Source organism: Arachis hypogaea, chromosome 1 (assembly GCF_003086295.3).
Source record: "Arachis hypogaea cultivar Tifrunner chromosome 1, arahy.Tifrunner.gnm2.J5K5, whole genome shotgun sequence".
Lineage (NCBI taxonomy): Eukaryota > Viridiplantae > Streptophyta > Magnoliopsida > Fabales > Fabaceae > Arachis > Arachis hypogaea.
In genome coordinates, this window is record NC_092036.1 from 81,040,855 (window position 1) to 81,112,943 (window position 72,089).

At 38.2% G+C, this 72,089-nt stretch overlaps 2 non-coding genes across 2 annotated transcripts; one reads left to right on the forward strand and one right to left on the reverse strand.

The window, feature by feature from the left end:
* Window positions 1-23,439: 23,439 nt before the first annotated feature.
* Window positions 23,440-23,547, reverse strand: LOC112715609 (small nucleolar RNA R71). The gene has a single exon (XR_003159867.1). It is a non-coding gene; the product is annotated as a small nucleolar RNA R71 (small nucleolar RNA).
* Window positions 23,548-38,534: 14,987 nt separating this feature from the next.
* LOC112715251 (small nucleolar RNA R71) lies at window positions 38,535-38,642 on the forward strand. The gene has a single exon (XR_003159570.1). It is a non-coding gene; the product is annotated as a small nucleolar RNA R71 (small nucleolar RNA).
* The last annotated feature ends 33,447 nt before the right edge of the window (window positions 38,643-72,089 follow it).

Here is a 72,089-nt window from a genome sequence, read left to right on the forward strand (position 1 = left end):
ATACAGCTTGCCATGGATGGAGCCTTACATTTATGAAAGTGAGGAAGCATTATGTTACAGAAATTCAGAAGACAAAGCATCTCCAAAACTCCAACACATTCTCCATTATTGCATAATAAGTATTTATTTCATGCTCTTTTATCTTTTACAATTGAGGCTAAAGAATTGATGAGCGGATAATTTGTACGCTTTTTGGCATTGTTTTTAGTATGTTTTTAGTATGATCTAGTTAGTTTTTAGTATATTTTTATTAGTTTTTAGTTAAAATTCACTTTTCTAGACTTTACTATGAGTTTGTGTGTTTTTCTGTGATTTCAGGTATTTTCTGGCTGAAATTGAGGGACCTGAGCAAAAATCTGATTCAGAGACTAAAAAGGACTGCAGATGCTGTTGGATTCTGACCTCCCTGCACTCGAAGTGGATTTTCTGGAGCTACAGACGCCCAATTGGCGCGCTCTCAACGGCGTTGAAAGTAGACATCCTGGGCTTTCGAGCAATATATGATAGTCCATACTTTGCCCAAGATTTGATGGCCCAAACCGGCATTCAAAGTCACCCTCAGAATTCCCAGCGTTAAACGCCGGAACTGGCACAAGAATGGGAGTTAAACGCCCAAACTGGCACCAAAGCTGGCGTTTAACTCCAAGAGGAGTCTCTACACGAAAATGCTTCATTGCTCAGCCCAAGCACACACCAAGTGGGCCCGGAAGTGGATTTTTATGTCATTTACTCATCTCTGTAAACCTTAGGCTACTAGTTCTCTATAAGTAGGACCTTTTACTATTGTATTGAGACATCGGGGGTAGTTATCTTTGTTCTGATGCTACCTTAGATCACTGGGAGGCTGGCCATTCGGCCATGCCTAGACCTTGTTCTTATGTATTTTCAACGGTGGAGTTTCTACACACCATAGATTAAGGTGTGGAGCTCTGCTGTACCTCGAGTATTAATGCAATTACTATTGTTCTTCTATTCAATTCCGCTTGTTCTTGTTCTAAGATATCACTTGTTCTTCAACTTGATGAATGTGATGATCCGTGACACTCATCATCATTCTCACCTATGAACGTGTGACTGACAACCACCTCCGTTCTACCTTCGACTAGGTGAATATCTCTTGGATTCTTTAACCGGAATCTTCGTGGTATAGGCTAGAACTGATGGCGGCATTCAAGAGAATCCAGAAGGTCTAACCTTGTCTGTGGTATTCTGAGTAGGATTCAATGATTGAATGACTGTGACGTGCTTCAAACTCCTGAGGGCGGGGCGTTAGTGACAGACGCAAAAGAATCACTGGATTCTATTCCGGCCTGATCGAGAACCGACAGATGGATAGCCGTGCCGTGACAGGGTGCATTGAACATTTCCACTGAGAGGATGGGAGGTAGCCACTGACAACGGTGAAACCCTTGCATACGCTTGCCATGGAAAGGAGTAAGAAGGATTGGATGAAGATAGTAGGAAAGCAGAGAGACGGAAGGGATAAGCATCTTCATATGCTTATCTGAAATTCCTACCAGTGAATTACATAAGTATCCCTATCTTTATCTTTATGTTTTATTCGTATATCATCATTCATATCCATTTGAGTTTGCCTGACTAAGATTTACAAGGTGACCAGAGCTTGCTTCATACCAACAATCTCTGTGGGATCGACCCTTACTCGCGTAAGGTTTATTACTTGGACGACCCAGTACACTTGCTGGTTAGTTGTGCGAAGTTGTGTTTATGCCATGGTATTGAACACCAAGTTTTTGGATTCATTACCGGGGATTATTTGATTTGTGAAAAGTATTGATCACAATTTCGCGCTACCAAGTTTTTGGCGCCGTTGCCGGGGATTGTTCAAGTATGGACAACTGACGGTTCATCTTGTTGCTTAGATTAGGTATTTTTCTTCAGAGTTCTTAATAATGAATTCTAGTGTTTCAAGGTGATGTTCTTATCATCACCAAAGCTGATTGGTTTTCATCAATTTAGCTCTTGAATGCAATGTCCTGCTGAAGCTTGTTCAGCCATGTCTAATTTCTTTAGACTGAAGCTTTAGACTAACATTGCATGATTCCTGGAATTCTCATTAAGAATTTTGATATCTTTATTTTCTTTTCCACTTAATTTTTGAAAAACACAAAAAAAAAATTTAGAAAATCATAAAATCCAAAAATTTCTTGTTTGAGTCTAAAATCTCATTTTAAGTTTGGTGTCAATTGCATGTTTCTGTTTTTCTTGCATTCATTCATGTGTCTTAAGGACCTTCAAGTGCTTATTGATGATTTCTTACTCTGATCTTTGAATTCTCTTGACTTGAGTGTTTATGAGTCTCATATGCATTCTCATTAGTGTCAGTAGTATACAAATTGCTAAGTTTGGTGTCCTGCATGCATTGATATTTGATTTTAGTTGCATTTTGATTTTTCCTTATTATTAAAAATCCAAAAATATTTTTAATTTGTGTCTTCTCAAGTCAATAATACAGAGAATTGAAGATTCAGAACATACAGCAGAGGAATTACACAGAAAAAGCTGGGCGTTCAAAACGCCCAGTGAAGAAGGACAGACTGGCATTTAAACGCCAGCCAGGGTACCTGGTTGGGCGTTTAACGCCCAAAAGGGTATAGTTTTGGGCGTTAAACGCCAGAATGTGCACCATTCTGGGCGTTTAACGCCAGGATGGCACAAGGGGGAAGATTTTGTTTTCAATGCAAATTTTTTTCAAGTTTTCAAAATCTTTTCAAAATCAAATCTTTTTCAAATCATATCTTTTCAATCAAACCTTTTTCAAAATCAATTTCTTTCTAATTTTAAAAATACTTGCTATCAATCAATGATTTGATTCAACATTTCAAGTATGTTGCCTTTTCTGTTGAGAAAGGTTTAATGTTTGAATCATATCTTTTCTTGATAGCCAAGTCATTAATTTTCAAAATCAAATCTTTTTTTTTTAAATGTTTTTCAAATCATATCTTCTCAATCGCATCTTTTTTTTAAAACCAATCATATCTTCTTAACCACATCTTTTTCAAAATAACTTTCAATCAAATCTTTTTTATTTCTAATTTCAAATACTTTTTCCAAAATCACTTGATCTCTTTCCCACTTTTATTTTTGAAAATCAATTAGTGTTTTTCAAAATGTTTTCAAAATCTTTTACTTGATTTTTGAAAATTACTTCCCTTCTTCTCACATCCTTCTATTTTATGGACTAACACTATTCCTAAATGCAAAATTCGAACTCCATCTTCTTTGAATAAAGTACGAATTTTCTACTTCTGTCTTCTATTTTTCTTTTCTTCTGACACCTCAAGGAATCTCTATACTGTGACATAGAGGATTCCACATTTTCTTGTTCTCTTCTCTTTCTTATGAGCAGGAGCAAGGACAAAAACATTCTTGTTGAGGCTGATCCTGAACCTGAAAGGACCTTGAAGAGAAAGCTAAGAGAAGCCAAGGCACAACTCTCTGTAGAGGACCTAACCGAATTCTTCAAAGAAGAAGAACCCATGGCAGCCGAAAACAACAACAATGCCAACAATGCAAGGAAGGTGCTGGGTGACTTTACTGCACCTACTCCCGACTTTTATGGGAGAAGCATCTCTATCCCTGCCATTGGAGCAAACAACTTTGAGCTTAAGCCTCAATTAGTTTCTCTAATGCAACAGAATTGCAAGTTCCATGGACTTCCATTGGAAGATCCTCATCAGTTTTTAGCTGAATTCTTGCAAATCTGTGACACTGTCAAGACTAATGGGGTTGACCCTGAGGTCTACAGACTTATGCTATTCCCTTTTGCTGTAAGAGACAGAGCTAGGACATGGTTGGACTCTCAACCTAAAGAAAGCCTGGACTCTTGGGAAAAGCTAGTCAATGCCTTCTTGGCAAAGTTCTTTCCACCTCAAAAATTGAGTAAGCTTAGAGTGGAAGTCCAAACCTTCAGACAGAAGGAAGGTGAATCCCTCTATGAAGCTTGGGAAAGATACAAACAATTGATCAGAAAGTGTCCCTCTGACATGCTTTCTGAATGGAGCATCATAGGTATCTTCTATGATGGTCTGTCTGAACTGTCCAAGATGTCATTGGACAGCTCTGCTGGAGGATCTCTTCATCTGAAGAAGACACCTGCAGAAGCTCAAGAACTCATTGAAATGGTTGCAAATAACCAATTCATGTACACTTCTGAAAGGAATCCTGTGAACAATGGGACTCGTCAGAAGAAAAGAGTTCTTGAGATTGACACTCTGAATGCCATATTGGCTCAGAACAAAATATTGACTCAACAAGTCAATATGATTTCTCAAAATCTGTCTGGAATGCAAAATGCACCAAGCAGTACTAAGGAGGCTTCATCTAAGGAAGAAGCCTATGATCCTGAGAACCCTTCAATGGAAGAGGTGAATTACATGGGAGAATCCTATGGAAACACCTATAATCCTTCATGGAGAAATCATCTAAATTTGTCATGGAAGGATCAACAGAGACCTCAACAAGGTTTCAACAATAATAATGGTGGAAGAAACAGGTTTAGCAATAGCAAGCCTTTTCCATCATCTTCTCAGCAACAGATAAAGAGTTCTAAGCAGAATACCTCTGACTTAGCAACCATGGTCTCTGATCTAATCAAAACCACTCAAAGTTTCATGACTGAAACAAGGTCCTCCATTAGAAACTTGGAGGCACAAGTGGGTCTGCTGAGCAAGAAAAATTACTGAACTCCCTCCTAGTACTCTTCCAAGCAATACAGAAGAAAATCCAAAAGGAGAGTGCAAGGCCATCAACATGGCCGAATTTTGGGAGGAAGGAGAGGCAGTGGACGCCACTGAGGAAGACCTCAATGGACGTCCACTGGCCTCCAATGAGTTCCCCAATGAGGAACCATGGGAATCTGAGGCTCAAAATGAGACCATAGAGATTCCATTGGACTTACTTCTGCCATTCATGAGCTCTGATGAGTATTCTTCCTCTGAAGAGGGTGAGTATGTCACTGAAGAGCAAGTTGCTAAATACCTTGGAGCAATCATGAAGTTAAATGACAAGTTATTTGGAAATGAGACTTGGGAGGATGAAGCCCCTTTGCTCACCAAAGAACTTGATAACTTGTCTAGGCAGAAACTGCCTCAAAAGAGACAGGATCCTGGGAAGTTTTCAATACCTTGTACCATAGGCACCATGACCTTCAAGAAGGCCTTGTGTGACTTAGGGTCAAGTGTAAACCTCATGCCTCTCTCTGTAGTGGAGAAGTTGAGGATCTTTGAGGTGTAAGCTACAAAAATCTCACTAGAGATGGCAGACAATTCAAGAAAACAAGCCTATGGACTTGTAGAGGATGTTCTGGTAAAAGTTGAAGACCATTACATCCCTACTGATTTCATAGTCCTAGAGACTGGGAAGTGCATGGATGAATCCATCATCCTTGGCAGACCCTTCCTAGCCACAGCAAAGGCTGTGATTGATGTTGATAGAGGAGAGTTGATCATTCAAGTGAATGAAGAATCCTTTGTGTTAGAGGCTCAAGGATATCCCTCTGTCACCACGGAGAGTAGGCATGAAGAGCTTCTCTCAAAATAGAGCCAAACAGAGCCCCCACAGTCAAATTCTAAGTTTGGTGTTGGGAGGTTCCAACATGGCTCTGAGCATTTCTGAGGCTCCATGAGAGTCCTCTGTCAAGCTACTGACATTAAAGAAGCGCTTGTTGGGAGGTAACCCAATGTTATATTTTATCTATTTTCCTTTGTTATTTTATGTTTTTTATAGGTTGATGATCATGAGAAGTCACAAAATCAATGAAAAAAGCAAAAACAGAATGAAAAACAGAAAGTAAAACAGCACACCCTGGAGGAGAGCGTACTGGCGTTTAAACGCCAGTGAGGCTAGCTGTTGGGCGTTTAACGCCCAGTCTGGCACCATTCTGGGCGTTTAACGCCAGAAAGGGGCACCAGACTGGCGTTAAACGCCAGAAAAGGGCAAGAAGCTGGCGTTAAACGCCAGAAATGGGCACCAGCCCGGCGTTTAACGCCAGAATTGGCACAAAACGAGATTTTGCTTGCCATTTGGTGCAGGGATGACTTTTCCTTGACACCTCAGGATCTGTGGACCCCACAGGATCCCCACCTACCCCACCACTCTCTCTCTTCTTCTTCACCCATTCCCCAATCACCTCAACACCTCTTCCCCAAAAACCCTTCACCTATCAAATCCCATCTTTCTCTTCACCACTCACATCCATCCTTCATAAAACCCCACCTACCTAACCATTCAAATTCAAAACACTTTCCCTCCCAAACCCACCCTCACATAGCCGAACCATCACCACCCCCCATTCCTATATAAACCCATCTTCACTCCTTCATTTTCCCACAACCTAAACACCACTTCTCCCCCTTTTGGCCGAACACAAAGCCATTCCCTTCTTCCTCATTTCTTCTTCTTCTACTCTCTTCTTTCTTCTTTTGCTCGAGGACGAGCAAACCTTTTAAGTTTGGTGTGGTAAAAGCATTGCTTTTTGTTTTTCCATAACCATTTATGGCATCCAAGGCCGGAGAAACCTCTAGAAAGAGGAAAGGGAAGGCAAAAGCTTCCACCTCCGAGTCATGGGAGATGGAAAGATTCATCTCAAGGGTGCATCAAGACCACTTCTATGAAGTTGTGGCCTTGAAGAAGGTGATCCCCGAGGTCCCTTTTTACCAACCCCATTCAACAAGTCAGAATCTTAATGGTTCAAGAGTTCTATGCCAATGCATGGATCACCAAGAACCATGATCAAAGTGTGAACCCGGATCCAAAGAATTATCTTACAATGGTTCGGGGGAAATACTTGGATTTTAGTCCGGAAAGGGTAAGGTTGGCATTCGACTTGCCCATGATGCAAGGAGATGAACATCCTTACACTAGAAGGGTCAACTTTGATCAAAGGTTGGACCAAGTCCTCACAGTCATATGTGAAGAGGGAGCCCAATGGAAGAGAGATTCAAGAGGGAGGCCGGTTCAATTGAGAAGGCATGACCTCAAACCCGTGGCTAGAGGATGGTTGGAGTTTATCCAACGCTCAATCATTCCCACTAGCAACCGGTCCGAAGTTACCATAGACCGGGCTATCATGATTCATAGCATCATGATTGGAGAAGAAATAGAAGTTCATGAGGTTATATCTCAAGAACTTTATAAGGTGGCGGACAAGTCTTCTACCTTGGCAAGGTTAGCCTTCCCTCATCTCATTTGTCACCTCTGTTATTCGGTTGGAGTTGACATAGAGGGAGACATCCCTATTGATGAGGACAAGCCCATCACTAAGAAGAGGATGGAGCACACAAGAGACCCCACTTATCATGAGATCCCTGAGATACCTCAAGGGATGCACTTTCCTCAACAAAACTATTGGGAGCAACTAAACACCTCCCTAGGAGAATTGAGTTCCAATATGGGACAACTAAGGGTGGAGCACCAAGAACATTCCATTCTCCTCCATGAAATTAAAGAAGATCAAAGAATCATGAGAGAGGAGCAACAAAGACAAGGAAGAGACATTGAGGAGCTCAAGCACTCCATAGGATCTTCAAGAGGAAGAACAAGCCGCCATCACTAAGGTGGACCCGTTCTTTAATTTCCTTGTTCTTTATTTTCCTATTTTTCGAATTTTAGTGCTTATGTTTATCTATGTTTGTGTCTTGTGATCATTAGTGTCTTAGTGTCTATGCCTTGAAGTTATGAATGTCCTATGAATCCATCACCTTTCTTGAATGAAAAATGTTCTTAATTGAAAAAGAGAAGAATTGCATGAATTTTAAATTTTATAACAGTTTAATTATTTTGATGTGGTAGCAATACTTTTATTTTCTGAATGTATGCTTAAACAGTGCATATGTCTTTTGAATTTGTGGTTCATGAATGTTGGCTCTTGAAAGAATGATGAAAAAGGAGACATGTTACTGAGGATCTGAAAAATCATAAAAATGATTCTTGAAGCAAGAAAAAGCAATGAAAAAAAAAATTCGAAAAAAAAAGAAAAGAAAGAAAAAGAAAAGAAAAAGAAAGAAATAAAGTTGTGATCCAAGGCAAAAAGAGTGTGCTTAAGAGCCCTGGACACCTCTAATTGGGGACTCTAGCAAAGCTGAGTCACAATCTGAAAAGGTTCACCCAATTATGTGTCTGTGGGATGTATGTATCCGGTGGTAATACTGGAAGACAGAGTGCTTTGGGCCACAGCCGAGACTCAATAAGTAGCTGTGTTCAAGAATCATCATACTTAACTAGGAGAATCAATAACACTATCTGGATTCTGAGTTCCTAAAGAAGCCAATCATTCTGAATTTCAAAGGATAGAGTGAGATGCCAAAACTATTCAGAGGCAAAAAGCTAAAAGCCCCAATCATCTAATTAATACTGATCTTCATAGATGTTTTTGGAATTCATTGCATATTCTCTTCTTTTTATCTTATTTGATTTTCAGTTGCTTGAGGACAAGCAACAATTTAAGTTTGGTGTTGTGATGAGCGGATAATTTGTACGCTTTTTGGCATTGTTTTTAGTATGTTTTTAGTATGATCTAGTTAGTTTTTAGTATATTTTTATTAGTTTTTAGTTAAAATTCACTTTTCTGGACTTTACTATGAGTTTGTGTGTTTTTCTGTGATTTCAGGTATTTTCTGGCTGAAATTGAGGGACCTGAGCAAAAATCTGATTCAGAGACTAAAAAGGACTGCAGATGCTGTTGGATTCTGACCTCCCTGCACTCGAAGTGGATTTTCTGGAGCTACAGAAGCCCAATTGGCGCGCTCTCAACGGCGTTGGAAAGTAGACATCCTGGGCTTTCCAGCAATATATGATAGTCCATACTATTGTATTGAGACATCGGGGGTAGTTATCTTTGTTCTGATGCTACCTTAGATCACTGGGAGGCTGGCCATTCGGCCATGCCTAGACCTTGTTCTTATGTATTTTCAACGGTGGAGTTTCTACACACCATAGATTAAGGTGTGGAGCTCTGCTGTACCTCGAGTATTAATGCAATTACTATTGTTCTTCTATTCAATTCCGCTTGTTCTTGTTCTAAGATATCACTTGTTCTTCAACTTGATGAATGTGATGATCCGTGACACTCATCATCATTCTCACCTATGAACGTGGGACTGACAACCACCTCCGTTCTACCTTCGACTGGGTGAATATCTCTTGGATTCTTTAACCGGAATCTTCGTGGTATAGGCTAGAACTGATGGTGGCATTCAAGAGAATCCAGAAGGTCTAACCTTGTCTGTGGTATTCTGAGTAGGATTCAATGATTGAATGACTGTGACGTGCTTCAAACTCCTGAGGGCGGGGCGTTAGTGACAGACGCAAAAGAATCACTGGATTCTATTCCGGCCTGATCGAGAACCGACAGATGGATAGCCGTGCCGTGACAGGGTGCGTTGAACATTTCCACTAAGAGGATGGGAGGTAGCCACTGACAACGGTGAAACCCTTGCATAAGCTTGCCATGGAAAGGAGTAAGAAGGATTGGATGAAGATAGTAGGAAAGCAGAGAGACGAAAGGGATAAGCATCTTCATACGCTTATCTGAAATTCCTACCAGTGAATTACATAAGTATCCCTATCTTTATCTTTATGTTTTATTCGTATATCATCATTCATATCCTTTTGAGTTTGCCTGACTAAGATTTACAAGGTGACCATAGCTTGCTTCATACCAACAATCTCTGTGGGATCGACCCTTACTCGCGTAAGGTTTATTACTTGGACGACCCAGTACACTTGCTGGTTAGTTGTGCGAAGTTGTGTTTATGCCATGGTATTGAACACCAAGTTTTTGGATTCATTACCGGGGATTATTTGATTTGTGAAAAGTATTGATCACAATTTCGCGCTACCAAGAATCCTATTGGTATCCTGACTAAGATTAATAAGATAACCATAGCTTTCTTCAAACCAACAATCTCCGTGGGATTCGACCCTTACTCACGTAAGGTATTACTTGGACGACCTAGTGCACTTGCTGGTTAGTTGTGCGGATTGCAAAAGTGTGATTGCAATTTTCATGCACCAAGTTTTTGGCGCCGTTGCCAGGGTTTTTGTTCGAGTTTGAACAACTAAAGGTTTATTTTGTTGCTTAGATTAGGAATAATTTATTTTTCTTTTCAAATATTTTTCAAAAATATTATTTTTCCTTATTAATTTTTAATTTTTATGTGAGTTTAGTTTTATATTTTAAGTTTGGTGTCAATTGCATATTTTATATTTTCCTTTAAATTTTCGAATTTATGTTCTTTATTCTTCCTTGATCTTCAAGTTGTTCTTATTTATTTTTTCTTGTTTGATCTTTGGTTTTTCTTGTTTTGTGTCTTTTCTTGTTTTTCTTGTGCTTTTTCAAAACATTAGTTTTCAAAAAATTTTATCTTTATTTATTAAAAATACCTCTTTAAAACACGTTACATTTTTAGCTCAATTGGCTAGAGCGTTGGTTTATGTTCTTGGTAATTGGGTATCTTCTTTTTAAAATCTTTTTCAAAAATAATTTTTCTTTGATTGAATCTTGTGCCAAACTTTAAGTTTGGTGTTTTCTTGTTAATTTTCTTTAATTTTCGAAAATTTATTTTGGTTTTCTAAAAATTTTAAGTTTGGTGTTCCTTGGTGTTTTTCCTCCAAACTTTTCGAAAACAAGGAGTATTAGATCTAAAAATTTTAAGTCTTGTGTCTTTTGTGTGTCTTTCTCTTTCATCATAAAATTCAAAATTCAAAAAAATCTTTTCTAACTATTTTTAAGCCATATTTTCAAATTTTTTCTTATAAAAATTCAGATTTCAATTTCAAAATTTTTCAAATCTTATCCTTTTAAGATTTTTAAAAAAAAAATTATCTTTTTCGATAATATCCTAACCACTTTCTCTCTCCTCACTTTTTCGAAAATCTTCATAAAATATTTTTAAATATTTATTTTATTTTATTTTATTTTTATTTATTTTTAATTTTATTGTCGTCTTTATTTTATTTTATTTTATTTTATTTTATTATTTCAAAATTTTTATATATAATAAAATAAATAAAATAAATTCACCTTATCTCCCTTTCTCCATTATGAACTTAAGTGGAAATGAACAGTCCAGAAGGACTCTGGGGTCATATGCTAACCCCACTACTGCTTCATACGGGAGTAGTATTTGTATACCCTCCATCGGAGTCAGTAGCTTTGAGTTGAACCCTCAGCTCATTATCATGATGCAGCAAAGTTACCAATATTCCGGTCTTTCACAAGAAGAACCTACAGAGTTTCTGGCACAGTTTTTATAAATTGCTGACACAGTACATGATAAGGAAGTAGATCAGGATGTCTATAGACTGTTACTGTTTCCATTTGCTGTAAAAGACCAAGCTAAGAGGTGGTTAAATAACCAACCTAAGGACAGCATAAAGACATGGAAACAGCTGTCAGAAAAATTCCTGAATCACTATTTTCCTCTAAAACGGATGACACAGCTAAGGCTGAGCATCCAAGGCTTTAAACAAGGAGATAATGAATCCCTTTATGATGCCTGGGAGAGATACAGAGAGATGCTAAGAAAATGCCCCACTGAAATGTTTTCAGAGTGGGTGCAGTTAGACATCTTCTATTATGGACTTACAGAGAGAGCTCAGATTTCTCTAGACCACTCAGCTGGTGGATCTATACACATGAGAAAGACAATAGAAGAAGCTCAAGAGCTCATTGATACAATTGCCAGAAATCAGCATCTGTACCTGAGCAGTGAACCTTCCTTGAAAGAAGAGACCAAAACAATAACTGCTGAAGTCAGTCCTGCAGAACAAGTTACTGAATTCAATCAGCAACTGGATTTTCTAACAAAACAGCTAGCCGAATTCAAGGAGATACTACAAGAAACAAGAATGGCTAATATGAATATGGAAGTACAGTTAAAGCAAACAGAGCGGCAGTTATCAAAACAAATAACAGAAGAGTGTCAAGTAGTTCAATTAAGAAGTGGGAAAACATTAAATACCTCACTTCAAGGTAGCAGGAAGCCAAGAAATGAGCAAACTACCCAAAATCCATCTGAGGACAGTAAGAGCGAAGAGAGGAATAATTCTGGCACTCAAACGCTAGAAAATGGGTGGAGAGCTGGCGTTGAACGCCCAAACCATGCTCAGTCCTGGGGTTCAACGCTAGAAACAAGCAAGGAATTAGCGTTGAACGCCCAAAGGAAGCACAGTTTTGGCATTCAAACGCCAGAAACAGGTAAGGAGTTGGCGTCTAACGCCACTCCCACTTCCACCCCTGGCATTCAAACGCCAGTGGGAGATCAGACACATACAAGTGCTGATAGCAACCCCTCTAAAAAGGCTTCTCAATCCACATCTGTAAGCAATAAACCTACAGCAACTAAGGTTGAGGAATACAAAACCAAAATGCCATATCCTCAGAAACTCCGCCAAGCGGAACAGGATAAGGAATTTGCTCGCTTTGCAGACTACTTCAGGACTCTTGAAATAAAGATTCCGTTTGCAGAGGCACTTGAGCAAGTACACTCTTATGCTAAGTTCATGAAAGAGATCTTAAGTCATAAGAAGGATTGGAGGGAAACTGAAAAAGTCTACCTCACTGAAGAATGCAGTGCAGTCATTCTGAAAAGCTTACCTGAGAAGCTTAAAGATCCTGGAAGCTTTATGATACCATGCACATTAGAAGGTACTTGTACCAAGCAAGCTCTATGTGATCTTGGGGCAAGTATTAACCTAATACCTGCAGCTACTATCAAAAAGCTTGGGTTGACTGATGAAGTTAAACCAACCCGGATATGTCTCCAACTTGCTGATGGCTTTACTAAATACCCATCAGACGTAATTGAAGACATGATTGTCAAGGTTGGGCCATTTGCCTTTCCCACTGACTTTGTGGTGCTGGAAATGGAGGAGCACAAGAGTGCAACTCTCATCCTAGGAAGACCTTTCCTAGCAACTGGACGAACCTTCATTGACGTCCAAAAAGGGGAAGTGACCCTGAGAGTCAATGAGGACGAGTTTAAGTTGAATGTTGTCAAAGCTATATAGCATCCAGACACCCACAATGACTGCACGAGCATTGATATTATTGACTCTCTGGTAAAAGAGGTCAATATGACTGAGAGTCTCAAATCAGAGCTAGAGGATATCTTTAAAGATGTCTAGCCTAATCTGGAGGAACCAGAGAGAATAATAGAACCTCTGAAAATCCCTCAGGGAGAAGAGAAACCTCCCAAACCCGAGCTCAAACCATTATCACCATCCCTGAAATATGCATTTCTGGGAGAAGGTGATACTTTTCCTGTAATCATAAGTTCTACCTTAAAGCCACAGGAAGAGGAAGCAGTAATTCAAGTGCTAAGGACGCACAAGACAGCTATTGGGTGGTCCATCAGTGATCTTAAGGGCATTAGCCCAGCCAGATGCATGCACAAGATCCTATTAGAGGATGATGCTAAGCCAGTTTTCAACCACAGAGGCGGTTGAATCCAGCCATGAAGGAGGTGGTACAGATGGAGGTCACTAAATTACTAGAGGCTGTGATTATTTATCCTATTTCTGATAGCCCCTGGGTAAGCCTTGTCCAAGTCATCCCTAAGAAGGGTGGCATGACAGTGGTCATAATGAAAAAAATGAACTGGTTCCTACAAGAACAATTATAGGGTGGTGTATGTGTATTGATTATAGAAGGCTCAATGCAGCTACCAGAAAGGATCATTTTCCTTTACCCTCATAGACCAGATGCTAGAAAGACTAGCAGGTCATGAATACTACTGCTTCCTGGATGGATATTCAGGTTATAATCAAATTACAGTAGATCCCCAAGATCAAGAGAAAACATCATTCATATGTCCATTCGGAGTATTTGCATACAGAAGGATACCATTTGGCCTGTGTAATGCACCTGCAACCTTTCAAAGGTGCATGCTCTCTATTTTCTCTGATATGGTGGAAAAATTTTTGGAAGTCTTCATGGATGACTTTTCAGTATTTGGAGACTCATTCAACTCCTGTCTTGACCATCTAGCACTTGCTCTAAAGAGGTGCCAAGAGACTAACCTGGTTTTAAACTGGGAGAAATGTCACTTTATGGTGACTGAAGGAATTGTCCTTGGGAACAAAATTTTGAACAAGGGAATAGAGGTGGATCAAGCTAAGGTAGAGGCAATTGAAAAATTACCACCACCTGCCAATGTTAAGGCAATCAGAAGCTTTTTGGGGCATGCAGGATTCTATAGGAGGTTTATAAAAGATTTTTCAAAAATCGCAAAACCTCTGAGTAATTTGCTAGCTGCTGACATGCCATTTATCTTTGATAAGGAGTGTCTGCAGGCAATTGAGACTCTGAAATCTAAGCTGGTCACAGCACCAGTCATCTCGGCACCAGACTGGACATTACCATTTGAACTGATATGTGATGCCAGTGACCATACCACAGAAAAAGAGTTACTTGCAGTGGTTTATGCCATTGACAGGTTTAGATCTTATTTAGTAGGATCAAAAGTGATTGTGTACACTGACCATGCTGCTCTTAAATATCTACTCACAAAGTAGGATTCAAAACCCAGACTCATCAGATGGGTGTTGCTTCTGCAAGAGTTTGATATAGAAATAAGAGACAGAAAAGGGACAGAGAACCAAGTAGCAGATCACCTGTCCCGATTAGAACTAGTAGAAGGGGCGTTCCTCCCTCTTAATGAGATCTCTGAAAACTTTCCGGATGAGCAACTCTTTGCCATCCAGGAAGTGTCATGGTTTGCAGACATTGCAAACTACAAGGTAATGAGATTCATACCCAAAGAGTACAGTAGGCAGCAAAAAAAGAAATTGATCACGGATGCAAAGTACTACCTTTGGGATGAACCATATCTCTTCAAGAGATGTACAGACGGAGTAATCCGTAGTTGTGTGCCTAAAGAAGAAGCACAGAAGATCCTCTAGCACTGCCATGGATCACAGTATGGAGGACATTTTGGAAGTGAGCGAACAGCCACAAGAGTCCTCCAATGTGGCTTCTAATGGCCTACTCTCTATAAAGACTCCCGAGTGTTTGTACTTAATTGTGACAGTTGCCAAAGATTTGGCAATCTACCTCACAGTTATGCCATACCTCAACAAGGGATCTTGGAGATTGAGTTGTTTGATGTATGGGGTATTGACTTCATGGGACCTTTCCCACCATCATACTCAAACACTTATATTCTGGTGGTAGTAGATTTTGTATCCAAATGGGTGGAAGCTATTGCAACACCCACTAATGATACTAAGACAGTGCTGAAATTCCTCCAGAAACACATCTTCAGCAGATTGGGTATCCCTAGAGTACTAATCAGTGATGGGGGCACTCATTTCTGTAATAAACAGCTTTACTCTACTTTGGTTCGATATGGAGTTAGCCATAGAGTAGCTACTCCATATCATCCACAGACAAATGGGCAAGCTGAAGTCTCTAATAGAGAACTTAAAAGAATCCTGGAACGGACTGTGATTAACCGTAGAAGGGATTGGGCAAGAAGCTTGGATGATGCTCTGTGGGCATACAGAACAGCATTCAAGACACCTATAGGAACTTCTCCATACCAGCTGGTGTATGGAAAAGCCTGTCACTTGCCAGTGGAACTGGAACATAAGGCCTATTGGGCAACCAGATTCCTAAACCTTGATGCCAAGTTAGGTGGAGAAAAATGATTGCTCCAATTAAATGAGCTAGAGGAATTCAGACTCAATGCTTTCGAAAATGCAAAAATTTACAAAGAAAAAGCAAAAAGATGGCATGATAAGAAACTATCTTCCAGAGTCTTTGAGCCAGGGCAGAAAGTTCTGCTATTTAATTCTAGGCCCAGATTATTCCCCGGGAAATTGAAATCCCAGTGGAAAGGTCCATATGTGATTACAAGTGTGTCACCATATGGATATGTGGAGCTTCAGGATAATGATTCTAACAAAAAGTTCATTGTTAATGGATAGAGAGTTAAACATTATCTTGAAAGCAATTTCGAGCAAGAATGCTCAAAACTGAGACTTGATTAAAAGCTCAGTAATAGTCCAGCTAAAGACAATAAAGAAGCACTTGCTGGGAGGCAACCCAGTCATTTACAAAGCTTATTTGTTAATTAATTAATTTTTACAGGTTTATGTCAATTATCTTCAAGGTAAAATAGCAATTGCTTGAATTCACAGAGTTACAGAAGGATTCAGAAGATAAAACAATAAAAAGGAAGCTCACTGGTGCGAAAAAGCCAGTAAGAGCTGTCTTGGGCGTTGAACGCCCAAAAGAAGCATCCACTGGGCGTTCAACGCCAGAAAGAAGCATCTTCTGGGCGTTCAACGCCAGAAAGAAGCACCTTCTGGGTGTTCAACGCCAGATTTATAGCGTCCTGGGAGTTCAGAAAAATGCACAGTGACAAAGGAGTTCCTGGCATTCAACGCCAGCTAGAAGTAACAGCTGGGCGTTGAACGCCCAGGAGAAGCTGCAAATGGGCGTTAAATGCCCAAAACATGCAGCGCTTGGACGTTTAACGCTAGGATTGTGGGGAGGAGGTAATTTCGTTTTTAATTCACATTTTTCAAAATTTTTATATTCCAATTCATGATTTCTTGCATAAACATGTTACAAACTCTCATCCTTCAATTCCAAAAATTTTAATCCTAATTTCTAAAATCCCTTTTTCAAAAATATCAAATGTATCTTAATTTATAAACACAAATCCTTTTCAAATTCCATCCAACTCCTTTTCAATTTTTTTTTTAAAAAACTCAATTATCTTTTAAAATCCTTTTCAAAATAAAAATTCAGATTATCTTTTTCAAATATCATTCACAACTTTTTAATTTTAAATTATATCTTTTTCTTATCATATTTATTTTTTATAAATCATATCTTTTATCTTATCTTCCTTCAAAATTTTTGAAAACCCACCCCCTCCCTTTAAATCCACATTCGGTCTCCCCTCTCCTCAACAATTCGAAAACAAGCTCTCCTTCTATCCCTCTCCTTTCTTTTCTTTTTCTTGAGGACAAGCAAAACTCTAGGTTTGGTGTGTTTATCCATGATCACTAAACCATACCCACTAAGATCATGGCTCCTAAAGGAAAACAACCCACTCCAAGAGGCAAGAAAGAGAGTATTCCAAAACCACTTTGGAATCAAGGGAAGTTCTTAACCAAAGAACATTCAGACCATTACTACAAAATAATGGGTCTAAGGTCAGTGATCCCGGAAGTCAAATTCGATCTGAAAGAAGATGAATATCCGGAGATCCAAGAGCAAATTCGAAACAGGAGCTGGGAAATCCTAGCTAATCCTGAGACAAAGGTAGAAAGAAATATGGTTCAGGAATTCTATGCTAATTTGTGGCAAACAGACAGGCAGAGAATATCTGGAACTGCTCTCTATGACTATCGGACCTTGGTTAGAGGAAAGATTGTTCACATCCACACTGATAAAATCAGGGAGATCTTTAAGCTACCCCAACTGAAAGATGACCCAGACTCCTTTAATAGGAGAATGATGAGAACAAATAAAGGCCTGGACAAGATTCTAGACGACATATGCCTCCCTGGAGCCAGGTGGACCACCAGCACCAAGGGCGTCCCAAATCAACTCAAAAGAGAAGATCTCAAACCAGTCACCAGAGGCTGGCTGGACTTCATTGGGCATTCTATACTGCCCACTAGTAACCACTCTGAGGTCACTGTTAAAAGAGCAGTGATGATCCACTGCATTATGTTAGGAAGAGAAGTGGAAGTTCATCAGTTGATTTCATGTGAACTTTACATAATTGCAAACAAGAACTCCAAAGATGCCAAATTGGCTTATCCTAGCTTAATATCTATGCTATATAAAGATGCTGGAGTGAAGATGGGAATAACTGAGTATATCTCAGTTGAGCGACCAATCACCAAAACATCAATGGAAAAACAACAAGGGCAGGACGAACCCATCAAGAGGAGAGCACAGGAATTCCTCCCGGAATTTCCTCAATTTGAATACTTGGAGCTTCTTGAAGCATATGTTACCAAGTTGCAAGAAGCTATGGACCAAATAAAGGAAGAACAGAATAATCAAAATAGCATGCTTCGCAAATTGCATGGGGAACAAGAAGAGCAAAGGCGTGACTTAAAGGAACTGAAGCGTCAAAAACTATCTCTTGAAGGACCAAGCACTCCACAGACTAGAGGAACATCAAGTTCTCAAAATAAAGGTTGTTGAGTCCTAATCTTAGCTTTAATTCTGTGATAGTTATTATTATAGGAATTTACCTTAGAAGTTATATAAGAGTAGTAGTAATTAGTATATCTATTTTGATTTTATTTTCAATTAAGCTATAATTTATTTTTCTCATCATCATCAAACATGAATAAAATAGTAGATTTTTAGAATAAAGAGGTAATTTATATTTTTCGAGTTTTTAATAAGGAAAATTCTAATTATTTAGATGTGGTGGCAATACTTTTTATCTTCTGAATGAATGCTTGAACAGTGCATATTTTTTATATTGAATTTCATGAATGTTAAAATTTTTGGCCCTTGAAAGAATGATGAACAAGAGAAATATTATTGATGATCTGAAAAATCATGAAATTGATTCTTGAAGCAAGAAAAAGCAGTGAAAAAAAAACAAGGAATCATTGGATAAAGAAAAAGCAAACGCCAATACCCCTTAAAACCAAAAGGCAAGGGTAAAAAGGATCCAAGGCTTTGAGCATCAATGGACAGGAGGGCCCAAGGAAAAAAATCCAGGCCTAAGCGGCTAAATCAAGCTGTCCCTAACCATGTGCTTGTGGCATACAGGTTCAAGTGAAAAGCTTGAGACTGAGTGTTTAAAGTCGTGATCCAAAGCAAAAGAGTGTGCTTAAGAACTCTAGACACCTATAATTGGGGACTTTAGCAAAGCTAAGTCATAATCTGAAAAGGTTCACCCAGTTATGTGTCTGTGGCATTTATGTATCCGGTGGTAATACTGGAAAACAAAGTGCTTAGGGCCACGGCCAAGACTCATCAAGTAACTGTGTTCAAGAATCAACATACTAAACTAGGAGAATCAATAATACTATCTGAATTCTAAGTTCCTATGGATGCCAATCATTCTGGATTTCAAAGGATAAAGTGAGATGCCGAAACTATTCAGAAGCAAAAAGCTACTAGTCCCGCTCATCAAATTAGAATTTGATCTTCACTTGAAACTCTGAGATATTATTACTTCTTAATTTATTTTTATCCTATTTTATTTATCTAGTTGCTTGGGGACAAGCAATAGTTTAAGTTTGGTGTTGTGATGAGTGGATATTTTATACCCTTTTTAGGGGTAATTTCATGTAGATTTTAGTATGTTTTAATTAGTTTTTAGTATAATTTTAATATCTTTTAGGAAAAATTCATATTTCTGGACTTTACTATGAGTTTGTGTGTTTTTCTATAATTTCAGGTATTTTCTGGCTGAAATTGAGGGAGATGAACAAAAATCTGATTTAGGCTGAAAAAGGACTGCTGATGCTATTGGATTCTGAACTCCCTGCACTCGGAATGAATTTTTTGAGCTACAAGAGTCTAAGTGGTGAGCTCATAATTGGGTTAGAAAGTAGACATCCAGGGCTTTCCAGCAATATATAATAGTCCATACTTTGCGTGATGATAGACGACGTAAACTGGCGTTCAACGCCAGTTCCATGTTGCAGTTTGGCGTTCAGCGCCATAAACAGGTTGCAAGTTGGAGTTCAACGCCAGAAACAGGTTACAACCTGGCGTTCAACTCCAAAAATAGCCCAGGCACATGAGAAGCTTAAGTCTCAGCCCCAGCACATACCAAGTGGGCCCCAGAAGTGGATTTCTGCACTATCCATCCTAGTTTACTCATTTTCTGTATACCTAGGTCACTAGTTTAGTATTTAAACAACTTTTAGAGATTTATTTTGTATCTCATGACATTTTATATCAGAATTTTATACTCTTTGACGGAATGAGTCTCTAAACTCCATTGTTGGGGGTGAGGAGCTCTGCAGCGTCTTGATGAATTAATGCAATTATTTCTGTTTTCCATTCAAACATGCTTGTTCCTATCTAAGATGTTCATTCACGCTTCACTATGAAGAAGGTGATGATCCGTGACACTCATCACCTTCCTCAATCCATGAACGTGTGCCTGACAACCACCTCCGTTCTACATTAGATTGAATGAGTATCTCTTAGATTCCTTAATCAGAATCTTCGTGGTATAAGCTAGATTTGTTGGCGGCATTCATGAGGATCCGAAAAGTCTAAACCTTGTCTGTGGTATTCCGAGTAGGATTCTGGGATTGGATGACTGTGACGAACTTCAAACTCGCAAGTGTTGGGCGTAGTGACAGACGCAAAAGGATCAATGGATCTTATTCTGACATGATCGAGAACCAACAGATGATTAGCCGTGCTGTGACAGAGCATTTGGACCATTTTCACTGAGAGGATGGGAAGTAGCCATTGACAATGGTGACACCCTACATATAGCTTGCCATGGAAGGAGCCTTGCATTTATTAAATTGAGGAAGCATTATGTTACAGAAATTGAGAAGACAAAGCACCTCCAAAACTCCAACATATTCTCTATTACTGCATAATAAGTATTTATTTCATGCTCTTTTATCTTTTACAATCGAGGCTAAAGAATCCTATTGGTATCATGACTAAGATTAATAAGATAACCATAGCTTGCTTCAAACCAACAATCTCCGTGGGATTTGACCCTTACTCACGTAAGGTATTACTTGGACGACCCAGTGCACTTGCTGGTTAGTTGTGCAGATTGCAAAAGTTTGATTGCAATTTTCGTGCACCAATCGAGAACCAACAGCTGATTAGCCATGCGAGAAACCGTACAGGACCTTTTTCCCTAAGAGGATGGGAAGTAGCCATTGACAACGGTGACACCCTACATACAGCTTGCCATAGAAATGAGTATGAAGGATTGGATGAAGGAAGTAGGAAAGTAGAGATTCAAGAGGGATAAAGCATCTCCATACACTTATCTGAAATTCCCACCAATGATTTACATAAGTATCTCTATCTTTATTTTACATTTATTTATATTTTAATTATCAAAACTCCATAACCATTTGAATCCGCCTGACTGAGATTTACAAGATGACCATAGCTTGCTTCAAGCCGACAATCTACGTGGGATCGACCCTTACTCACATAAGGTTTATTACTTGGATGACCCAGTGCACTTGCGCGTTTGTTGTGCGAAGTTGTGAAAAAGAGTGATATTACAATTGTGCGTACCAAGTTGTTGGCACCATTGAAGATCACAATTTCATCCACCAAGTTTTTGGCACCGTTGTCGGAGATTGTTCGAGTTTGGACAACTGACGGTTCATCTTGTTGCTTAGATTAGGTAATTTTCTTTTTGTTTCAACCTTTATTTTATTTTCAAAAAGTTTTCAAAAATCTTTCAAAATTTTTTCTTCTTTTTCGTTTTTCAAAAAAAATAATTTTTGAAAAAATCCAAAAAAATTTAATAAAATCATAAAAACCAAAAATATTTTGTGTTTCTTGTTTGAGTCTAGTGTCAATTTTTAAGTTTGGTGTCAATTGCATGTATTTAAAAACTGTGCATTTTTCGAAAAAAAATATCATGCATTGCATTCTTCATGATCTTCAAGTTGTTCTCGATAAGTCTTCTTGTTTGATCTTCATTTTTTCTTGTTTTGTGTCTTTTGTTGTTTTTCATATACATTTTTGCATTCATATTGTCTAAACATCAAAAATTTCTAAGTTTGGTGTCTTGCATGTTTTTCTTTTCTTGAAAATTTTTCAAAAATAAGTCTTGATGTTCATCTTGATCTTCGAAGTGTTCTTGGTGTTCATCTTGACATTCATAGTGGTCTTGCATGCATCATTTGTTTTGATCCAAAATTTTTATGCGTTGAGTCATTTTTATGTTTTTCTCTCTCATCATTAAAATTTCAAAAAGCAAAAAAAAATATCTTTTCCTTTTTTTTACTCATAAATTTCAAAATCTTTGGGTTGACTTGGTCAAAATTTTTTAAAATAATTTATTTCTTGTTAGTCAAGTCAAGATTTCAATTTCAAAAATCCTATCTTTTCAAAATCTTTTTCAAAAATTAAATCTTTTTCATTTTTTTTATTTTATTTTCGAAAATTTTAAAAATTGATTTTCAAAATCTTTTTCTTAATTTCATTTCAAATTTTTGAAGACTTTACTAACAATTAATGTGATTGATTAAAAAATTTGAAGTTTGTTAATTTCTTGTTAAGAAAGGTTCAATCTTTAAATTCTAGAATCATATCTTTTAGTTTCTTGTTAGTCAAGTAATCAATTTTAATTTTAAAAATCAAATCTTTCTAAAGTTCTTTTTCAAAATAAATTTCAATCATATCTTTTCAATCATATATTTTCAAACATATCTTTTTCAAATCATATCTTGTTCAAAACCAATTTCAAAATCTTTTCTAACTTCTTATTTTTTCAAAATTGATTTTCAAATCTTTTTCAACTAACTAATTGACTTTTTGTTTGTTTCTTATCTTTTTCAAAACCACCTAACTACTTTTCTCTCTCTAATTTTTGAAAATTCCTCACCCTTTTTCAAAATTCTTTTTAATTAACTAATTGTTTCAAATTTTAATTTTAATTTTATTTCTTCTCTTTTTTCGAATTTTAACTAATAATTAAAATAAAAACAAAAATATTTTTCTTTTCTTTTAGTTAATATTCGAATTCCCTTTCTCTCTCATCTTTCTCTATTTATTTATTCATTTACTAACATTTCTCTTCATCTCAAAATTTGAACCCTCTCTTCTCCTATGTGTTCAAATTTTTCTCTTCTCCTTCTTCTATTCTTTTCTTCTTCTACTCACATAAAGGAATTTCTATACTGTGACAAAGAGGATTCCACTTCTTTTCTATTATCTTCTTTTTCCTATGAGCAGGTGCAAGGACAAGGACATTCTTGTTGAAGCAGATCCTGAACCTGAAAGGACTCTGAAGAGGAAGCTAAGAGCAGCTAAAACACAACACTCTAAAGAGGACTTTACTGAAATTTTCAAAAAAGAAGTAGAGATGGCCGAACCCAATAACAATGGTGGAGGTGCAAGGAAGATGCTTGGTGACTTTACTACACCAAATTCCAACTTACATGGAAGAAGCATCTCAATCCCTGCCATTGGAGCAAACAATTTTGAGCTAAAGCCTCAATTAGCTCTGATGCAACAGAATTGCAAGTTTTATGGACTTCCATCAGAAGATCCTTTTCATTTCTTAACTAAATTCTTGCAGATCTGTGATACTGTTAAGACCAATGGGGTTGATCCCGAGGTCTACAGGCTTATGCTTTTCCCTTTTACTATAAGAGACAGAGCTAGAGTATGGCTCTCAACCTAAAGATATCCTGAACTCTTGGGATAAGCTGGTCACGACTTTCTTAGCCAAGTTCTTTCCTCTTCAAAAGCTGAGTAAGCTTAGAGTGGATGTTCAAAACTTCAGACAGAAAGAAGGTGAATCCCTCTATGAAGCTTGGGAGAGATACAAGTAACTGACCAAAAAGTGTCCCTCTGACATGCTTTCAGAATGGACCATCCTGGATATATTCTATGATGGTCTGTCTGAATTGTCTAAGATGTTATTGGACCATTCTGCAGTGGATCTATTCACCTAAAGAAGACGCCTACAAAAGCTCAAGAACTCATTGACATGGTTGCAAATAACCAGTTCATGTATACTTCTGAAAGGAATCTTGTGAATAATGGGACGCCTCAGAGGAAGGGAGTTCTTGAAGTTGATGCTCTGAATGCCATATTGGCTCAGAACAAAATGTTGACTCAACAAGTCAACTTGATTTCTCAAAGTCTGAATGGATTGCAAAATGCATCCAATAGTACTAAAGAGGCATCTTCTAAAGAAGAAGCCTATGATCCTGAGAACCCTGCAATGGCAGAGGTGAATTACATGGGTGAAGTCTATGAAAACCCCTATAATCCCTGATGGAAAAATCATCCAAATTTCTCATGGAAGGATCAATAAAAGCCCCAACAAGGCTTTAATAATGGTGGAAGAAACAGGTTTAGCAATAGCAAGCATTTTCCATCATCCTCTCAGCAACAGACAGAGAATTAAGAGCAGAGCCCCTCTAGCTTAGCAAACATAGTCTCTGATCTATCTAAGGCCACTCTAAGTTTCATGAATGAAACAAGGTTCTCCATTAGAAATTTGAAGGCGCAAGTGGGCCAGCTAAGTAAAAGAGTCACTGAAACTCCTCCTAGTACTCTCCCAAGCAATACAAAAGAGAACCCAAAAAGAGAGTGCAAGGCCATAACCTTACTTTGTGTGTCCGAATGCACAGAGGAGGAGGAGGACGTGAATCCCAGTGAGGAAGACCTCATGAGCTCATCTAGAGACTATAGATATTCCATTGAACCTCCTTTTACCATTCATGAGCTTTGATGACTATTCATCTTCTGAAGAAGATGAAGACATTGTTGAAGGGTAAGTTGCCCAGTATTTAAGAGCAATCATGAAGCTGAATGCCAAGCTATTTGGTAATGAGACTTGGGTGGATGAGCCTCCATTGCACATTAATGAACTGAATACATGGGTTCAGCACACTTTACCTCAAAAAAAAATAGGATCTTGGTATATTCTTAATACCCTGCACCATAGGCACCATGACTTTTGAGAAGGCTCTGTGTGACCTGGGGTCAGGCATAAACTTAATGCACTCTCTGTAATAGAGAAACTGGGAATCTTTGAGGTATAGGCTGCCAAATTCTCATTAGAGATGGCAGACAATTCCATGAAAGAAGGCTTGTGGACAAGTAGAGGACGTGCTAGTAAAGGTCGAAGGCCTTTACATCCCTGCTGATTTCATAATCCTATATACTGGGAAGGATGAGGACGAATCCATCATCCTTGGAAGACCCTTCCTAGCCACAGCAAAAGCTGTGATTGATATTGACAGAGGAGAGTTGGTCCTTCAATTGAATGAGGACTACCTTGTGTTTAAAACTCAAGGATCTCCCTCTGTACACATAGAGAGGAAGCATGAAAAGCTTCTCTCAATGCAGAGTCAAACAAAGCCTCAACAGTCAAACTCTACGTTTGGTGTTGGGAGGCCACAACCAAATTCTAAGTTTGGTGTTGAACCCCCACATTCAAACTCTAAGTCTGGTGTTGGGAGGTCCCAACAATGCTCTGAACATCTGTGAAGCTCCATGAGAGCTCACTGTCAAGCTATTGACATTAAAGAAGTGCTTATTGGGAGGCAACCCAATTTTATTTATCTATGTTATTTTCTTTTTTTTTAGGTTGATGATCATGTAGAGTCATAAAAGCAATTACAAAAATTAAAGAAAAATCAAAAACATCATTAAAAATAGCACACCCTAGAGGAGCAACTTACTGGCATTTAAACGCCAGTAAGGGTAGCAGAATAGGCATTTAATGTCCAGTCTGGCACCATTCTGGGCGTTAAACACCAGAAACAAGCAGCAGTCTGGCGTTAAACGCAAGGATTGCACAGCAAGGGCATTTTGTACGCCTAATAGGAGCAGGGATGATACATCCTTGAACCCTCAGGATCTGTGGACCCCACAGGATCCCCACCTACCCTCCCATAACACTCTTCCCCAAATACCCCTCACCAATCAAATCATATCCTCTTCCCTATATTCTCTTCAGCAATCACCTCCATACCTCTTCCCCAAAAACCCCCACCAACCTCACTTTAAAAATTCAAACACTTTTCCCTCCCAAACCCAACCCTAATGACTAAAACCCAACCCTCCCCTCACCCCTATATAAACCCCTCACTACTCCTTCATATTCACACAACACAAACACATTTCCCCCCTCTTGGCCAAAACACATATCTCCCTCCATCTCCTCCATTTTTTTCTTCTCCCCCTTCTTTTTTTCTTCTTTTGCTCGAGGGTGACCAAACCTTTTAAGTTTGGTGTGGTAAAAGCATTGCTTTTTGTTTTTCCATAACCATTTATGGCACCTAAAGCCGGAGAAACATCTAGAAAGAGGAAAGGGAAGGCAAAAGCTTCCACCTCCGAGTCATGGGAGATGAAGAGATTCATCTCAAAGGTCTATTAAGACCACTTCTATGAAGTTGTGGCCAAGAAGAAGGTGATCCCTGAGGTCCCTTTCATGCTCAAGAAAAATGAGTATCCGGAGATCCGACATGAGATCCGAAGAAGAGGTTGGGAAGTTCTTACCAACCCCATTCAACAAGTCAGAATCTTAATGGTTCAAGAGTTCTATGCCAATGCCTGGATCACTAGGAACCATGATCAAAGTATGAACTCGAATCCAAAGAATTGGCTTATAATGGTTCGGAGAAATACTTAGATTTCAGTCCGGAAAATGTAAGGTTGGCGTTCCACTTGCCAATAATGAAAGAAAATTCACGCCCCTACACTAGAAGGGTCAACTTTGATTAAAGGTTGGACCAAGTCCTCATGGACATATGTGTGGAAGGAGCTCAATGGAAAAGAGACTCAAGAGGCAATCCTGTTCAATTGAGAAGACCAGACCTTAAGCCTGTGGCTAGAGGATGGTTGGAGTTCATCCAACGTTCCATCATTCCTACTAGCAACCGATCTGAAGTAACTGTGGATCGGGCCATCATGGTCCATAGTATCATGATTGGGGAGGAAGTGGAAGTTCACGAGATCATACCTCTAGAACTCTACAAGGTGGCTGACAACTCATCCACTTTGGCAAGGTTAGCCTTTCCTCATCTCATTTGTCACCTATGCAAATTGGCTGGGATTGACATAGATGGAGACATCCTCATTGAAGAGGACAAGCCCATCACTAAGAAAATGATGGAGCAAACAAGAGAGCCCATTTATGGATCTCAACAAGAGCATGAGGAAGATCCTCATCAAGAATTCCCTGAGATGCCTCAAGGGATGCAATTTTCTCCACACAACTATTGGGAAAAACTCAACACCTCCTTGGAAGGCTTGAGTTACAACATGGACCAACTAAGGGTGGAGCACCAAGAGCACTCCATCATTCTCCATGAGATTAGAGAAGATCAAAGAGCTATGAGGGAGGAGCAACAAAGGCAAGGAAGAGACATAGAGGAGCTTAGGCATTCCATTGGTTCTTTGAGAGGAAGACACCACCCACACTGAGGTGGACTCATTCCTTAATCTCCTTATCTATTTATTTTCTGTTTTCGGTTTTTGAGCTTCATGTTTGTCTATGTTTGTGTCTTCATTACATGATCATTAGTGTCTAGTGCCTATGTTTTAAAGCTATGAATAATTCCATGAATTCTTCACCTCTCTTAAATGAAAAATGTGCTTAATTACAAAAGAACAAGAAATACTTGGATTTCAAATTTTATCTTGAAATTAGTTTAATTATTTTGATGTGGTGGCAATACTTTTTGTTTTCTGAATGAATGCTTGAACAGTGCATAATTTTGATCTTGTTGTTTACGAATGTTAAAATTGTTGGCTCTTGAAATAATGATGAACAAAGAAAAATGTTATTGATAATCTGAAAAATCATGAAATTGATTCTTGAAGCAAGAAAACGCAGTGAAAAAAAAGAATTAAAAAAATGGCAAAAAATAATAAAAAAGAGAAAGAAAGAAAAAGAAAAAGCAAGCAGAAAGAGCCAATAGCCCGTTAAACCAAAAGGCAAGGGTAAAAAAGGATCCAAGGCTTTGAGCATTAATGGATAGGAGGGCCCAAGGAAATAAAATCCAGGCCTAAGCGGCTACATAAAGCTGTCCCTAACCATGTACTTGTGTCATGAAGGTCCAAGTGAAAAGCTTGAGAATGAGTGATTAAAGTCGTGATCCAAAGCAAAAAGAGTGTGCTTAAGAGCTCTGGACACCTCTAATTGGGGACTTTAGCAAAGTTGAGTCACAATCTGAAAAGGTTCACCCAGTTATGTGTCTGTGGCATTTATGTATCCGGTGGTAATACTGGAAAACAAAGTGCTTTGGGCCACGGCCAAGACTCATAAAGTAGCTGTGTTCAAGAATCAACAAACTAATCTAGGAGAATCAATAACACTATCTAAAATTCTGAGTTCCTATAGATGCCAATCATTCTGAATTTCAAAGGATAAAATGAGATGCCAAAACTGTTCAGAAGCAAAAAGCTACTAGCCCCACTCATCTAAATGGGACTAAGTTTCATTGATATTGTGAGATTCATTGTATATTCTCTTCTTTTTATCCTATTTTGTTTTCAGTTGCTTGAGGACAAGCAACAATTTAAGTTTGGTGTTGTGATGAGCGGATAATTTATACGCTTTTTGGCATTATTTTTACATAATTTTTAGTAAGATTTAACTAGTTTTTAGTATATTTTTATTAGTTTCTAAGCAAAATTCACATTTATGGATTTTACTATGAGTTTGTGTGTTTTTCTGTAATTTCAGGTATTTTCTGGCTGAAATTGAGGGACCTGAGCAAAAATATGATTCAGAGGCTGAAGAAGGATTGCTGATGCTGTTGGATTATGACCTCCCTACACTCGAAATAGAATTTTTGGAGCTACAGAAGTCCAAATGGAGCGCTCTCAATTGCGATGGAATTTAGACATCCAGGACTTTCCAGCAATATATAATAGTCCATACTTTGTTCGAGCTTAGACGACGCAAACTGGCATTTAATGCCAGCTTTCTGCCATATTCTAGCATTACTACAAGAAAAATACCCATTCAGCCACACTTTTTTTAAGCTACATTTGAAAAGCGTAGCCTATTCTATAAATAGGCTATGCTTTTCTCCATGTTGCCTTTTTATAAGAAAAAAGGATACACAATTGTAGCATCATTTAAAAAGTTTAGCCTTAGGTATATTAGAAATCACTTATAAAGCGTAGCCGTAGGCTGATATCTATAGGTTCACTTTTCGTATCAAAGAGGACGCTTTTAGAGGGTAGCCTATTTGTTAAGTTTTGGGTGCATTTTAAAAGTGATGCCTATTGTATCTAGAGCAAAAAATTTGACACTAAGTGAATTTTTTCCCTCTTAACTTTTTTCCGGCGTAAGGACCCATTGGTCAATGGAGTAAAATTGATGATCTATTTAATCCTAAATTTGTGTTGTGAGGTTAGCTACTTGATTGTACATTGTGAGATATATTGAAGCTTCACAAGTAAATGCTTGAATGTGCTTTGTTGTAAAGGGTTTTTGAATTGATGACATGGTATTCGTGGTTGAAATCAAATAAGTTTTTAGTAGATTATCTTGTTACTAGAAATTGTTGATTTTTTGTGGCCCTCACCAGTAATAGATATCATTGAGATGTTCCTGTGTCTATTGCTTAAAAATCATAGTCCAGAACACTGTAAACAATTTTAAATGGGAGAAAAATAAAATCTTCAGAGGGTTGTAAATACAGTTGATTATAATTGAATAAACTAATAAGCGCCACATGACCGAGTTACTTTGAGTTTATGTTATAATTCTATGAAACTAAATTTTGTTATCTAGAATGTGTTCAGATGTGGCTAAAACTAATGCTTGAACTGTAATTTGATTATTATGGTTTGTCTCCTCCAAAGTAGAACCAAATAATGTAACCTTTGGTTAATTTACTTCATTTTTTAATCTTATATATCTGCAGCGTCTAATTTGAACCAATGGATGGTACAACAAGCATCTAATTAACCAAATGCTCTTATTTATTGAAATGTATCTAGTCTGCATTGGATGTACATTAGTAATCTGACTTAAAATTTGGGGGTGCAACCGCCATCTATCAAGATATCATCACCCTTTTCTTGCACCTGCTTTCAATATTGAACAATTAATTAATTTAGTGATTCAATCATGCCACCTTTAATTAGATGCAGTAGAGCAGAGGCCTTAGATGCTCAAATTGTACATCCATACATCTCTATTGTTTATTGAACAATAGTCCTGTATCTGTATGCTTTTTGTTTATTTATTCTAACTTCATATATTAATATAATTAATTTTCTTTAATTGTAATAGATGTGATCACTTTTACATGCCAAGGGTTTTAAATGGAATGATATTATTTGGGATTTTTTCTTTTCTTCCAATGTACATGCAACTTGTTAATATTAAAAAAAAGGGAGGTGGACATATTAGGAGTAAAAGGAAGAAAAAATGAATGACCAAGTGAATTTAAAAGTTTAAAAATTTCAATTCATGAAAATTAATTTCTGTGAGTAAATTTGGTTTCTTTTGCATTAGAATGTGAAACCAATTTTTGCAAATTGTTTTATAGATATACACGTTGAAAAATAGTGGTTTTGTAGAATTTTGTGTCTTTGAAGTTGGATTGATTGAAAATTTTTGGTACCCTTTCAAGCAGAATCTTGCATCTCTAATTTATGTTGTTACTACTTGAGTTTTCTGTTTTAATTATTGTAGTTAACTTGTTATTACTGTGATTCTATTCTATTGGTTGATTCTATTAGTTGATTCATATTCTTGTTATTTTTCTTTTTCCATTTTTTTGTTTTTACTATGATTTTCTATTTAGGTTGTTACTATCATTTCTATACTGTGATTTTTCTTTTGTCATCATCTTCTAACTGCTTCTCACTGCTCACCCAGTACCACCAGTGTCTGCTGTCTTTGCCGCCACTCCTCTATTTTACAGCCTCTGAGCTACGAACTCTATCGCCAGTTCCATCTTCACCTGGCCGTTGAACACCCTTAACTTACACCAAGAGGACCATGACTCGCCTTTTGCCTTCTTACATAGATATCATTGGGTAAAAGATGCTTTATCTATTTATTATACTCCACTAACCACCTCTTGTAAGTAAGAATAGTTAAATAGTTTATTATATTTGAATAAATTATTATCTTTTCATATGAAATTATGAATGCAACTTTGTAGAGTAGAACTGCATTTGATACTGTACATGTTATACGTACTGACCACTTTCTTTTCTGGAAGAAAAATAGTTATTAAATTTATCTTTTGGGTTTGGGGTTCTACCTGGTGCCATGATCCATCTCTTTCACAGGGATTCCCAACCTATAGCCAAACTACAAATATATGTATAGACGAACAAATGCACTTAAAAGTGCTCCTGCTCATGAACCAGCTTTTATATTTTTTATTTTCAAAATTTCTCTAAAAAAGTTAAACCAAAGTCTATCACTGTATGTTCAAGACAAGTGCTACTATGTTAGATAAAAAGATTTCTAAAAAAAAATTTCTTTTAAATGCTATAGATAAAAGGATTTGCACATATCTAAATATCCATCCGTCTTTAATTTTTATACATTTCAAACTATTACAGACTTAAATATTAGAATTTCTTACATGTATACACCGCACATATAATGGAACACAATTTAATATTTGCTTGAATTCTCTAAATAAAATGTTTTATTTTTTATTTTTATTTTTTATCTACATGTAATGAGTCAAGTTCTGCATTTTTGTTTCTGAAAATATGTTTATCTATTACATCTAGGGATCTGTAGGCAATAAGACATAAGGTGTGGCTATTTTTTTTAATATGACCATGGAGTAAGGCAGTAAAAGAGAAATTTAATTATTTTATCATGGAGTAAGGCAATAAGACAGGGTACCCTGCTCAACTTAATTTAACAGATATTAAGAAAGAAATGGTAGTTAGAAATTTGGTCCCTTGCTTATCATTGCATATTCATTTTTTATTGCCTTTTCTATGTGCCTCCTGTTTAGTTTTCACTTCTGGTTTAAGATTATCTGCATAACTAGGTGGAAAGATTTAGGCACTTCTGTTTCTAGTCAACGTAACTGGAGTTTGGTAGTCTTCCTATGTCAGTCCATGTCTAGTCTGTAGTTTTTCTAGTGCCATCGTGGTATTTACCGAGAGAGGGGGTGTGGATTTATGTTGTAGTTAACTTGACTGACATGTATAATTATATTTCAACTATAATTATATTTGGTAAATACTGCAGCAATCGGAACCTGGAATGAGGCTAGAAGAACTAGAAGCTTTATTACAAGACGCCCAACAGTCTCCGATTGATGTGAATAGTGGCCATGGATCAACTCATTTTCCGAACTTAGATATGGTATGTCCTTATCTATTCCTTGTTCCATAGTTTTTTACTTGCATTAACACTAATTGCTATGGCTGAAAATGTTTGTTGCCTTTATTAACACCGAAGTTGAATTGCTATGGCTGAAATTTGTTTGTGCAATTCTGGTTGTTGTTTCTCTGATTTTGTGCACTTGATACATATGAATTTGTCCCTATATCTAATTTAAGTGTGAAAGTCTGGTTAATTAGTGCATGAAAAATGCTATAGGGACGTATCAGAATTGTGTTAAAGAAAATGGAAGAAAGAAACACCTACAGATTTTCATGGTTTAGAATGAAACAAGATAATACATAATTCCTTGAATTCACCTCTTTTGCCGTGACCATGTTATTTTTTTTAGTATATGCTTTCTTGGTTTACTATGTGTATGTGTTCCATTTAATTTTTATAATTATGAATGTCATTATAAATATTATTTTAACTACTTTTCTATATAATTATGTAGGGTAACAATAAAGATTAAGCAATGAAGATTAAGCTGACTATTATTGTGGTTTATTGGCTAAGATAGAGTGTTATTTAGAATCTTTACATGTATGGTTGACTAATGACTTTTATTAGAAGATACTTTTATTGGCTAAGTGATATTATGGTTTTGATATGGCTATGCTTACTTTAGTGTGAGATGTATGAATTTTTACAGTTAACTTCATTCTAGTACTTTTGGATCAATATTATAAATATATTTTGGTTAGAGATTATTTTTTATTATTTAAAGAAATTATTTAGTATAATTATGTATTTATTTTTATTTTGTAATATTCAACTCATTTAAATAAAAATGCAGAATTATTATACATGTAATTATATTGACTATTATGTTGTATTAATAATTATTATTATATATATATATATATATATATATATTATACAGAAAAAAAACGAGACCTAAGGCTACACTTATATATAATAGCTATAGTATACACAAAAAAATGAGACCTAAGGCTACACTTATATACAATAGCTATAGTATACAAAAAAAAGAAGAACCTAAGGCTACGCTTATAAAAAGTAGCTATGGTATACAATGTGGCTACGCTTTATAGGTGATGCAGTAGCGTTGAAAAGCATAGCCTATTCTGGAAAAATGAAAGCTAAAAAGCGTAGCCTTTGGTCCTGGATAGCATCACTTGAAAAGCGCACCCTATTCCCATATGCCAAAAGTGTAGCCCTTGGTGCAGAAAAGCGTAGCCTTTATGAAAAGGCAACGGCCGAATAGGAATCACCCCAAAAAGCATAGCCGTAGCCCAAAAAGCGTAGCCGTAGCCTAAGGCATCATTTTTTTTCACTTTTGGCTACACTTTTTAAGTGTACCTGAATGGGTGTTTTTCTTGTAGTAAACGCCATAAACAAGTTGCAAAGCAGAGTCAAACGCCAGAAACAAGTTACAAACTGGCGTTCCAACTCCAAGGAAGACCTCTACACGTGAAAGCTTCAATGCTCAGCCCAAGCACACACCAAGTGGGCCCAGAAGTGGATTTCTGCATCATTTACTCATTTCTGTACCCCTAGTAACTAGTCTAGTATAAATAGGACTTTTTACTGTTGTATTTTCATCTTTGGATCTTGGCATCTATCTTTGATCAGTTTATGCGATCTTAGACATTGGGGGCTGGCCTCACGGCTATGCCTGAACCTTTATCACTTATGTATTTTCAACGGTGGAGTTTTTACACACCATAGATTAAGGTTGTGGAGCTTTGCTGTTCCTCGAGTATTAATGCAAATTACTACTGGTTTCTATTCAATTCATGCTTATTCTTATTCTAAGATATTCATTCGCACTTCAACCTGATGAATGTGATGATCCGTGACACTCATCACTATTCTCACTCATCACCTGCGAAAGCTAGAGTTTGTATCTCTTGGATTCCTAGTCCTCGACGCATGGTTGCCTCTCCTGACAACAGATCCTTCTATTCCGTGAGATCAGAATCTTCATGGTTTAAGCTAGAATCCATTGGCAGCATTCTTGAGATCCGGAAAGTCTAAACCTTGTCTGTGGTATTCCGAGTAGGATCTGGGATCTGATGACTGTGACGAGCTTCAAACTCGCGACTGTAGGGCGTGGTGACAGACGCAAAAGGATAGTAAATCCTATTCCTACATGATCGAGAACCAACAGCTGATTAGCCATGCGGGGAACCGTAGAGGACCTTTTTCACTGAGAGGATGGGAAGTAGCCATTGACAACGGTGACGCCCTACATACAGCTTGCCATAGAAAGGAGTATGAAGGATTGGATGAAGGCAGTAGGAAAGCAGAGATTCAAGAGGGATAAAGCATCTCCATACACTTATCTGAATTTCCCACCAATGATTTACATAAGTATCTCTATCTTTATTTTACTTTTATTTAAATTTTAATTATCAAAACTCCATAACCATTTGAATCCGCCTGACTGAGATTTACAAGATGACCATAGCTTGCTTCAAGCCGACAATCTCCGTGGGATCGACCCTTACTCACGTAAGGTTTATTACTTGGATGACCCAGTGCACTTGCTAGTTAGTTGTGTGAAGTTGTAAAAAAGAGTGATATTATAATTATGCGTACTAAGTTGTTGGCACCATTGATGATCACAATTTCGTGAACCAGTTACGCTTTGAGCGCCAGGGCCTCCAAACAGCACGACCATGCCTTCTTCAAAGGACCATAACTTGAGCTACAGATGTCCGATTGATGCGCTTCTAGTTACGTTGGAAAGCTGACATTCAGAGCTTTCCAATAGTATATAGAAATCCATGTTTTGCATGAAATTGAAGCACAAGTGAAAGGCATCTTTAAGGCCTAAAAACCAACCAAGCAAGTGCTCACACCAAGGCTCGAAGAGGGGAACCACTTAGCGCTCAACCAAAGACCCAGCGCTCAAATGTATACGTTCACTAAGTCACCTTTATTGTGACTTTCACACTTGGGAGGCCATCCTATGCACTAAGTAGCGCTAAAAAATTGAGCATAGCGCTCACTTAGTGAACGCTTGGAGAGCTAGCCAAGGAAGGGAGGCAACACAAGGCATGTGAAGCGCTACGTTCACAATCCTAACTGAGCGCTCCACTGGAAGCATGCCCCAACCCATTTTTAAACAAATTCCTCCTGACCCATGCCACTTGAACCAAGCCATCTGGATCCATTCTTCTTCAAATCCAAAGCAAGCAAAGCCCATGGACATCACTTAAAGGCACAAGAAATAATTAGATTAAGAATTTCATTTTAATTGTAATTTGTTTTCAATTTCAATTTCATTTTCATTTTGTAAAAATCCTATAAAAAGGCATCAGTTTCATTTTCAAAAAGAGGGGAGGCTGGCTCTAATAGAGAGCAGTAGGAGTAGGAGTAGAATAGAGAGCTCTTGTAAACACTTTTAATTTTCTGCACTTTCATTGAATTCAATTTCACTTATGCACTTTCAATCTCCACAATTCTCTTCTGCAATTTCTTTTTTTGCACTTTTACATTTTGCTTGAGCTGAGCTTGTTTTCTATGCAATTTAAATTCTTTGCCTCCTTGCTAATTTTCCTTTCTGAAATTTTACATGAGTTTGCTGTGAGCTTGATTTACATTTCTAAGCAATTTAAATTTCCCTGCACCTCAATCCCCTTTTCTATTGATGCAATTTACTTTCCTTGTCATTTAAGATTCTATCACTTGCTCTAAGCTTTCATTTACTGCCTCTTTAATTTTCAGCACCCAATCCCCTTTACATTTACTGCAATTTACATTTCTTGTCATCTAAGCTTCTGCAATTTACATTCTGCGACCTAAATTTCTTGTTGCTTCAATTTCATCCAATTCACCAATGTTAGCTTTACTAAACTAATCACTCACTAAAGTTGCTTGATCCATCAATCCCTGTGGGATCGATCTCACTCTTGTGAGTTATTACTACTTGATGCGACCCGGTACACTTGCCGGTGAGTTTTGGGTGGAAATCTTAATTTTCCCTCCTCAGTGGAAGCAATTGCCTTCCCTTTCCTCTTTCTAGAGGTTTCTCCTACCTTAGGTGCCATTAATGGTTATGGAAAAATAAAAGGCAGAGCTTTTTCCCACACCAAACGTAAAAGGTTTACTCATCCTCGAGCAAAAGAAGAAAGAAGGCAGTAGAAGAAAAAGAAATTGAGGAGATGCTAGTGTATTAGTGGTTCGGCTAAGGGGGGAAGAAGTGTTTGTGATGTGTGAAATTGAGGGTGGTAAGGAGGGGTATTTATAAGGTAAGGGAGGGGAGGGAATCCATGTGGAAAGGGGTGGGTTTGGGAGGGAAATGTTTTGAATTTGAATGGTGAGGTAGGTGGGGTTTTTTGAGGGATTTTTGGGGAAGAGTGGATGGATGTGAGTGGTGGAGAGATTATGGGGAAGAGGGTAGGATTTGATAGGTGAATGGTGTTTGGTGAATAGTATTATGGAAAGGTGTGAAGAGGAGAGAGAGTGAGTTGGGGTAGGTGGAGATCCTGTGGGGTCCACAGATCTTGAGGTGTTAAAAATTTCTCATCCCTGCACCTTTCTGGCATTTAAACGCCCTCTGTGTGCCATTTCTGGCGTTAAACGCCAGGCTAATGCTCCTTTTTGTCGTTAAACGCCAGTCTGGCTGCCAATTCTGGCGTTTAACTCCCAGGATGCTGCCATTTTGGGCATTAAATGCCCATTTTGCTATCCTTACTGGCATTAAGCTCGTCCTCAAGGGTGTGCTGTGTTTTATGCTGTTTTTTATTCTGCTTTAATTATGCAGCTATTTTTGTGACTCTATATGATCATCAACCTAAAGAAAACATAGGCTAACACTAGAAAATAAAATGAAAAAGTAATTAATATAGATAAATAAGGTTGGGTTGTCTCCCAATAAGCGCTTCTTTAATGTCAATAGCTTGATAGGAAGCTCTTACAGAGCTTCACAGGTGCTTAGAGCATGATTGTGGCCTGCCGACACCAAACTTAGAATTTGAATATGGTGGCTCTGCTTGACTCTGTATGGAGAGAATAGGATGAAGCTTTTCATGTTTCTTCTCCATGTTTACAGAAGAAGATCCTTGAGCCTTAAACACAAGGTAATCCTCATTCAATTGAAGGACTAGCTCTCCTCTGTCCACATCAATCATAGCCATTGCTGTGGCTAGGAAGGGTCTTTCAAGGATGATGGATTCATCCTCCTCCTTTTCGGTGTCTAGGATTATGAAGTTAGTAGGGATGTAGAGGCCTTCAACCTTCACTAAGATATCCTCTACAAGGCCATAAGCCTTTTTCATTGATTTTTCTACCATCTCTAGTGAGATTCTTGCAACTTTTACCTCAAAGATTCCTAGTTTCTCCATTACAGAGAGTGGCATGAGGTTTATACCTGACCACAAGTCACACAGAGCCTTCTCAAAGGTTATGGTGCCTATAGTACAAGGTATTAAGAACCTTCCGAAATCCAGTTTCTTCTGAGGAATTTTCAACTAAACCAAGGCATTCAGTTCATTAATGAGGAATGGAGGTTCATCCTCCCAAGTCTCATTACCAAATAAGTTGGCATTCAGCTTCATGATTGCTCCTAGATACCGAGTAACTTGCTCTTCAACAATATCTTCATCTTCTTCAGAGGAAGAATACTCATCAGAGCTCATGAATGACAATAGTAAGTTCAGTGGAATCTCTATGGTCTCTGTATGAGCCTCAGACCTCATTAGAAAACTTCTTAGTGGTCAGTGGACGTCTACTGAGGTCTTCATCACTGGAGATCACTGCCTTTTCCTCCTCTGTAGGTTCGGTCATTTTGGTTATCTTGATGGCCTTACACTCTTTCTTTGGATTCTCTTCTATATTGCTTGGGAGAGTACTAGGAGGAGTTTCAGTAACTCTTTTGCTCAGTTGACCCACCTGTACCTCCAAATTTCTGATAGAGGACCTTGTCTCAGTCATAAAACTGAGAGTGGCCTTAGATAGATCAGAGACTATGTTTGCTACAGAATTCTCTGTTTGTTGCTGAGAATATGATGGAAAATGCTTGCTATTTCCAAATCTATTTCTCCCACCATTATTATTATTGAAGCCTTGTTGAGGCTTCTGTTGATCCTTCCATGAGAAATTTGGATGATTTATCCATGAAGGATTATAGGTGTTTCCATAGGGTTCTTCCAGGTAATTCACCTCTTCCATTGCTGGATTTTCTGGGTCATAAGCTTCTCCTTCAGAGGAGGCTTCTTTAGTACTGCCAGATGCAACTTGTAATCCAGTCAGATTTTGAGAAATCATATTGACTTTCTGAGTCAATATCTTGTTCTGAGCCAATATGGCATTCAGAGTATCAATTTCAAGAACACCTTTCTTCTAAGTCATCCCATTATTCATAGGATTTATTTCAGAAGTGTACATGAACTGGTTATTTGCAACCATCTCAATCAGTTCCTGAGCTTCTGCAAGTGTTTTCATATGAAGTAATCCACCAGCAGAATGGTTCAATGACATCTTGGACAATTCAGACAGACCATCATAGAATATGCATATGATGCTCCATTCTGGAAGCATGTGAGAAGGACACATTTTGCTTAATTGCTTGTATCTTTCCCAAGCTTCATAGAGAGATTCACCTTCCTTCTATTTGAAGGTTTGGACTTCAACTCTAAGCTTGCTCATCTTCTGAGGTGGAAAGAATTTGGTCAAGAAAGCATTGACCAACTTATTCCAAGAGTTCAGGCTTTCTCTAGGTTGTGAGTCCAACCATATCCTAGCTCTGTCTCTTACAGTAAAAGGGAAAATCATAAGTATGTAGACCTCGGGATCAATCCCATTTGTCTTAACAGTGTCACAGATCTGCAAGAACTCAGCTAAGAACTCATGAGGATGTTTCGATGGAAGTCCATGAAACTTGCAATTATGCTACATTAGAAAAATTAATTGAGGCTTAAGCTCAAAGTTATACACTACAATGATAGGAATTGAGATGCTCCTTCCATAGAAGTTGAAAGTTGGTGCAGTATAGTCACCAAGCATCTTCCTTGCATCTCTGGCATTGTTGTTGGGTTCGGCTGCCATGTCTACTTCTTTTTCGAAATTTTTTGTAAGGTCCTCTCCGGAGTGTTGTGCTTTAGCTTCTCTTAGCTTCCTCTTCCGAGTCCTTTCAGGTTCAGGATCAGCTTCAACAAGAATGTTTTTATACCTGTTTCTGCTCATATGAAAAAAACGAGAACAAAGGAATTAGTGGAATCCTCTATGTCACAGTATAGAGATTCCTTGAGGTGTCAGAAGAAAAGAAGAATAGCGGAATGAGGTAGAAAGAGAATAAGAAGAATTCAAACACAGAGGGAGAGAGATGGTTCGAATTATAAGTAGAAGAGAAGTGTTAGCAAATAAATATAACGAGATGAGAGAGAGTATTCGAAAATTAAAACTAAAACAATTAGTTAATTAAAAAAAATTGAAAAAGTTGGTTAGTGAAATTCGAAAATTGGAGGTGGAAAAGTGGTTAGGAGGTTTTGAAAAAGATAGGAAATAGTAATTAGTTGGAAAAGATTTGAAAATATTTTTGAAAAGATAAGAAGTTAGAAAAAGATTTTGAAATGAAAATTTTAAAAAGATATGATTGAAATTTATTTTGAAAAAAGAGTTAAAAAGATTTGATTTTTAAAATTAAAGTTGATTACTTGACTAACAAAAAACTAAAAGATATGATTCTAAAATTTCAAAGATTGAACCTTTCTTAACAAGAAAGTAACAAACTTGAAATTTTTTAATCAAAACATTAATTGTTAGCAAGGATTTTCGAAAATATGAAATAAGTTAAGAAAAAGATTTTTGAAAAATTAGTTTGAAAATTTTCAAAAACATAAAAAAAATTGAAAGTTGAACATTTAAAATATGTTTGATGCAAAAAGTTATGAATTAAAACATGAAAAATTGAGAAAATTCGAATTGGAAACAAAATTACCTCCCTTGTGTCATCCTGGCATTAAATGCCCAGAATGCTATCCATTCTGCCATTTAACGCCCACTTGGCTGCCTCTATGGGCGTTTAACGCCTAGCCAGATACCCTGGCTGGCGTTAAATGCCAGGAATCCTTTTTTACTGGGCGTTTTTCTAAACGCCCAGAATGCTGTCATTTCTGGCGTTAAACGCCCCAAAATGCTACCCATTCTGGCGTTTAATGCCCAGAATGATACCTTTACTGGCGTTAAACGCCTAAAATGATAGTCATTCTGGCGTTTAACGCCAAAAGTGCCTCTTTACTGGCGTTTTAACACCAATGAGCTGTTTTTCTCTGTGATTCTTCTACTTTATGTTCTATATTTTTTTATTTATTTTTAATTTGAAATTTTGACTTGACTAACAAGAAACAACTAAATTTTAAAAATTTTTTACCACGTAAACCCAAAATTTCAAAAATTATGAGAAGAAAAGGGAGAAGATAATTTTTTTTTACTTTTTGATTTTGAATAAGGAGAGAGAAAAATAACAAAATGAAACAAAACATAAAATTTTTAGATCAAAACAAATAATGCATGCAAGAACACTTTGAATGTCAAGATAAACACCAAGAACACTTTGAAGATCATGATGAACATCAAGAACATATTTTTAAAAAATTTTTAAGAAAAAAAAGACATGCAAGACACTAAACTTAAAAATTTTTAATGTTTTGACACTATGAATTTGAAAATGCACAAGAAAAACATGAAAAGACACAAAACAAGAAAATTTAAAGATCAAACAAGGAAAATCATCAAGAACAACTTGAAGATCAAAGAAGAAGAGAATGCATGAATTTTCGAAAATCAAGAAGAATTAAAACCTGCAATTGACACCAAACTTAAAATTTGACACTAGACTCAAACAAGAAAAATGATTACCCAATCTAAGCAACAAGATGAACTGTCAGTTGTCCAAACTCGAAAAATCTCCGACAACGGCGCCAAAAACTTGGTGCACGAAATTGCAATTACACTTTTACAACTCCGCACAACTAACCAGCAAGTGCACTGGGTCGTCCAAGTAATAAAACCTTACGCGAGTAAGGGTCGATCCCATAGAGATTGTCGGCTTGTAGCAAGCTATGGTCATCCTGTAAATCTTAGTCAGGAGGATTCAAATGGTTATGAGGTTTTGATAATTAAAAGATAAATAAAACATAAAATGCAATAAGGATACTTATGTAATCCATTAGGGGGAATTTCAGATAAGCGTTTGGAGATGCTTTGTTGCTTCTGAACCTCTGCTTTCCTATTTTCTTCATCCAATCATGCATGCTCCCTTCCATGGCAAGCTGTATGTTGGTGGATCACCGTTGTCAATGGCTACCATCCGTCCTCTCAGTGAAAATGATCCAGGTGCATTTTCGCACGGCTAATCATCTGCCGGTTCTCACTTGTATCAGAATAGGATCTCTCTATCCTTTTGCACACTGTCACTACGCCCAACATTCGCGAGTTTGAAGCTCGTCGAAGTCATCCCTTCCCTGATCCTACTCAGAATACCACAGACAAGGTTTAGACTTTCTGAATCTCAGGAATGCTGCCAATTGGTTCTAGCCTATACCACGAAGGTTCTATCCTAATGGACTCGAATGCTCTATTGTTAGGAGAGGCAAGTCAAATCCGTGGATCAGAGACCCAAGAGATTATACTCCGCCTATCGTCCAATGACTACATTGAATATCATGTAGACCGCTTGTGGTTGTCAGGCACGCGGATCTTGGCTAAGCGAGTAACGAAGATAGTGGGTGATTGTCACGGGTCACCCTTTCATTCTGACTTAACTGAATTAAGTACAAGAGTATATCTTGGAGAAGAAGTAGGCGTGAATTGAAAGAAAAAAATAGTACTTGCATTAATTCATGAAGAACAGCAGATCTCCTCACCTTAATCTATGAGGTGTAGAAACTCCACCGTTGGAGAATACATAAGAGAGAAAGGTCTAGGCATGGCCGAATGGCTAGCCTCCCTCAAAGTGATCAAAAGATCAAAAGATGATCAAAAGATGAAATACAATAGTCAAAAGTGCTATTTATACTAAACTAGTTACTAGGGATTACAGAAAATAAGTAACTAAGTGCAAATAGTGTAGAAATCCACTTTCGGGGACCACTTGGTATGTGTTTGGGCTGAGCTTTGAAGCTTTCACATGCATAGGCAATTCTTGGAGTTAAACGCCAGCTTGGATTCCAGTTTGGGGTTTAACTCCAGTTCTGGCGTTTTACGCCAGAAAAGGGTCTCTGGTGGGTGTTTGGATGCCAGTTTGGGCCGTCAAATCTCAGGCAAAGTATGGACTATTAAATATTACTGGAAAGCCCAAGATGTCTACTTTCCAACGCAAATGAGAGCGCGCCAATTGGGTTTCTGTAGCTCAAGAAAGTCCACTTTGAGTGCAGGAGGGTCAGAATCCAACAACATCTGCAGTCCTTTCTCAGCCTCTGAATCAGACTTTTGCTCAGATCCCTCAATTTCAGCCAGAAAATATCTGAAATTATAGAAAAACACATAAACTCGTAGTAAAGTCCAGAAATGTGATTTTTGCAGAAAAACTAATAAAAATATACTAAAAAGTAACTAAAACATACTAAAAACTATGTAAAAACAATGCCAAAAAGCGTATAAATTATCCACTCATCACACCACTTACCACCCATAAATAAATGGACAAGCTAAGGTATCTAACTAAGAAATTAAAAGGATCCTAGAGAATATAGTAAATCCCCATAGGAAAGATTAGAGAGCTAGATTAGGGGATGCCTTGTGGGCCTACCGAACTGCCCATAAGACTCTAATAGGCATGAGTCCCTTCCGGTTAGTCTATGGCAAATCTTGCCATCTCCCGGTTGAGATAGAGCACAAAGCGTGTTGGGCGGTTAAGGAGTGCAACATGGGGTTGCAAAAGGCGAGTGTAGAAAGGAAGCTACAGTTGGAAGAGTTAGAATGTTTGAGGTTGGAGGCTTATGATAATGCCCACATATACAAAGAAAGAACTAAAGCCGTGAATGATTGGCATATCAAGCAGAAGCAATTCCGAGTGGGTAATTTGGTGCTACTATACAATTCAAGGTTGAGGTTGCTACCTGATAAGTCCATATCTGATGAGATATTTTGGCTCGATTTGAGTGGATTTCATCACATAAACCTACACTTAAGCACCAAAATAGCATACTTTTGTGTTTGATCCCTAAATTTTGCCTAAATGTGAAAACATGAATTTTTGTCCTTAAATTGAGCAATTTAATTCCACTTTTATGCCATTCGATGCCAGGACATGTTTGTTGAGTGATTTTAGGTCCTAGAGGCAGGTTTTGCAAGGCAAAAGTGGAAGGAAGCATGTACAAAGGGAGAAAACATGAAGAAAACAAGGAGGAAGCATACAGCCATGCGTGCGTACACACAACGCTACGTGCGTACGCACAAGAAGGATTCTGCTAGTGTGCGTGCGCACAACCCACTGTGCATACGCACAGGAGGACATTTAGCAAAGTGTGCATACGCACATGTACCAGCGCATGCCTCCATTAAAAAGTCACGTGCTGCACGATTTTTGGGGGCCTTTAGCCCAATTTTGGAAGGCTTGGATGCTGAAATGAAGGTCTATATGAAGGAACAACAACATATAACAAAGGGGGAGCCATCTTAGAATAGGAACAACACATTTTTAGGAGTAGTTTTAGGGTAGTTTAGGTTAGGTTTTCTCTCAACTCTCTCTTAGGGTTTTCATTAGGGTTTTGTAGAATTTTATACTTCAAGTCTTGCTTTTGGATTTTTCAATTTACATTGTAAGTATTTATTTAATTGTCTCTTTTTACTACATTGCTTTGTCTACACTTTCTTATATTTTAGCTTCCTTTGTTAATATACATAGTGTTGTAATTTTGGATTTCTAGTTGGTTAATTTGATGTTTGATGCTTACTTTATGTTTGTTTGAGTTGCCTTTATTGATTTTGATCATTTATGGTTCATAGTTTTTAACATTTTCCCAATTTTGCCATGTTTTATGTTTATGCCCTCTATGTGTTTGATGAAATGCCAATTTTGATTATGGGGTAATTTCTACCCCTTGGCTTGGGGAAAATGAGTTTATGGATTATTAGAGCCATAATGTCCAACATTTAGTGATAATTCTTGGGTTGTTACTTGTTATTGTTTCCACTAACGCTAGCTTTTTACTAAGGTAATTAGTAAGTTAGCTAGGATTTGTGGATTAATAACAATTATGCTCACTTGACTTATCCTTCGATGTTAAGGGTTGACATAGTGAGATTAATCCATCATAATTATCATAGTTGTGGTTATGGTAAGGAAAAGATTCCATAACTCATCCCAAGTCAAGGTTTCATTTATGTTTTGAATTACATTTTCATCACTTTATAGTGTTACTTGTTTATATTGCATACGTAGTTCTTTTATTCCTTTATTAGTTTATTAATTGCAATTTTGCCTTGTTCTTTAATTCCTTTATTGCTTACTTCTTCATTGAAAACACCCATTTGCTTCTCACAACCAAAATTGTGTGCGCTCATTGGCATTAGTTCCTAGGGAGAACGACTCGGGAGACTAAATACTCTCGGTTTACATTTGCTTTGAATTGTGACATCTTTAGAATTGAATTTGATATTGGTCAATTGTTGGGCTTGGAACTATACTTACAACACCAATCTTATTTTGAGATAAACTCCAAACCCAGCTCTAGGCCTCTGTCAAATTTTTGGCGACGTTGTTGGGGAACTAAGTGCAATGAGTGCTATATTTTGATTGTTGTAAATATGTGAATAGTATGAATACATACTTTTTTTGGTTGTTTGTTTGCTTTTGTTGATAATTAGCATTTTATTTCTTTTGTCACTTGATGTCTTTAGTTTTTATTTACCATTTTCTCTATGAGTTATCACCCTCTTGGTTTGGAGTTTGGTTGTGATCATTTTGTAAGGTTTGATAACTTCAATTGTAAATTGCATCATGGGTTTGGAGCATCAATTTTGGGAGGAGCAACCTCCTCCATATTACAATGAACCATACCCTCTCCAATATGCATACCCAAACCAAGGATATGGTGGATTTCACTATGACTATACACCTCCACCACCATATACCTATGACCCCTACCCTCAACACAATCCTCAATCGCCGTATTCTCAATCACCACACCACCATCATCATACACCTTCTTACACACCATCTCAGGATACTCATCAACATGAACTACCTCCCACATATCCAACCTTCTTCCCAACCAATAAACCTTCCTTCTTACCTAATTGTGAAGCTTTTCCACCCTTGACCCAAGACCATCAAGTCCTTCAAGCCTTTCTCCAAGAGCAAGAATGATTTTGAAGGACACAAGGGCACTTTATGGCAACCATAGCCGAAGCGGTGAACCTCTTAGTTCTCCTACACTCATCCGATCAAGGCATTCCTCATGAGGAATGTGGAGGGTCAACTAATGCACGTAGTGAAGAGGAGAGCATGGAGCCATAAGGGAAAGAAGAAGGGTTAGAGCTTGAAGTGCAACAAAAGGGAGAAAGTGAAGTATGTGAACCAGAGGAGAGAAAGGAGGAGTTAAGGGAGATTGATCAAAATGAGGATTCCATCATAAATGATTTTTTGTCCTCCTTGAACAATCCCCTTAATGACCCTTATGAGCCTCTTCCCAATGAGCTTGAGGGAGACATGGAGGTAGACTTCTCACAACCTCCTTGTTATGATTTGAGTGATGAGGAAGAGAAAGTTGGTGAGGAAGAAATTTTGGTCCAAGAGCACATTGAGTGGGTGGTAATTTCATCTATGAGCTTCATTGGCCCCCATCAATATGCTATCTTGGAGACCGATTACCAACTCAAGGTCCTTCTTGGGATGGTACATGGTGGAAGAAGGGGTATTGAGTGCCAAGAGAATCCAAGGTTCTTCAAGAAAACCAAATCAAGAAGTGGGATTCAAGCATGGTGTAGAGCTCGATTGGGTGATTATTGGAAAATGTTGGGTTATTACAAGGTTCAATTAGGAGCTTATTCATCCGGCTTGAAGCATGAAAATCAACAAGAAGGTGAGCGGGAAACTAAAATATGGGATCCCGGAGGACCTATAAAGTGCAAGCTTGAATGGATATTCGACGGGAAATAGAAACATAAGCCACCCTAGCTAGAGTCTCCTCAAAAAGTCCAAATTAGGACTATAAATCAAAGTGTTAGGTGGGAGACACCCCACCATGGTAATATCTTTCTTACCCTTTCTCTTTGTTTATAATCTTGGTTTATTGCATTTTTGTTTGTTTTGGTTAGCTTAAGATTAGTTTAATTTTGATTTTAGTAGCTTAATTTGCATATGGATCATGAATGTTTGAGTTTTTGGATGTTTGGGGTTGAGTTTGATTGAGTTGAGGTTTAATGCCTTAGTTTTTGAAGGAAAAAAAAATTGAAAAACAGGGCATCTATGCGTGTGCACAAACCTCCTTGTTTCAACCTATTTCTTGCGCTTTGTGCGTGCGCACTGCTCTGTGCATATGCACACATCCCCCTTCTTGCGCTCTATGTGTGGCCGCACTGACATGTGCGTCCGCACGCCAATACACAACCCATCTGGTCGGAGCGTTGGCATGGCTTGTGCACGTGAACAACCCCTATCTTTCCTTCTGTGCAAGCGCACGGACCATTGTGCGCACGCACACATGATCCTTCTCTAAAAAAAGAAAGAAAAAGTGTTTTGTGCGTACACACACGTCTTGTTTCCCTTTCTGTTTAGAGCACTCAAACCCCTTGTGCGAGTGCACACCTCCCACTTTTCACCTAATGTGTGTATGCACACATACCTGTGTGTACGCACAAGTGCTGTTTTTGGCAAAATTTTTATTTCTCTTCCATTTAAGCCCTAACGCACTTCCGCCCCCTCCACCCCTCTCTTTTCTTGCTTCTTCCATGCTTTTCCTCTTGTTTTACTTAATCTTCATTGCATTTCATTTTCATTTTAGTTATTATATTAGTTTAATTTAGTTGTTTCTATTTAAATAAGTTGCATGTGTTTGTTTGATAATGATTGGGTTGTTTGTTGCTCAAAGTTTCCCCCAATGCACTTATACTTTGCCTTAATTTACTAGCACCTAGTGGGTTTGATAACTCATGTTTCGACCTTACCACTAGGACAAATTATATAAGTGCATATGGAATTAAGTGAATTGAGTTAAAATTACTCATCCATCATGATTTTCATATTAAATTTGTCACATGACCGATACTTGTTCCTTGTTAATACTTTGCATTTTTTTTAGTGACTCAACTTGATTCTTATCAAGCTTTTTGTAACAAGTATCTCCCCATGTGACTTTTTCTTTATGTTTCATGATGAATAACGAGTTTTTGGTTCATTATTGAATTGGTTATTGTTAATTGTGCTATCTTCTATCAATTTTGCTCTTTCACATGCACAACTTTAATATCCAATAATTCCTAAACTCCATTCACTCTTGTGGTAGTTACCTAAGTATGCTTGTCCTTAATTGATGTTCATCTATTGCTTGCAACTTAGGCCATTTAATTGAGGAACTCATGTTTACCTTTTTGATCGTGTGGATGCTGTTTTAACTGGCCGTTGTGTGTGTTCCAGCCGCGCGCATAATTGGAATGCACACGTGGCTCATATTTTTTTATCATACCACACCTCTATGAAAGCTTCCTCAATTAGATGCTTATTTACTTATCCCTTTACCCTTTTGTGCTACTTGCCCTATGATTCCTAATTATAGAGCATGAGACATAACGGTAATGAGCCGGGAAAGTAGGAGGACACCAAGGATGGAGATGCCAAGCCCGCATTGGACTTGCAAATTTTGCCACAACCCGAACCCCCGCATCCACCAGCTAAAGGTGGAGGACCATAGAGCCATATTCCCCAGATTGTGTTCGTGCATGGAGGACCATCCAACGCTTAAGTGTGGGGGAGGATTCGTCATTTTAGGGTGTAAACTTTCTTTTTCAAACACTTTACACTTTATTTTAGCTTCTTTTAATTATGTTTCTTGTAGATATTTGGAGTGTTTTTTATTGTTGCATTACATTTTCTTCTAGTACATATATCCTAGTTTAGTCATAGTTTATATCTATTGCATTTTGCATCTTTGGCTTGATATATAGCTTATAGATAGAAGTTGTGATTGGATGATGTGAATAGTATAGCACCTAGTTCAATTTTGTCCTAATTGTTCATGTTAATCTTTTCTTGTTGAAAATTAGGAGAGAACTAGGAAAAATTTTGAAAATTGCATCCATCACATATATACATACATGTAGGAAATAATTTTGGTGAAAAACAACAAGGATTTTCAAGAATTTTGTTTCAAGGCCGTTCTATTGAATTGATTTGGAAAATTATTTTTAAAACTTGCTTGAATGATTTTTTTATAGAACATAGAAGAGAGATAGAACAAAGCAACTTTGTGAGTTGTTGAGCCTTAATGAGTGGTTACACATTTTAACCACTATTTTTGTTTATTGTGTGCTATGCTCCTTCTATGATTGTAATCTTGGTTTTGCTTGATTTTTTATTTCCAATGTTTGATGTTTTGAATGCATTTAGCATGATTGAGGCTATTTTTGTATTAAACTCACTCACCCATATGGACCTACCCTTGCATCTACCTTTGTTAACCCCTTTTGAGCCTCTTAATCCCCTTTTGTTCTAATTGTTAGCACATCACAACCCTAAGCGAAAAACCATGAATTACCTTGAATTGCATCTTTGATTAGCTTAGGTTGAAGAGTGTGTTTCATTTAAGTGTAGGGAAAATTTTGGGAAGCATTGGTAGAGAAATATTTTATTTTGGATATTCATTGAAAAATTTGGAAAATGGGTGCACATTCATGTATCAAATTGCTTTAACCATATGCATGTGTCAAAAAAAATGAAATGAAAAAAAAAATATAATAAATGGGAACAAAGGTTTCCCAGAAGAAGGAAAAATTGAATAAGAAGTGCATATGTGGACTTGGATGAAAAATATGCATGAATGTGTATAGAAAGTGTGATTATGGGAAGTTAGGTTGCATATTTTGTTATTTGGTTGATGTAGGTTGAGTTGGACACTTGAGCTAATCAAAGATCTAATTTCTTAGTCCACTTAGCCAAATTTATCCTACCTTAACACTAACCCCATTACATCCCTCTAAAGACCTCATGATACTTGCATTCATGCATCACATATTTGTTGACTGTTATATGAAAAGTAAATCTTTGAAAGCATGATTCGGAGGAGACTTGAGTGAATTGACCCTAAATACCGAGCGATTAGAGTGTATACACACCTAGTGAGGGTTCGATCACCCAACTCAATGTTTCCATGCTTCTTATCATGCATTCTTGCAAGTTGCTTCATTTTTATGAGTTGAATCAATTCTTTAGATTTTGGTTGCATTGAATTAATTCTTTGCTTAGCCTTATGTGTCTATATACTTGCTTGAGAATTTGTTTGTTTGTTTTCACAAATTTCATATAGATATTATAGATAGGTATAGCTATATATAATACATACATACTTGCATGCATATAGATAGTTGTATTCAATAAGTTGTTTCCCTTTGATCATCCTCCTTGTTGGTTTAGCATGAGCACATGCTATTGTTTTAGTGTGGGGGAATTGATGAGTCCATATTTGATGAGATATTTTTGCTTGATTTGAGTGGATTTCATCACATAAACCTACACTTAAGCACCAAAATAGCATACTTTTGTGTTTGATCCCTAAATTGTGCCTAAATGTGAAAACATGCATTTTTGTGTATAAATTGAGCAATTTAATTCCACTTTTATGCCATTCGATGCCATGACATGTTTGTTGAGTGATTTTAGGTCCTAGAGGCACGTTTGGCAAGGCAAAAGTGGATAGAAGCATGTACAAAGGGAGAAAACATAAAGAAAACAAGGAGAAAGCATACAGCCATGCGTGCATACACACAACGCTACGTGCGTACGCACAAGAAGGATTCATCTAGTGTGCGTGCACACAACCCACTGTGCGTACGCACAGGAGGACATTTAGCGAAGTGTGCGTACGCACAGGTACCAGCGCATGCCTCCATTAAAAAGTCACGTGCTGCACAATTTTTGGGGGCCTTTAGCCCAATTTTGGAAGGCTTGGATGCTGAAATGAAGGGCTATATGAAGGAACAACAACATATAACAAAGGGGGAGCCATCTTAGAATAGGAACAACACATTTTTAGGAGTAGTTTTAGGGTAGTTTAGGTTAGGTTTTCTCTCAACTCTCTCTTAGGGTTTTCATTAGGGTTTTGTAGAATTTTATACTTCAAGTCTTGCTTTTGGATTTTTCAATTTACATTGTAAGTATTTATTTAATTGTCTCTTTTTACTACATTGCTTTGTCTACACTTTCTTATATTTTAGCTTCCTTTGTTAATATACATAGTGTTGCAATTTTGGATTTCTAGTTGGTTAATTTGATGTTTGATGCTTACTTTATGTTTGTTTGAGTTTCCTTTATTGATTTTGATCATTTATGGTTCATAGTTTTTAACAGTTTCCCAATTTTGCCATGTTTTATGTTTATGCCCTCTATGTGTTTGATGAAATGCCAATTTTGATTATGGGGTAATTTCTACCCCTTGGCTTGGGGAAAATGAGTTTATGGATTATTAGAGCTATAATGTCCAACATTTAGTGATAATTCTTGGGTTGTTACTTGTTATTGTTTCCACTAACGCAAGCTTTTTACTAAGGTAATTAGTAAGTTAGCTAGGATTTGTGTATTAATAACAACTATGCTCACTTGACTTATCCTTCGATGTTAAGGGTTGACTTAGTGAGATTAATCCATCATAATTATCATAGTTGTGGTTATGGTAAGGAAACGATTCCATAACTCATCCCAAGTCAAGGTTTCATTTATGTTTTGAATCACATTTTCATCACTTTATAGTCTTACTTGTTTATATTGCATACGTAGTTCTTTTATTCCTTTATTAGTTAATTAATTACAATTTTTCTTTGTTCTTTAATTCCTTTATTGCTTAATTTTTCATTGAAAACACCCCTTTGCTTCTCACAACCAAAATTGTGTGCGCTCATTGGCATTAGTTCCTAGGGAGAACGACCTGGGAGACTAAATACTCTTGGTTTACATTTGCTTTGAATTGTGACATCTTTAGAATTGAATTTGATATTGCTCAATTATTGGGCTTGGAACTATACTTACAATGCCAATCTTATTTTAAGATAAATTTCGAACCCTCTCTAGGCCTCTTTCACTACCCAGAAAGCTCAGATCAAGATGGGATGGTCTATATACTGTTGATAAAGTTGAGCCCTATGGAGTTGTTCACTTATGTCATCTCAAGATATAGCAGCATGCCAATCCCAAGAGTGACAAGGAGGTAGAAAGTTTCTTCTTGAAGGATCCATCCATGGTATGATCTTCCTTGTGTATAGTTCTTTTGCTTACTTTCCATCTCTTTGGTTGAATTTCTTGAGTATTAGTTAGTTGGAATTGAACTATAAGTGATTTATCAGGTTTTCATTGTTGTTAGTTTGTTTAGTTTGGTTTATTTTGTTAGTGACATTGATTTATAGGTGTTTTATGCTATTTTGCTTTCTTAGATGTTGAAATTGCTATTATAGCTACTATTATACTTGTTAAAAAAAAGAAAGAGGTGGATTGAAATCAATTTTGCTTACTTGACTTTTCTTCATGTTTAGAGGATGACAAACTAGGAATACTCTTGCTAATTACCATATTAGTGGTTAATAACAAGAATAGGAAGCAAAGTTCTCACCTTTAGCCAAGGCTGTTTAGATTAAGTGATTGTCAATCCCTTTTGTTGACTTTAACTTCTTAATTCTTTTACTTTAAATTCATATTTCTTAGTCATATGCTATTTTATTTTTATCATCTTAGTTACATGCTTGTTAGATAGCCAATTACTTTCTTGATATTCCTAACTCTTCCATTTTAATTGTTAATTGTTAATTGCTTTTGAATTCTAGTCACTTTACTTTTTCCACAAGCAATTCAAAACACCCCAAATTTCCTAATCAATGATGTGCATTCAATTGCAAGTTCTAAGGAAAACTACTCGGGATCATACTCCTGGTAATTGATTTGATTCTTGTGACATTCTTCTAAACTTTGATTGTGGATCACTTGTTGGTTTAGACTATACTTGCGACATTCGAGTTTTTTAAAACTATTTTCTAAACCGACATTTATCCTCCGTCAAGTTTTTTGTGCCGTTGTCGGGGACTTGCATATGTGTACCATATTGTTGGTTGGTGTGAATACGTGCATATGTGAATGGTTGCTTTTTGATTATTTCTTGGTTCTCGATTACTAGTTACGATTTGTAGTATTAGTAATTTGTAGCTACATTTCTTTAAGATTCCCTTTTGTGACTATAATTGCATGAACTCTATGTTTTCTCTATTGAATGACGCGTTCATCACCAAATCTAAGCTTAACCCCATTTGATCCTGATATTGAAAGGACTTTATTACATATTAGACTCACCATTTTACAACAAAAGACTGGCAACATTAATGTAAAAGTATGGCATTATTCATAAGGTGGCCACTGCTTACCACCCACAAATAAATGGACAAGCTAAGGTATCTAACTAAGAAATTAAAAGGATCCTAGAGAATATAGTAAAGCCCCATAGGAAAGATTAGATAGCTAGATTAGTGGATGCCTTGTGGGCCTACCGAACTACCCATAAGACTCTAATAGGCATGAGTCCTTTCTGGTTGGTCTATCACAAAGCTTGCCATCTCCCGGTTGAGATAGAGCACAAAGCGTATTGGGCGGTTAAGGAGTTCAACATTGGGTTGCAAAAGGTGAGTGTAGAAAGGAAGCTACAGTTGGAAGTGTTAGAGTGTTTGAGGTTGGAGGCTTACGATAATGCTCGCATATACAAAGAAAAAACTAAAGCAGTGCATGACTGGCATATCAAGCAGAATGAATTCTGAGTGGGTAATTTGGTACTACTATACAATTCAAGGTTGAGGTTGCTACCCAGAAAGATCAGATCAAGATAGGATGGTCTATATATTGTTGATAAAAATGAGCCCTATGAAGTTGTTCACTTACATCATCTCAAGTTATACCATCATATCAATCCCAAGAGTGACAAGGAGGTGAAAATTGTCTTCTTGAAGGATCCACCCGGAGCTTGCAAATGAAGTTCATGCCCATCCAGTTTAAGGACGTTAAAGAAAAGTGCTAGGTGGGAGACATCGTTCCATGGTATGATCTTCCTTGTGTATAGTTCTTTTGCTTACTTTCCATCTCTTTGGTTGAATTTCTTGAGTATTAGTTAGTTGGGATAGAACTATAAGTGTTTTATCAGGTTTTCATTGTTGTTAGTTTGTTTAGTTTGGTTTCTTTTGTTAGTGACATTGAATTACAGGTGTATTATGCTATTTTGCTTGCTTATATGTTGAAATTGCTATTATAGCTGCTATTATACTTGTTAAAAAAAAGAAAGAGGTGGATTGAAATCAATTATGCTTACTTAACTTTCCTTCATTGTTAGAGGATAACAAACTAGGAATACTCTTGCTAATTACGATATTAGTGGTTAATAAGAAGAATAGGAAGCCAATCTCACCTTTAGCCAAGGCTCTTTAGATTAAGCGATTCTCAATCCCTTTTGTTGACTTTAATTTCTTAATCCTTTTACTTTAAATTCATATTTCTTAGTCATATACCATTTCGTTCTTATCATCTTAGTTACATACTTGTTAGATAGTCAATTACTTGCTTAATATTCCTAACTCTTCCATTTTAATTGTTAATTATTTATTGCTTTTGAATTCTAGTCACTTTACTTTCTCGACAAGCAATTCAAAACCCCCCAAATTTCTTAATCAATGATGTGCATTCAATTGCAGGTTCTAAGAAAAACTACCCAGGATCATACTCCTGTTAATTGATTTAATTCTTGTGACAATCTTCTAAACTTTGGTTGAGGATCACTTGTCGGTTTAGACTATACTTGCGACATTCGAGTTTGAAAACCTTTGGATTTTCTAAACTGACAGTTATCATCTGTCAAGTTTTTGGCGCCGTTCTCGTGTACTTGCATATGTGTCCCATATTATTGGATGGTGTGAATATGTGCATATATGAATAGTTATTTTTCGATTTTTTTTTGTTCTTGATTACTAGTTAGGATTTATAGTATTATTAATTGGTAGCTAACTTTCTTTAGTATTCCCTTTTGTCACTATAATTGCATGAAATCTATGTTTTCCCTATTGAATGACGCGTTAATTACTAGATCTGAGCTTAGCCCCCTTTGATCCTGAGATTGAAAGGACTTTATTGCACATTAGGCTCACATTTTTACATCAAAGGACTGGCAACATTAATGTAAAAGTATGGCATTATTCATAAGGTGGCCACCACTTACCACCCACAAATAGATGGACAAGCTAAGGTATCTAACTAAAAAATTAAGAGGACCCTAGATTAGGGAGCACTAGATTAGGGATGCCTTGTGGGCCTACTAAACTGCCCATAAGACTCTAATAGGCATGAGTCCCTTCTGGTTGGTCTATAGTAAAGCTTGCCATCTCCCGGTTGAGATAGAGCACAAAGCGTATTGGGCGGTTAATGAGTGCATGTAAAACCCAGTTAATTAATGGCTAATTAATCCATGAATGAGAATTCATTTTAGAAAGCCAAAAATGTGATTTTTATGGCTTAATATGATAGAGGAGATTGAGACAAGAATTTCGATACCAATTTTATAGAAATCGGCCCAAGATTGGACTGAACGTGCCAAATCAGGCCAACCGGACCCATATTGGGCCCTTGGCGCAACTAAACTAAACCTATAACCCTAATTTTCAGCACTCTCTCTCCTCGCTTGACACTCATACACGCTGAAATGAGGAACATGGGGGAATAACACTCTCTCAAAGTTCTAACCCTTGTTTAATCTTCAAACCACCATAACTTTTGATTTAGAGCTCCGATTGCCGTATCATTTGCGGCCACGCGTTCACCACGAAGAGCTCTACAAAACTCACTACTTTATTCTTGAGGTAAGCCACAATTTTGGTTCAGTTCTTCATCCCTTAATTTTGAATTTCATGGAGAAAAGTGTTGAGATTTTGGGCTCTTTGATGTTATAGCACCTAACTCTCTTGAAGGAGAAGATTAATCTTGTCTCCTTGAACCTTGGATGTGGTAAGATTCTCAACCCTAGTGGAACTTGTTGTTCTATGTTGTTTGGGTATTGAGTTGTTGTCTTTGAATGTAATAATTGTGGCTTAGGTAGTGTGTATGTGAATATTAAAGCTTGATTGAGATTTTGGAAAGCATGGAAAAGGGCTTTGGTGTGATAAAAATCTGTCCTTAGAGGTGTTGAGACCTTGAGGTCTTGTGGAAAGGTGATTTGGAAGTGCTCCAGTTGAGCGGAAGAAATCGGCTAAGGTATGGTTTTCGTTTCCTGTATCTAAAATGTAATGTGGTGTGAAAACTTATGCTAGAGGCCCTAAGATAGGAATTGAATTGTTGGTGTTGTTGAATGGTTGTGATATATTACGTGGTCATATATGTGATTATGAATATTGATGCCTTTATGGTATGATGCATGAGAGATATACATGTTGTGATATATGCTTGATGATTGATTAAGGTTGAATTGTGGGTTAAACCATGTTGATAGTGAGTATGATATTGATTAAGTGTAATGATGGTTGATTGGAAGTGGTGTTGTTGGAAATTGGGATGAGGAAGGATGTATGACATGTTAATGTGTTTACAATTTAGCCATTTGATTGAGATGGGTTAAAATGGTTGGATGGTGGTTTTGTGAATTTGATGAAAATGTTAATGTATGAGTTGAGGAGGCTCGAAGTTTATTTTTGGTATGTTTTTGATTGATTTCAAAAAGTGTTGAAATTGGTATGTTTTGGTTGATTTTGAAAAGGGTTAAAATTGGTTTGTTTTGAAAATGGCACTTTGTGGTTTTGTATGAAAGTATGGTTTTTGGGCATACTTTGATGGAGCATAACTTGGACTCCGGATTCTTGAATTGTGCCAAATATGTTTAGAAATGAAATTGGATCCAGGATGTTCATGCTGTTCAAAAAATGGGCAAAAAATGATTTGAAACGAAGAAGTTATGTCCGTCGAAAGATTGGGGTTTGAAACCGTAAATTCTGCAGCTATTAACTTAGAAAAATTTTTGGCAGAATGCACCGCCACGCGTAGGCGTAACTGACGCGTGCGCGTCGTTTTTGCTATCCACGCGTGCGCATGGCCAACGCGTACGCGTCAGTGGGCTGCACCAATTGCCCAGCCAAATTCCCGAGAGTTGTGTGAGAATTGTGCTAGTTTTGTGCGTGGGGCACAAACCGCACCCACGTGTATGCGTGGCTGACGCGTAGGCATCACTTGGCCGTTTTCCCATCCACACGTGCACGTGGGCGATGCATACACGTCGATGAACTTTTTGGCGTTCCACGCGTGCGCGTGGGCGACGCGAACACTGATGACTTGCATCATCTACCTTTTTTCTTGCATAAAAAGGACCATAAAAGAGCATAATCTCATTTGATCATTACAATTCATGCAATATTTGATGAATATTATAGTACATTGCTTTGAAATGAGTTTGTGCTGAATTTCAGGTGAAAAAGACATCAAAAATGGGAAGAAAACAACAAAACAAGCTCGGTGTGTGAAATTGGCGAGCCACTTGGAGCAAATGCCACAAAAATGCACTGGCGTGGCACGCCAGGAGCTGGGCATGGCACACCAGTACTTAAGTCCATAGGGGATTCTCAAAGCATTTACATGGGCGTGGCCCGCCAGTACAGTTTTCCAGAGAGCAACAATGAAGGCCACTAAAAGGGCGTGGCACGCCAGGTTGGGCGTGGCACGCCCAACCCACCACTTACTATGGGTGTGCCACTTGAGCAGCATGGCGTGGCACGCTAGTACAAGATTCCAGAAAAGGGGCTGAAGGCTAAAAAGGTCTGGGCATGCCACTTGAGGATGAAGGCGTGGAACGCTAAGCTCTCACCCTCACTTGGGCGTGCCACTTGAGCATCCAGGCATGGCACACCAGTGTACAAGAAGGCCAAAGCAAAGGCTGGGCGTGCCACTTGGTATCGAAGGCGTGGCACGCCAGCTCAAGAGTCTTACCTGGGCATGCCACTTGAATGCTGGGCATGGCACGCCAGCTACTGGAACCAAGGCAAAATGATGGGTGTGGCACGCTAGTTATATTTTCCAAAGAGGGAGTTAAGGCCAACCATAAGGGCGTACCACTTGGTATCAAAGGCGTGGCACACTAGCCACCACTCTCCACCCAGGCGTGCCACTTTGAGTCTTAGGCGTGGCACACCATCATCACCAATCAACCAAAAGAAGAGCTGGGCGTGCCACTTGAATACTGGGCGTGGCGCACCAGCAAAGGACCATGCACACAAATGGGCGTGGCACACCAAACCCTGGGCGTGCCATGCTAGTTAAACTTTCCAGAGAGATGGATCAAGCATACAGCATGGGCGTGGCACGCTAGCCCTGGACGTGCCACGCTAGATCAATTTTCCAGAAGCAAGAAGAAGAGGGAGAAGGCTTGGGCATGCCACTTGGGCTCGAAGGCGTGGCACGCCAGGCTACGCAAGTGATTAAAAGACCCTGGGCGTGCCACTTGGTCTTGATCGGAGCACTCGTGGACTATGTCGAAAGAGAATTTCTCAATGAAGTTGCGTTGCAAGTATAGCTCTACCAACAACAATCCTCGAGGATCAAATTTAGAAAGAAATTGGTTGTCACAAGTTAAACCCCAATAAAATAACCGAAGTATTCAAACCTCGGATCGTCTCACAAGAAATGGGCAAACATATGCTTCAACATTGGTTAGAAATCCGGGGTTGTAAGTTATGAGCAAGGAAGTAAACTAGGAATCTTAGCAAACAAGTAATCTTAAGGTGCAAGGAACTAATTCAAGTGACTAAGCAAGATGTGACCAATTCCAAACTAAGAAGACAACATTCATTATAATTCTACTCTCAACTAAACAATAACTATAACTAAGGCAAGGTAATCAAGATTTTTGGGTTTTCAAATAAGAATGATAAAAGCAACTCTTGGTTAGACATGAGAATTGGGGTCACCATCCTTGTCTAATAACCATATCTTGACAATTACGAGGAGCCAAACCCATTAAGTCTACTTCTATACTTGAAGTATGTTAAATGGTTTGGTCAATATCCACCTAAAAGGTCTAACCTCACTACTAATTAACCTAGTAGTAGGTTAGTGTCAATGGCTATCAAATTGACCACTAAGGGTTCCCAAATCATCAAATCTATTAGACCCAATAACTCAAGTTTACCCAATTCCCTTGGTCTAAGCCAAGAGTAAAAAGAACTACTCCATAATCAAGGTAAACAACTCATCACACACATGGTAAGCATTAACAAAAGACATGTTCAAATTGCAATTGGATTGAAATTGACAAACACCCACTAGCAAATATCAACATACAATCACTCAAACAACACAATTAATCATAGAAATCATCAATGTAACATCAACAAATCAAGATTCACAATATTCATGCAATAGGTATGAAGTAACAATTGACAAAAATCCATAAAACTAACACAAGATCTAAGCAAAATTGTACTAAGGAATTCAAATTTAACAACTAAAACTAGTAATTAACAAGATCCAATTCAGAACACAACAAGGGAAGATCAAATTAAAGCTAGATCTAGAGAGCAACAAGAGTTTCTCTCTCTAGAAGAACAAAGAACCCAAAAACTAGAAAATGTGTCTTAGTGTAAAATGATTGATCCCCCCTCCCTTCTCCCTAGCATCCTTGGGTCTTTTTCCATGCAGAAACAGCTTGAATTTTGGCCTCATGAGCCTCAGAAATTGCCATGCGTGCGTGCGTGCCGATTGCTTTTGTGATCCACGCGTACGCGCCTAGTGCGCGTGCGCGTTAGTTGGAATTCTCTGGTCTGCGCGGATGCGTCAATCCTTGCGCGCCGCTTCCAGTTATCCTCATCCACATGTGCGCGTGAAGTGCGCGTGTGCGTCAGTGCTGAAGTTCTCAAAATGCAAATCTTCATGTTCCTTCCTCTTGTGCATGCTTTCTTCCTCTCTTCTAGGCCATTCTTACCCTATTAATTTTGAAATCACTCAACAAATACATCACGGCATCGAATGGCAATAAAGAGGATCAAAATATAGCAATTCTAAGGCAAAATAAGCATGTTTTCCATCATGGAGCAATATTAGGTAGTGAACACAAAACCATGCATTTCTTGTGAATAAGTGCGAGAAATATTGACAAAAACCCCCAAATTAAGCACAAGATAAACCACAAAATTAGGGTTTATCAAATCTCCCCATATTTAAACCAAGCATGTCCTCATGCTTAAAACAAAAGGACCAAAGATCATGGTGAGAAAGGGTTTATGAAATGCAAACAACCTAAGTGAATGCATGCAACTAATGTAAAATCGTCTATCTACTTGGTCAATGGGTAAATCCATCCTCCAAGAACACATGTGAGCATATAGGGTGAAAATGATGTATAGTTCATGAATCCTACCAAACTGAATATCACTATAAAGTGCATATAACTGGCTAAATAAACGCTTGTGAATGCCGGGAACAAGGGGTTGAGCATCGAACCCTCACCGGACGTGTATCCGCTCTATGCGCCCAAGTGTATAGGGTTCATCACTCAATCCTCTCCTAATCATGCTTTCCAAGATTTGTCTTTCACCTAACAATCAACAATTACTTAATGCATACTTACAAGTATCATAAGGTCTTATCATGGGTGTAACGTGGCTAGGGTGAAGGTAAGGATGCATATGGTTAAGTGAGCTTAAAATTTGAGTCCTTGATTAACCTAGAATCCCACTAGACACATAGAACAACCTATACAACTATAATACATTACCTAGCTACCCTTGAGTTTCACTTTTTTTTCTTGCATACTCATGCATTCCTTTCAATTCACATCCCTTATGCATTGTTTTTAATTACTTTGTCTTGGGGCATTTTTATCCCCCTTCATTGCTTTTCTTTTCTTTTCCATATATATATCTTTTTTTCTTTTCTTTTTCATACATTCTCATATATACACATATGAATTTCTTCTCTCTTCTTTTTTTTTTCGGTCCCCTTTTCCTTGGGGTTCATGTACAAAAGTTTCAATGCAGATGGTTCAATCATTCAATAGATGAGTATGTTCTCAAATCCCAAAATTTTCAATTACAATTACAATACACCTCTATATCTACCCAAGTTCCCAAGTATACCCTCCCAATTGAATGATACACATCCTAACTCACCTAAGCTAATCAAGGATCCAAATTTAGGGACATTCATGGTTTTTCACTTAGGGTTGTTGATGTGCACTTTTTAGGAGCAAAGAGGGTTTATCATAGGCTCAAAATTGGTTAGCAAAGGTAGATAAAAGGGTTAAGGCCATTTGGGAAAAGTGACTATTGAAATGATGGCCTCGATCATGTAAATGCATTCATACACAAAGTAATGGACATATAGAATCAGACAAAGCCAGGATTGCAATCATAGAGAGAGAATAATGCACACAATAATGGGAATTAATGGTTAGAAGATATAACAATACAATAGGCTCAAAACTTACATGCTTGTGTTCTCAGCTCAATCACTATGTTCCAAAATACATTCTTAAAGCAAGTTTTCTGCAAAAATTTTCTAAAATTGGTAGGGTACCCCAAAACACAGTTTCTTGGGAGAGAAGTTATTATTTGACTAAGCAGCTCTATAAAGACTAACTATCATGCAAGGGATATTTACAAACAAGACTAACTACACATGCAATGTACTAACTACTAAGCAAAAGGTAAATCCATGGGTATTGAAAGGAAGAGATTGTTACCCATGGAGATCGGTCGAACGACCTCTCCACCCTTAGAATTTAGCACGGTCCTCCATGCTACTAAGAATGCGCAAGGGACGGTCGGAACCAAAACCTTTACTATCGCCTTCATCAGAGCTCCCATCACTTGGGTTGGAGGTGGATGTGAATATTTCGGGGTCCTCTATGCTAGGGGTAACACAACGCAGAAGCTTCTTGATGTAAGTGTATCGGCGTTGGTTGCGCCACTCATATCTATCAATCTTCCGGTGTAGATCTTCTATCCTTTGATGGTTGGATCTTTGCTGCGGTGGTGATGGGGTGGGAGGAATAATAGATGGTGGGGCTATGTCAAGGCTTGGTTTGTTCATGGGAAGATGTAAGTATTTTCCGCTTGGGACCACATCGCCCTTAGCCGGAATTATGGCTTTCGTGTCCATGGCTTCCCAAGGAACACCCACAGCGGCAACTAAATCAGATACCAATGCTGGAAATGGCAAATTGCCCCGGTCGTGGATTTGACCCATCGCTTGCTTGACAAGAAGCAAAATGTTCACCGGTCTCTCCGTGAGAACACACCAAACAAGCAAAGCGAGATCCGCCGTGAAGGATGACTTGTGGGTGCTAGGTAGGATATAGGGGGATAGGATCTGGGCCTAAGCTCCAGCTTCTACAGTGAGGAAACATGCGTCAATGCACTTGGGTCACATCCGGAGTTGATCATGGGTCCAAAATGCCTCTGGTTCAGCAACGACTCGGAGGACCGAGTCCCAGTCAAATCCAGACTTTTCTCGCTGACGCAAGCCCTCTTGGTAGCCATCCATGTCACTCAGTACTGGTAAGACGTTAAGCACTTGCTGAATAGCCTCTTCCGACACTGAGACTTGTGATGAACGAATTGTTTGATGGTTTAGAATTTCACAAATGAATTTTCGTTGCAAGTATAGTTCCTATACCAAACAATAATCTTTTCATATAAAAAGTTGTTTGTCACTAAAACAAACCCCTAAATTTATAAATCAAAGTATTGGAACCTCGGGTCGTTCTCCCTAGGATTTACAATAAAGTGTCTTGTTATTGGTTGTGAGTTATTTTGGGGTTTTTGAGATTTTAGACAAGAAATATAAATGGCAAAGAAAATAAACTAACAACTAACAAAGCTCTTGGCAAGATATGAGACCTAGAAGTCCTATCCTAGTTATCCTCCTCAATTGTGATAACAAATTATCCATTACTCCCATTTAGTTAACCTCTAACCATGGAGGAAAGTCAAGTGGATGAATCAATTTGATTCCTCAAGTCCTAATCAACTCCTAAAGGAAATACTAGCTTTAGAGGCATTCAAATCAATTAGCAACTTCTAATTATCAATCAACAAAGGAATTAGATAACTGAAGAGTCACTAATTATTCTACCTAGGTCAAGAGGAACAAAATCTATACTAAAGCCAAAAGAGGCATTTTATCAAACACATAAGAGGCAATAAAGGTAAACATTATTAATTGCAAGAATTAAAGGAATATACAACTACAAAAGCAAGAGATCAACAATAGAAAACCAAAGAAACACATTTATTATGAATTACCAGGAATTCAATTGAAAGAAAAGAGAAGGAACAATAGTAGATCTACAACAAAGTACAAGAACAACATAAAGGAAACTACAACAAAAGAATAGAAGAATGATGAATGTAACAACAAGAATTGAAGAGTAGAAGTAGAAGAAAGAGTGAATGAAAACCTAGATCTAAGAACTAAACCTAATCCTAATCTTAATCCTAGAGAGAAGTGAGAGCTTCTCTCTCTAAAACTAACTCTAAATTAATCCTAATGAGTGTGAATGATGGTAAGTGAGTGAATCCCCCTTTGCTCTTCAATCCTTGGCTTTAAATAGCAGTTTGGGCACCAAACTTGGTTGAGATTGGGCCCCAAAACTCCTAAGAATTCGTTGGTTGTGAATTCATTAAAAACTCATATATCAGCACCGACGCGTACGCGCACAGCACGCGTACGCATCCATGGGCCATTTCGCAAGGTGCGCATAAGCGCCTTCTGCCCGCGCGCGTCCATGGGCGAGTTCAACTCTTTGGCTTTTCATGATTTCTCCACTTTGCATGCTTTCCTCTTCACTCCTTTGATCCAAACCTAGCCCTTTTCAACCTGAAATCACTTAACAAACAAATCAAGGCATCTAGTGGAATCACAGGTGAAATAAATTTAGCTAATTAAGGACCTAGAAAGCATGTTTTCACACTTAAGCATAAATAAGGAGACAATCACAAAAGCATGCAATTTCATTGAATAAATGTGGGTAAAAGGTCATAAAATCCCTTAAATTCAATACAAGATAAATCCTAAAAATGGGGTTTATCAATCTCCCCACACTTAAACCAAGCATGCCCTCGTGCTTAAACCAAGAATGAAGTAAGGAAAGAAGTGGTAAAATATGTATAAATTCTAACTAATATGCAACCTATCATGCAATGCAATAGCTAATCTAACAAAGAAAATAAAAATTTTGGTGTTGAAAAGGAAATTATTACCCATGGAGATCGGTCGAACGACCTCCCCACACTTGAAGATTGCACCGTCCTCGGTGCACGCTGGTGCACGAAATTGCAATCACACTTTTGCAATTCCGCACAACTAACCAGCAAGTGCACTGGGTCGTCCAAGTAATACCTTACGTGAGTAAGGGTCGATCCCACGGAGATTGTCGGCTTGAAGCAAGCTATGGTTATCTTGAAACTCTTAGTCAGGATATCAATAATTCTCAGGTTTAATTGTGATGAGTAAAAGAACATGAAATAAATACTTGTTTTGCAGTAATGGAGAACAGGCTGAGGTTTTGGAGATGCTCTATCTTCTGAATCTCTGGTTTCCTACTGTCTTCTTCTTCAAGCACGCAAGGCTCCTTCCATGGCAAGCTAAATGTATGGTTTCACCGTTGTCAATGGCTACCTCCCATCCTCTCAGTGAAAATGTTCAACGCACTCTGTCACAGCACGGTTATTCATATGTCGGTTCTCAATCAGGTCAGAATAGAATCCAGTGATTCTTTTGTGTCTGTCACTAACGCCCAGCCTTCAGGAGTTTGAAGCTTGTCATAGTCATTCAATCCTTGAATCCTACTCAGAATACCACAGACAAGGTTTAGACCTTCCGGATTCTCTTGAATGCCGCCATCAATTCTAGCTTATACCATGAAGATTCTGATTAAGGAATCCAAGAGATATCTACTCAATCTAAGGTAGAATAGAGGTGGTTGTCAGGCACACGTTCATAGGTGAGAATTATTATGAGTGTCACGGATCATCACATTCATCAGGTTTAGGAACAAGTGATATCTTAGAATAGAAGCAAGCATGATTGAATGAAAAACAGTAGTAATTGCATTAATCCATCAAGACACAGCAGATCTCCTCACCCCCAACCATGGGGTTTAGAGACTCATGCCGTAGAAGATACAATAAGAAACGTGTTAAGTGTCATGAGGTAGAGATACAATGTCAAAAGATCCTATTAATAGTGAACTAGTAACCTAGGATATACAGAAATGAGTAAATGACGTAAAAATCCACGTCCGGAGTCCACATGGTGTGTGCTTGGGCTGAGCATTGAAGCTTTCATGTGTAGAGACTTTTTCTAGAGTTAAACGCCAGCTTTTATGCCAGTTTGGGCGTTTAACTCCAATTTTTGTGCCAGTTCCGGCGTTAAACGCTGGGAATTCTGAAGCTGATTTGCAACGCCGGTTTGGGCCATCAAATCTCGGGCAAAGTATGGACTATTATACATTGCTGGAAAGCCCAGGATGTCTACTTTCCAACGCAATTAAGAGCGCGCCAATTGGGCGTCTGTTGCTCCAGAAAATTTACTTCGAGTGCAGGGAGGTCAGAATCCAACAGCATCTGCAGTCCTTTTCAGCCTCTGAATCAGATTTTTGCTCAGGTCCCTCAATTTTAGCCAGAAAATACCTAAAATCACAGAAAAACACACAAACTCATAGTAAATCCCAGAAAAGTGAATTTTAACTAAAAACTAATAAAAATATAATAAAAACTAATTAAAATATACTAAAAACATACTAAAAATAGTGCCAAAAAGCGTATAAATTATCCGCTCATCACAACACCAAATTTAAATTGTTGCTTGTGCCCAAGCAACTGAAAATAAAATAGAATAAAAAGAAGAGAATATACTATAGACTCCAAAATATCAAAGAAACTTAGCTCCAATTGGATGAGCGGAACTAGTAGCTTTTTGCTTCTGAACAGTTTTGGCATCTCACTTTATCCTTTGAAGTTTAGAATGATTGGCATCTATAGGAACTCAGAATTCAGATAGTGTTTATTGATTCTCCTAGTTAAGTATGATGATTCTTGAACATAGCTACTTTATGAGTCTTGGCTGTGGCCCAAAGCACTCTGTCTTCCAGTATTACCACCGGATACATATATGCCACAGACACATAACTGGGTGAACCTTTTCAGGTTGTGACTTAGCTTTGCTAGAGTCCCCAATTAGAGGTGTCCAGGGTTCTTAAGCACACTCTTTTTGCCTTGGATCACTTTTAAAAAATATTTTTTTTTGCTTTTTCTTGCTTCAAGAATCAAAATTGATGATTTTTCAGATCCTCAATAACATTTCTCCTTTTCCATTATTCTTTCAAGAGCCAACAAGTTTAACATTCTTTACTCAACAAATTCAAAAGACATATGCATTGTTCAAGCATTCACTCAGAAAACAAAAAGTATTGTTACCACATCAAACTAATTCAACTAGTTTCAGAGATGAATTCGAAATCCTGTACTTCTTGTTCTTTTGTGATTGAAGCATTTTTTCATTTAAGAGAGGTGATGGATTCATAGGACATTCATAGCTTTAAGACATGAACCTTAAATTTTATTAATCATGAAATAAGAACAAGACTCAAAGATAATTATAAAAGAAGACTAATAATAATAGAAAACAGAAAATTAAAAACGGAAATTTAAATTACTCTAAAATTGATTACTAATGATAGAGGTTATCACAGAGTTAGGACTCAACAACCTTAATTTTGAGAAGTGGATGCTCCCTCAACTTGTGGGGTGTTTGATCCTTCAAGGGAGACCTTCTGGCGCTTCAGCTCCTGTAGCTCACGCCCCTGCTTCTCTTGTTCCTTTAGCAATTTACAGAGCATGCAGTTTTGATTCTGCTGTTCTTCCTTAATTTGTTCCATAGCTTCTTGCAGCTTGGCAACAGATGCTTCTAGGCGGGTCTAGTAGTCAATTTCAGGAAGTTCAGGGAAGAACTCCTGCGCCCTCCTTTTGATAGAGTTATCTTGCATTTGTCCTTCCATTGACTTCTTGGTGATTGGGTGTTCAATTGGAATGAATTCATCTACTCTCATCCTCACCCCAGCATCTTTACATAGCAAAGAGATTAAGCTTGGGTAAGCCAGTTTGGCTTCAATGGAGTTCTTGTTTGCAATTGTGTAAATCTCACAAGCAATCAGATGATGAATCTCCACTTCTTTTCCTAGCATAATGCAATGAATCATCACTGCTCTCTTGATAGTGACCTCAGAATGGTTACTAGTGGGCAAAATAGAACACCCAATGAAGTCTAACCAACCTCTTGCAATTGGTTTGAGATCCCCCCCCTCTTGAGTTGGTTTGGGACACCTTTTGAATTGGTCATCCACTTGGTTCCAGGGAGGCATATGTCCTCTAGAACTTGATCCAACCTTTTATCTACGCTCACCATTCTCCTATTAAAGGATTCAGGATCATCTTGTAGTTGAGGCAATTTGAAAACCTCTCTTATTTTGTCTAGATGGAAGTAAATAATTCTCCCTCTGACCATGGTTCTGTAGGTATGAAAAGCAGTTCCAGTCATTCTCTGCTTATCTGTCAGCCACAGATTTGAGTAGAATTCCTGAACCATGTTTCTTCCAACCTTTGTCTCAGGGTTGGTTAGAACTTCCCATCCTCTGTTTCGAATTTGCTCTTGGATCTCTAGATATTCATCTTCTTTCAGATCAAATTTAACTTCCGGGATCACTAACCTTAGACCCATTATTTTGTGGTAATGGTCTGTATGTTCTTTGGTTAAGAACCTCTCTTGACACCAAAGATCCTTTGGAGCATTCTCTTTCTTGCCTCTTGAATTGGTTTGTTTTCCTTTGGGAGCCATGATCTTGATGAGCCTTAGCTTAGTGATCATGGAAAAACAATCCAAACTTAGAGGTTTGCTTGTCCTCAAGCAAAAGAAAGGAAAAAGGAGAAAGAGGAGGAGAGCAAATTCTCTTGCTTGCCCAGGATGCTGCACACCTGGCGTTTAACGCCCAAAATGGTACCTTTACTGGCGTTAAACGCCCAGAGTGGTATCCATTCTGGGGTTTAACGCCCAGAGCACCCCTTACTGGCGTTTTTTCGCCAGCAAGCTCCTTTTCTCTACTTTTTGCACTGAATCCTTCTGTAACTCTGTGAATTCCTCCAATTTTGATGATCACCCCTTGAGAATATGTATCAAACTTTTATTAAATAAAACAGATAACCTACTAATGACTGGGTTGCCTCCCAGCAAGTGCTTCTTTATTGTCTTTAGCTGGACCTTAACTGAGATTCATTCAAGCCTCAGTTTTGAGCATTCTTGCTCAAAATTGCTTTCAAGATAATGTTTGATCCTCTGTCCATTATCAATGAACTTTTTATCAGAATCAATATCCTAAAGCTCCACATATCCATATGGTGACACTCCTGTAATCACATACGGACCCCTCCACGGTGACTTAAGTTTTCCTGGGAATAGTCTGAGCCTAGAGTTGAAGAGCAGAACTTTTTGTCCTGGTTCAAAGACACTGGATGACAACTTCTTGTCATGCCACTTCTTTGCCTTTTCCTTATAATTTTTTGCATTTTCAAAGGCACTGAGTCTAAATTCATCTAGCTCATTTAGCTAGAGTAATCTTTTTTCACCAGCTAACTTAGCATCCAGGTTTAGGAATCTGGTTGCCCAGTAGGCTTTATGTTCCAGTTCTACGGGCAGATGACAGGCCTTGCCATACACAAGTTGGTATGGAGAGGTTCCTATAGGAGTCTTGAATGCTGTTCTGTATGCCCACAGAGCATCATCCAAGCTCTTTTCCCAATCCTTTCTACGGGCAATCACAGTCCGTTCCAGGATTCTTTTTAGCTCTCTGTTAGAGACTTCAGCTTGCCCATTTGTCTGTGGATGATACGGAGTTGCTACTTTGTGGCTAATTCTATATCATACCATAGTAGAGTACAGCTGTTTGTTGCAGAAATGAGTGCCCCCATCACTGATTAGTACTCTGGGAACACCAAATCTGCTGAATATGTGTTTCTGGAGGAATTTCAGCACGGTCTTAGTATCATTATTGGATGTGGCAATTGCTTCTACCCATTTAGATACATAGCCTACTACCACCAGAATATAAGTGTTTGAGTATGATGGTGGGAACGGACCCATGAAGTCAATACCCCATACATCAAACAATTCAATCTCTAAGATCCCTTGTTGAGGCATGGCATAACCATGAGGCAAGTTACCAGCTCTTTGGCAACTGTCACAGTTACGCACAAACTCTCGGGCATCCCTATAGAGAGTAGGCCAATAGAAGCCGCATTGGAGGACTTTAGTGGCCGTTCGCTCACTTCCGAAATGTCCTCCATACTGTGATCCATGGCAATGCCATAGAATCCTTTGTGCTTCCTCTCTAGGTACACATCTGCGGATCATTCCGTCTGCACATCTCTTAAAGAGATATGGCTCATCCCATAGGTAGTACTTGGCATCTGAAATTAATTTTTTTTCTTTGCACCCTGCTGTACTCCTGGGTATGAACCTCACAGCTTTATAGTTTGCAATATCTGCAAACCATGGTTCTTCCTGAATGGCAAAGAGTTGTTCATCCGGAAAGGTCTCAGAGATCTCAGTAGAGGGGAAGGACGCCCCAGCCACTGGTTCTATCCGGGACAAGTGATCAGCTACCTGGTTCTCTGTCCCTTTTCTGTCTCTTATTTCTATATCAAACTCTTGCAGAAGCAACACCCATCTTATGAGCCTAGGTTTTGAATCCTGCTTTGTGAGTAAGTACTTAAGAGCAGCATGGTCAGTGTAGACAATCACTTTTGATCCTACTAAATAGGATCTAAACTTGTCAATGGCATAGACCACTGCAAGTAACTCTTTTTCTGTGGTTGTGTAATTCTTCTGTGTGTCATTTAGAACACGGCTGGCATAATAAATAATGTGCAGAAGCTTGTTATGCCTCTGTCCCAACACTGCACCAATGGCATGGTCACTGGCATCACACATTAGTTCGAATTGCAATGTCCAATCTAGTGCAGAGATGACTGGTGCTGTGACCACCTTGGCTTTCAGGGTCTCAAACGCCTGCAGACACTGTGTGTCAAACACAAATGGTGTGTCAGCAGCTAGCAGGTTGCTTAGAGGTTTTGCAATTTTTGAAAAATCCTTCATAAACCTTCTATATAATCCTGCATGTCCCAGAAAGCTTCTGATTGCCTTAACATTGGCAGGTGGTGGTAATTTTTCAATTACCTCTACCTTTGCCTTATCCACCTTTATTCCCTTGCTTGAAATTTTGTGCCCAAGGACAATTCCTTCAGTCACCATAAAGTGACATTTCTCCCAGTTTAAGACCAGGTTAGTCTCTTGGAACCTTTTCAGGACAAGTGCTAGATGGTTAAGACAGGAGCTGAATGAGTCTCCATATACTGAGAAGTCATCCATGAAGACTTCCAGGAACTTCTCCACCATATCAGAGAAGATGGATAGCATGCATCTCTGAAAAGTTACAGGTGCATTACACAGACCAAAAGGCATTCTTCTGTAGGCAAACACGCCAGAAGGGCAAGTGAATGCTGTTTTCTCTTGGTCCTGAGAATCTACTGCAATTTGGTTGTAACCTGAATAGCCATCCAAAAAGCAGTAATAATCATGACCAGCTAGTCTTTCTAGCATTTGGTCTATGAATGGTAAAGGAAAATGATCCTTTCTGGTGGCTGTATTGAGCCTTCTGTAGTCAATACACATACGCCACCCTGTAACTGTTCTTATAGGAACCAGTTCAATCTTTTCATTATGAGCCACTGTCATGCCTCCCTTCTTGGGGATAACTTGGACAGGGCTCACCCAGGGACTATCAGAAATAGGATAAATAATCCCAGCCTCTAGTAATTTAGTGACCTCTTTCTGCACCACCTCCTTCATGGCTGGATTTAGCCGCCTTTGTGGTTGAACCACTGGTTTGGCATTATCCTCCAATAGGATCTTGTGCATGCATCTTGCTGGGCTAATACCCTTAAGATCACTTATGGACCATCTAAGAGTTGTCTTGTGTGTCCTTAGCACTTGAATTAGTGCTTCCTCTTCCTGTGAATTTAAAGCAGAGCTTATGATCACTGGAAAAGTGTCACCCTCTCCCAGAAATACATACTTCAGGGATGGTGGTAGTGGTTTGAGATTAGGTTTGGGAGGCTTATCCTCTTCCTGAGGAATTTTCAAAAATTCTTTTATTTCCTCTGGTTCCTCCTGATCAGGCTGAACATCCTTGAAGATTTCCTCTAGCTCTGATTCTAGACTTTCAGTCATATTGATCTCTTCCACCAAAGAGTCAATAATGTCAGCGCTCTTGCAGTCATTTGATGTGTCTGGATGCTGCATAGCTTTGACAGCATTCAACTTGAACTCATCCTCATTGACTCTCAGGGTTACTTCCCCTTTTTGTACATCAATAAGAGTTCGTCCAGTTGCTAGGAAGGGTCTTCCTAGGATGAGAGTTGCACTCTTGTGCTCCTCCATTTCCAGCACTACAAAGTCAGTTGGAAAGGCGAATGGCCCAACCTTGACAATCATGTCCTCAATTATGCCTGATGGATATTTAATGGAGCCATTAGCAAGTTGGAGACATATCCAGGTTGGTTTGACTTCTTCAGTCAACCCAAGCTTTCTGATAGTGGATGCAGGTATTAGATTGATACTTGCTCCAAGGTCACATAGGGCTGTCTTGGTGCAAGCACCTTCTAATGTGCATGGTATCATAAAGCTTCCTGGATCTTAAAGCTTTTCTGGTAAGCTTTTCAGAATGACTGCACTGCATTCTTCAGTGAGAAACACTTTTTCAGTCTCTCTCCAATCCTTCTTATGACTTATGATCTCTTTCATGAACTTAGCATAAGAAGGTATTTGCTCAAGTGCCTCTGCAAACAGAATCTTTATTTCAAGAGTCCTTAGATAGTCTGTAAAGCGGGCAAATTATTTATCCTGTTCCTCTTGGCGGAGTTTCTGATTCCTCAGTGGCGTTTGAGCGCCAGGACTGGGTGAGAAATGGGCGTTTAACGCCAACTTTTCCCCCTTTTCTGGTGTTTGAACGCCAGAACTAGGCAAGGAATGGGCGTTTAACGCCAGCTTTTCCCCCTTTTCTGGCGTTTGAACGCCAGGAGTATTCCTCTCTGGGCTCTTACTGTCCTCAGAGGGATTTTGGGCAGTGGTTTGGTTATCCTCTGTCAATTGTTCCTTTCTTGGCTTTTTGCTACTTTAAGCAGTGTTATTCAATGTCTTCCCACTCCTCAGTTGAACTGCTTGGCATTCTTCTGTTATCTGTTTAAATAGTTATTGTTTTGTCTGATTCAACTGTGATTCTATATTCTTGTTAGCAATTTTGGTTTCTTGGAGCATCTCTTTAAATTCTGCTAACTGTTTTGTCATCAGGTGTAATTGCTGATTAAGCTCAACAATCTGTTCTTGAGGATTAGGATCAGTAGCTACTGCCATAGCTTCTTCTTTTGTAGAGGACTCATTGCTAGAGTATAGATGTTGATTTTTAGCAACAGTATCTATAAGCTCTTGAGCCTCTTCAATTGTCTTCCTCATATGTATAGATCCACTGGCTGAGTGGTCTAGAGACATCTGAGCTTTTTCTGTAAGCCCATAGTAGAAGATGTCTAATTGTACCCACTCTGAAAATATTTCAGAGGGGCATTTTCTTAGCATACCTCTGTACCTCTCCCAGACATTATAAAGGGATTCATTATCCTCTTGTTTAAAGCCTTGGGTGTCCAGCCTTAGCTGTGTCATCCTTTTTAGAGGGTAAAATTGATTCAGGAATTTGTCTGATAACTGTCTCCATGTTTTTATACTTGCTGTGGGTTGGTTATTCAACCACCTCTTAGCTTGATCTTTTACAGCAAATG